This window comes from Loxodonta africana, chromosome 12 (genome assembly GCF_030014295.1).
Source record: "Loxodonta africana isolate mLoxAfr1 chromosome 12, mLoxAfr1.hap2, whole genome shotgun sequence".
Classification (NCBI taxonomy): Eukaryota; Metazoa; Chordata; class Mammalia; order Proboscidea; family Elephantidae; genus Loxodonta; species Loxodonta africana.
Window position 1 is genome coordinate 57,417,679 of NC_087353.1, and position 66,789 is coordinate 57,484,467.

Genomic DNA, 66,789 nt, shown 5'->3' on the forward strand with positions numbered 1-66,789 from the left:
AAGGAAGACCAGTTAATATGACTATTATTCACATTTACATGCTAACTACTAAGGCTAAAGATGAAGAAATTGAAAATTTTTACCAACTTCTGTAGTCTGAAATTGATCAAACATGATAACCAAGATGCAGTGATAATAACGGGTGATTGGGATGCAAAAGCTGGAAACAAGGAAGAAGGATTGGTAGTTGGAAAAAATGGCCTTAATGATAGAAATGATGTTGGAAATCAAATTACAGAACTTTGCAAGACCAATGAATTTTTTATTTCAAAAACCTTTTTTCAACAATATAAATGGGGACTATTTTTTTTTATACATGTGGACCTCTCTAGATGGAATACACAGGAATCAAATCGACTATATCTGTGGAAAGAGGTGGTGGAAAAGCTCAATATTATCAGTCAGAACAAGGCCAGGGGCTGACTGGAAGAGACCATCAATTGCTCATATACAAGTTCAAGTTCAAGAAAATTAGAACAAGCCTATGAGAGCCAAAGTACAACTTTGAGTATATCCCACTTGAATTTAGAGACCATCTCAAGAACAGATTTGTCTCACTGAACACTAATGACTGAAGACCAGACAAGTTGTGAAATGACATGAAGAAAGCAAGAGATCATTAAAAGACCAAAATGGATGTCAGAAGAGACTCTGAAAGTTGCATTTGACCACAGAGTAACTAAAACAAAAGGAAGAAATGATGACATGAAAGAGCTGAACAGATTTCAAAGGGAGGCTCCAGAAGACAAAGAAAGGTGATCCAAAAAATGTGGAAACTGATTTATGGAGGCAGGGCCAAGATGGCTGACTAGATAGAAGCTACCTCGGATCCCTCTTGCAACAAAGACTCGGAAAAACAAGTGAATCGATCACATACATGACAATCTACGAACCCTGACCATCAAACACACGTCTAAAGAGTTGACCTGAGTGACAGAGACTGAGAATGAGCAACAACGGGGAAGCAATGACTGTTTTTGGAGCCTGGAGCCAGCATCCCAGTCAGAAAACCTTGGCGCCGGGCTTTGGACTGGGCGCAGGGGAGCTGAGCACGGCATCCTGAGACGGCGCAAACACGGGACACAGCCTTAGCCCCCAGAAGTGATTTCGGGGGAAGCCCAGCAGGTGCACGCAGACAGTGCAGCGGTGCGGCTGACAGGAGAAGTCACCAGGAGGCAGCAACTGGTTTTGGAGCCAGGAGTGCGGCATCCCAGCTGGGGAACCTTGGGGCTGGGCTTTGGACTGGGAGCGGAGGAACTGACCACAGCTTCTGAGACAGCACATGCACAGGACGTGGGCCTGACCCTCTGGGGCAATCTTGACCCAGCCAGCACACACAGACTACATGCCCCTTGGGAATCTCAGATAAAACAGTCCTCACCAAGCAAGATGAGTAACTTTATCTATATTCCTGGGTGCTACTCTCTCCTAGCTATCTGATCCCTCCCCTCCCCTTCCCAGGCGGCTTCATTAACATTGGAATATCCTGAGCCAGAGAGTGAAGTGCTCTGTGGTTTTTTGTTTGTTTTGTCTTTTTCTAACCCATTCTCCCAGCCAGAAAGAAGCAGCTACAAAAAAACCCGGGGACCCAAAATCCTTCCCTGACTTCCCGAAATTGGACTAAAAATACAGAGCCAACTCCAGCCAAGCATATGAGATCCACAGTCTTGGGCTTTCATCCTTACAGGGAACAAGGTGGCTATTATAATGCAAAGGCAATTCCGGTAGGGATCTGACTGTAATTGTTTTAGCCGATTACTGGAAAGACAAGTTTCCCAGGTCTGATATCTCTGCATATTCAACAGAGCCCTCACTGACCCACAACAGGGAACTGGGGGCTGAAGCTCCCCCCAGACCACCTAGCCTCCTCCCTTAGGGGTCTGAGGATGGTGACACCTACCAATCTGTACAGGTACATGCATTGGGTGCCTAAGGTACAGCTGCAGAGCCCAACCACCAAAGTGCTTTAGGAATAGAGACACACCTACCTCACTGGCACTGGGGGAACCTTGTCAGCATCCTGACCCCCCTGGAGTATGACCCCCTGCTGCTACTAGAATCTGGTGCACGCAACTATCACCACTACTCCTCTAGGTGGATAGGTGACAGTCTGCACCACACACTTGAGGACCTAAAATCAGATTCTACTCAAGAATAGTGAATGGACTCTTAGGCTTATATATCTGGTAGCAGCCCAAACCAGCTGGTAATAGGACATAAGTGATTCAAAGGCTACAGCAATCAAGACAATGCAATCTAGTAGCCCATCTACATATATTGAAAGAAAACAAAACAAGATAAGACTCAGTGAGCAAATATAAAATAAATCATTACAATATCTTATAGACGGCTCGGAGACAGCAGTCGATATCAAACCACATAAAGAAGCAGACCATGATTGCTTCTACAACTGCCCAAATTAAAGAATCAAAATCTTTCCCAAATGAAGATACAATCCTGGAATTGCCAGATGCAGAATATAAAAAACTAATTTACAGAATGCTTTGAGACATCAGGGATGACCTCAGGAATGAAATAAGGCAAACTGCAGAAAAAGCCAAGGAACACACTGATAAAGCAGTTGAAGAAGTCAAAAAGATTATTCAAGAACATAGTGGAAAAATTAATAAAGCTGCAAGAATCCATAGAGAGACAGCATTCAGAAATCCAAAAGATCAACAATAAAATTACAGAATTAGACAACTCGATAGGAAGCCAGAGAAGCAGAATTGAGGAATTGGAATGCACAGTGGGGGACCTGGAGGATAAGGTAATTGACACCAATATAGCTGAAAAAAATCAGATAAAAGAATTTAAAAAAATGAAGAAACCCTAAGAATCATGTGGGACTCTATCAAGAAAAATAACTTGCGTGTGATTGGAGTTCCAGAATAGGGAGGGATAACAGAAAATACAGAGAGAATAGTTGAAGATCTGTTGGCAGAAAACTTCCCTGACATCATGAAAGACGAAAGGATATCTATCCAAGATGCTCATTGAACCCCATATAAGATTGATCCAAAAAGAAAATCACCAAGACATATTATCATCAAAGTTGCCAAAACCAAAGATAAAGAGACAATTTTAAAAGCAGCCAGGGATAAAAGAACGGTCTCCTACAAAGGAGAATCAATAAAAATAAGTTCAGACTACTCAGCAGAAACCATGCAGTCAAGAAGGCAATGGGATGACATATATAGAGCACTGAAGGAGAAAAACTGCCAGCCAAGGATCATATATCAAGCAAAACTCTCTCTCAAATATGAAGGTGAAATTAAAACATTTACAGATAAACACAAGCGTAGAGAATTTGCAAAAACCAAACCAAAGCTACAAGAAAAAATAAAGGAAATTGGTCAGAAAATCAATAATATCAGATAGCAGCACAATGCAAGGTCACAGAACAGAACATCCTGATATCAACTCAAAAAGGGAAGTCACAAAAACAAATTAAGATTAATTTTAAAAAGAAAAAAATGCTCAAAACAGGGAATCATTGATGTCAATGTGTAAAAGATCACAATAATCAAAAAGAGGGACTAAATACAGGAGGCATAGAACTGCCATACGGAGAGGAAAACAAGGCAATATCGGACAATACAAGTTAGGTTTTTACTTAGAAATATAGGGGTAAATATTAAGGTAACCACAAAGAGGTATAACAATTCCATAACTCAAAATAAAAACCAAGAAAAACATAACGACTCAGCAAACATAAATTCAACTACTATGAAAATGAGGAACATACAATTTACAAAGAAAAACATCTCAGCACAAGAAAGTAAGTGGAAAAATGAAATTGTCAACAACACACACAAAAAGGCATCAAAATGACAGCAATAAACACATACTTATCTATAATTACGCTGAATGTAAATGGACTAAATGCACCAATAAACAGAAAGTCTCAGACTGGATGAAGAAACATGATCCCTCTATATGCTGCGTACAAGAGACACACCTTAGACTTAGAGACACAAACAAACTAAAACTCAAAGGATGGAAAAAAATATATCAAGCAAACAACAAGCAAAAAAGAGCAGGAGTAGCAATATTAATTTCTGACAAAATAGACTTTAAAGTTAAATCCACCACAAAGGATAAAGAAGGACACTACATAATGATTAAAGGGACAATTGACCAGGAAGATATAACCATATTAAATATTTCTGCACCCAATGACAGGGCTGCAAGATACATAAAACAAACTTTAACAGAACTGAAAAGTGAGATAGACACCTCCACAATTACAGTAGGAGACTTCAACACACCATTTTTGGAGAAGGACAGGACTTCCACTAAGAAGCTCAGTAGAGACACGGAAGACCTAATTGCTACAGTCAACCAACTTGACCTCATAGACTTATACAGAACACTCCACCCAACAGCTGCAAAGTATACTTTTTTTTCTAGCGCGCATGGAACATTCTCTAGAATGGACCACATACTAGGTCATAAAACAAACCTGTGCAGAATCCAAAACATCGAAATATTTTTACAAAGCATCTTCTCAGACCACAAGGCCATAAAAGTGGAAAAAAAGACTGGGTTATAGAAGACCTTAAGGAGGGAATAAGGAAGTTCATAGAATGCAACGAGAATGAAAACACTTCCTATCAAAACCTCTGGGACACGGCAAAAGCAGTGCTCAGAGGTCAATTTATATCGATAAATGCACACATACAAAAAGAAGAAAGAGCCAAAATCAGAGAACTGTCCCTACGAATAGAAAATGAACAAATAGAAAGCGAGCAACAAAAGAATCCATCAGGCACCAGAAGAAAACAAATAATAAAAATTGGAGCTGAACTAAATGAATTAGAGAACAGAAAAACAATTGAAAGAATTAACAAAGCCAAAAGCTAGTTCTTTGAAAAAATTAACAAAATTGATGAACCATTGGCCAGACTGACTAAAGAAATACAGGAAAGGAAACAAATAACCCGAATAAGAAACGAGATGGGCCATATCACAACAGACCCAACTGAAATTAATAGAATCATATCAGATTATTACAAAAGATTGTACTCTAACAAATTTGCAAACCTAGAAGAAATGTATGAATGCCCAGAAAAACACTACCTACCTAAACTAACACAATCAGAAGTAGAACAACTAAATAGACCCATAACAAAAAAAGAGATTGAAAAGGTAATCAAAAAACTCCCAACAAAAAAAAGCCCTGGCCCGAACGGCTTCACTGCAGAGTTCTACCAAACTTTCAGAGAAGAGTTAACACCACTACTACTAAAGGTATTTCACAGCATAGAAAATGATGGAATACTACCTAACTCATTCTATGAAGCCACCATATCCCTGATACCAAAACCAGGTAAAGACACCAAAAAAAAAAAAAGAAAATTACAGACCTATATCCCTCATGAACATAGATGCAAAAATCCTCAACAAAATTCTAGCCAATAGTATTCCACAACATATCAAAAAAATAATCCACCACGACCAAGTGGGATTTATACCAGGTATGCAAGGCTGGTTTAATATTAGAAAAACCATTACTGTAATCCACCATATAAATAAAACAAAAGACAAAAACCACATGATCTTATCAATTGATGCAGAAAAGTCATTTGACGAAGTCCAACACCCATTCATGATAAAAACTCTCAGCAAAATAGGAATTGAAGGAAAATTCCTTAACATTATAAAGGGCATCTATACAAAGCCAACAGCCAACATCACTCTAAATGGAGAGAGCCTGAAAGCATTTCCCTTGAGCATGGGAACCAGACAAGAATGCCCTTTATCACCGCTCTTATTCAACATTGTGCTAGAGGTCCTAGCCAGAGCAATTAGGCTAGACAAAGAAATAAAGGGCATCCAGATTGGCAAGGAAGAAGTAAAATTATCTCTATTTGCAGATGACATGATCTTATACACAGAAAATCCTAAGGAATCCTCCAGAAAACTCAGGTTATAAGATAAACATACAAAACTCAGTTGGATTCCTCTACATCAACAAAAAGAACATCAAAGAAGAAATCACCAAATCAATACCATTCACAGTAGCCCCCAAGAAGATAAAATACTTAGGAATAAATCTTACCAAAGATGTAAAAGAGACCTATACAAAGAAAGCTACAAAGTACTAATGCAAGAAACTAAAAAGGACCTACATAAGTGGAAAAACGTACCTTGCTCATGGATAGGAAGACTTAACATAGTAAAAATGTCTATTCTACCAAAAGTCATCTATACAACAATTCACTTCCGATCCAAATTCCAATGACATTCTTTAATGAGATGGAGAAACAAATCACCAACTTCATATGGAAGGGAAAGAAGCCCCGAATAAGTAAAGCATTACTGAAAAAGAAGAAGAAAGTGGGAGGCCTCACTCTACCTGATTTTAGAACATATTATACAGTCACACCCATGTTTATTGCAGCACTGTTTACAATAGCGAAAAGCTGGAAGCAACCAAGGTGTCCATCAACGGATGAATGATTAAATAAATTATGGTATATTCACACAATGGAATACTACGCATCGATAAAGAACAGTGACGAATCTGTGAAACATTTCATAACATGGAGGAACCTGGAAGGCATTATGCTTAGTGAAATTAGTCAGATGCAAAAGGACAAATATTGTATAAGACCACTATTTTAAGATCTTGAGAAATAGTATAAACTGAGAAGAACAGATACTTTTGTGGTTACGAGGCGGGGAGGGAGGGAGGGTGGGAGAGGGTTATTTACTGATTAGTTAGTAGATAAGAACTACTTTAGGTGAAGGGAAGGACAATACTCAATACATGGAAGGTCAGCTCAACTGGACTAGACCAAAAACAAAGAAGTTTCCAGGATAAACTGAATGCTTCGAAGGTCAGTGGAGCAAGGGTGGGGTTTGGGGACTATGGCTTAAGGGGACTTCTAAGTCAATTGGCAAAATAATTATATTATGAAAACATTCTGCATCCCACTTTGAAGTGTGGCGTCTGGGGTCTTAAATGCTAACAAGCGGCCATCTAAGATGCATCAATCGGCCTCAACCCACTTGGATCAAAGGAGAATGAAGAACATCAAGTGATAACTATGAGCCCAAGAAACAGAAAGGGCCACATGAACCAGAGACTTACATCATCCTGAGACCAGAAGAACTAGATGGTGCCCGGCCATAACCAATGACTGCCCTGACAGGGAGCACAACAGAGAACCCCTGAGGGAGCAGGAGAACAGTGGGATGCAGACCCCAAATTCTCATAAAAAGACCAGACTTAATGGTCTGACTGAGACTAGAGGAATCCCAGCGGTCATGGTCCCCAAACCTTCTGTTGGCCCAGGACAGGAACCATCCCCCAAGACAACTCATCAGACATGGAAGGGACTGGACAATGGGTTGGAGAGAGATGCTGATGAAGAGTGAGCTACTTGTATCAGGTGGACACTTGAGACTGTGTTGGCATCTCCTGTCTGGAGGGGAGATGGGAGGGTAGAGAGGGTTAGAAACTGGCAAAACTGTCACGAAAGGAGAGACTGGAAGGAGGGAGCAGGCTGACTCACTAGGGGGAGAGTAAGTGGGAGTATGGAGTAAGGTGTATATAAGCTTATACGTGACAGGCTGACTTGACTTGTAAACTTCCACTTAAAGCACAATAAAAATTATTTTTTAAAAAATGCGGAAATTATTCAACAATATCATTAATATCACACACAAGTAAAATTTTGCTGATGATCGTTCAAAAGTGGTTGCAGCAGCACATCAACGGGGAACTGCCAGAAATTCAGCCAGATTCAGAAAAGGACGTGGAACAAGGGATATCATTGCTGATGTCAGATGGATCCTGGCTGAAAGCAGAGATTACCAGAAAGATGTTTACTTGTGTTTCATTGACTTTGCAAAGGCATTCAACTTTGTGGATTGTAACAAATTATGAACGACATTACGAAGACTGGGAATTCCAGAACACTTAATTTTGCTCGTGAAGAACCTGTACATAGACAAGAGGCGATTGTTCAAACAGAATAAGGGGATACTGCATGGTTGAAAGTCAAGAAAGGTGTGCATCAAGGTTATATCCTTTCACCATACTTATTCAATCTGTTTACTGAGCAAATATCAGAGAATCTCGACTATATGAAGAAGAATGCAACATCAGGATTGGAGGAAGATTCTTTAACAACCTGCGATATACAGCTGACACAACCTTGCTTGCTGAAAATGAAGAGAGCTTGAAGCACTTACTGATGAAGGTCAAAGACCACAGCCTTGAGTGTGGATTATACCTCAACATAAAGAAAAAAATCCTCACAACTGGACCTATAAGCAACATCATGATAAATGGAGAAAAAATTGAAATTGTCAAGGATTTCATTTTACTTGGATCCGTAATCAACGTCCATGGAAGCAGCAGTCAAGAAATCTAATGACGTATTGCACTGGGCAGAGACGTCACTTTAAGGATCAAAGTGCACCTGACTCAAGCCATGGTGTTTTCAATTGCCTCATATACCCGGGAAAGCTGGACAGTGAATAAAGAAGACCAAAGAAGAATTAATGCCTTCAAATTATGGTACTGGCAAAGAATATTGAATATCCATGGACTTCCAGAAGAACAAATAAATCTGACTTGGAAAAAGTACAGCCAGAATGCTCATTAAAAGCAAGGATGGCAAGACTTCATCTTACATACTTTGGACATATCATCAGGAGGGACCAGTCCTCAGAGAAGGACATCATTCTTGATAAAGTAGAGGGTCAGTGAAAAAGAGGAGGACCCTCAACAAGATGGATTGGCACAGTGGCTGGAACAATGGGCTGAAGCACAACAATTTTGAGGATGGCACAGGACTGGGGAGTGTTTCATTCTGTTGTACATAGGGTCACTGTACCACTGTTGTACACTGGCACATAACAACAATATCCCAAAGTCAGAATAAGTAGTAAACACCTTAGAAGAGCAGTTCAGTCTGGATGGTTACTTAAGAACACTCAGCACGCACTCTTGCCACTCAGGGGAAGGTCAGCACCCTCCCAAAGGGGTGCCTATCAGGCCTGTTACCAAGACTAAATTTTCTAGAGCTGTCCCTGCAAGTCCAGTCTGATAACATCTGATGCTGATGCTCTGAAGGGCACCCATCCTCTTCTCATCACCTCCATTACACCGCTCTGCTCTGCGCCATCATCGCCTCATGCTAGATTACTGCTGTAGCCTCCTATCTGGTTTTCTTGCTTCCACTCTTTTTTTTTTTTTAATTTTTGTTGTTGTTGTTGTTGAGAATCTTCACAGCAAAACATACACCAATTCAACAGTTTCTACATGTACCATTTAGTAACATTGATTACTTTCTTCAAGTTGTGCAACCATTCTCACCCTCCTTTTCTGAGTTGTTCCTCCCCTGTTAACATAAAGGCATTGCCCCCTAAGGTTCGTATCTAATCTTTTCAAGCTGCTCTTATCAATTTAATCCCATATAAATAGTTCTTAAAAGAGCATAATGCTCAAGGCAGACATTTTGTACTAAAAAATAAAAAATTATTTGGTTTTAAGAAGACTTCAGGGGATATTTTTGTGCTCCTACTTTGACCTCCTCAATCCAGCAGTCGAACTCAACTGGCATTTTTTTTTTTTTTTAGTCAGCTAACATTTTTTGATGGCCTTCTATGCCAGTGTATGAGAAATGCAAATACAAATGCGACATGGATCCTACCTTCAAGGAAGTCAGTCCTGTGGCAAAAGGAGACAACAAACAGATGTTTCAGTAGAATTAAGTGCCAAGTAAACTCAAATACTCAACACAAAGTAGATAGTAATATTCCTCTGCTTGGAGCCCCTTAAGGCTACTCCATTCACTCAGAATAAAAGTCAAAGTCCTTATGACAGTCTCAAAGTCCTACATTAGTGCCTTTCAAATTATCAGCAGTGAAAGACCAGTTTTTTGTTTGCTTTGTAAAATACAATAAAAATGCAGTTAGATGGTGCAGCAATGTCAAATTGTTACAGAAGTTTCTAAACACTTGCTGTCAATTTCAGTTCACCTTGCTTTCCAGAGCACTGTCCTATGAGAGCTGGCTCTGTGATCTCATTTTTTATTATTCTCATCTTCTCGATCTACACCAGTTATGCTGGTCTCCTTGCCAAGCCTTGCTCCAGACTCAGAGCCTTTGCATTGACTGTTGCCTCTGCCTCTTATGGTCTTCACCCCAGAGAGCCACATGGCTTACCCCTCTCCTTTAAACCTTCTTTCAAATGTTACTTTCTCAATGAAGACTGCTCTGACCACCCAAATTAAAATTGCAACCCCCTCTGCCCCGCTGCTCTCAATTACTCTTACTTTGCTCTGCTTTTTTCCCCCATAGCACTTATCACCTTTTAACTTATACAGTTGATTTATTTATTATGCTTATTGTCTGTCTTTACCCATAGCGCAGGGGGTCTTTGTCCATTTTGTTCACTGTCACATCCCTAAGGACCTAGAACTATGTCTGAGACATGTTGTGTGCTCTCTATTCCAACTCACAGCGACCCTAGAGGACAGAGTAGAACTGCCCCATAGGGTTTCTTAGGCAGTGATCTTCATTGGAACAGATCTCTAGGTCTCTACTTCTGCAGAGTGGCTATAGGACTGTTAGCCTTTAGGTCAACAGCTGAGCACTTAACCAGTGGGCTACCAGGACTCCTTGTCTGAGCCATAGTAGGCATTAAGTAAATATACGGTGAAAGAATGGCTTGTCTTCCCACATTCTTTGTCTCAATTCCCATCTCTAATTTTAAAGGGTCCTAAGTTGTTTGCGGAAACCCTGGTGGCATAGTGGTTAAGAGCTATGGCTGCTAACCAAAAGGTCAGCAGTTCGAATCCACCAGGTGCTCTTTGGGAGCTCTATGGGGCAGTTCTACTCTGTCCTGTAGGATCGCTATGAGTTGGAATTGACTTGAAGGCAGTGGGTTTGGTTTTTTGGTAAGTTGTTTGCAAGGAGCCCTAGTGGTGCAGTGGTTAAGTGCTTGGCTGCTAACCGAAAGGCTGGCTGTTCGAACCCACCAAGTGGCTCCGCAGGAGAAAGACCTGGCAATCTGCTCCCATAAAGATTACTGCATAGAAAACCCCTTGGGGTAGTTCTACGCTGTCATGTGGGGTTGCTATGAGTTAAAATTGATGGCATCTAACAACAATCAGTGCCAGAAGGGTCAAGGGCAAAAATCTGGAAGGCAGGGCACATGTGCAGAGAGGCCCTTATGCAGTGACTTGGAGCAGGCTGTAGGTGTTGGGTCTCCCTGTATCCTGGCCTGGCTACTTGCTGCCGGATTTGCAGCTGTTTGATTCCTCCACTGTGTCCTCATCCTCCACCTCTTTCCACTTCCGTGGGCCCTGACCTGACCCTTTGGCCTCAACAGTCCTGTCTGCGAAGTTGCTGGGACAACTGGTGGGCCCCTGTGAGGTCAACAGAGCATCCATCTCTGCCCGAAAGGCACAGGGCTCTGGGCTGTGGCCTCACTTCCCTTGACAGTAACTGGCCAGGAGGCTTCTGAACTTGGTCTGACACTGCTCCAGCTTCCGGTGGAAACCCCATTCACACAACAGCTCAGCAACTTCCTCGTATTGCTGGCTACTTGGCTGGTGCACCTGGAATTTTTCATAAAACCCGGGCTCACTGAAAATAGATAGTTCTCGCCTCCTCGTAAGCCCAGTATGGGCCTGCCACTTTCTCATCTGCCAAGTCCAGGTGTTCTGTGTCAACCCTGAGCTTTTGTCCTCCCTTTGCTGATTTCTCACAAGCCTCCACTCTCGTCCCATGTGTGGAGCTCTTTGAATGCCTCTCTGCAGCTGTGAAAATCTGGGCTCCCTGTGTGTTTTCTGTGGTCCAGCCCAGAGACATATGGGCCGTGAATGGGAAATCTTGCACGTGAAGAAGCAGAGAGGAGACATCAAGACCCATACTCATTGCGGAGGCTGTCTCTGAATCTGGATGATTTGTCCCCAGAAGGGGCAGAACTGATTTGAGAAAGGGGAGGAGCAGTCTACTTGGCAGAACCACCTCCCTGAGAGTCCTGAGACTTGGGAAAAGGGCTCTTGGTTCCTTCTGAAGGGCCTGGGCATAAAAGTAAACTGTTGGGTTGGGTTGTTTTGCTTGTTTTTTAATCTCCTGTGCCCTGGAGATGGCACAGCTATCTGTGCATGTGAGTACATGCTCATTCTTCTCTCACATGGTCTTCTGAGTCCATGCCGAACTGGCTGCCTGCCTTCTGCCTTACTGGCTGCCTGTCTGTCTGCCTCACTGTCTTTTTCTGGTTGCCTGTCTGTTCGCCTCACTGCCTTACTGGTTGCCTGTCTGCCTGCCTGCCTCACCGCCTTGTTGGCTACCAGCCTGTCTTGTCTCACTGCCTTTCTGGCTGCCTGTCTGCCTGCCTCATTGTCTTGGCAGTTACCTATCTAACTGCTGCCTGTGTGTCTGCCTCATTGCCTGGCTGCCTGTGTGTCTGGCTTACTGCTACTTGTCTGTCTGGCTCCCTGACTGCCTGTTTGTCTGGCTCACTGCTACCTGTCTGTCTGGCTCCCTGGCTGCCTGTATGTCTGGCTCACTGCTACCTGTCTGTCTGGGTCACTGGCTGCCTGCCTGTCTGGCTCATGGGCTGCCTGTCTGTCTGGCTGGCTCACTGGCTGCCCTCTCTGTATATCCTTTGCTGCCCCTGTCTTGCCCTCGCACTTTGTTTCTCACCTTCCCCCTCTCCCTCTTTACCTCCTCACACACTCACTGTCCCTCTCTGCCTTCTGTTTCATGCTCCGTCCCTCACTCTTGCTCACTGGGCCACACATGCTGGTCCTGAGCCCTCTGACTCTCATGCTTCCTTTCAATCTCCGTCTCTCTGTGCCTTTCTTTTTCTATCTCTCTTGCCTGCTTTCAATATTTTCCTGTTTTTTTCTTCTTTCCCTGTACCTCCCAGCCTCCCTCTGTCTGTCTCCTTCCCTGCCAGGTTTTTTTGGTCTCTTTCTCTTTCTCTGAGCAGGTAAATGCAACCACTCTGGACCTAGAGGGGAGGCAGGTCCTTACTTAGTGAGACGTGTCTGTCCTCCTGGAGCACCGCCCTGAACAGGGCCCTCTGTGGAGGGCCAAGTCGCCTCCACTCTTCCTGACAAGAGGGGCGCCTCTGTCCTCACATGTGACCAATACCTGCAACAACACTGGGCTGTGCTCTAGTCTGGGGTGGGGGCAGAGACAGGATCAGAGCCTTCAGGTCAGGGGCAAAGAAAGGTAAGCTGAGGTCACCCTCCATGGGAAGGCTCAGCGGTGAGTAAAGAGCCATGTGATGATGTAAGAGTGGACAGATACAAAAACAACCTGAGAGAAGCTCAACATGCTAAATAAAAGCTTTCCTATTCTCTCTGGAGGAAACCCTGGTGGCGTAGTGGTTAAAAGGTACAGTTGCTAACCAAAAGGTCGCAGTTCAGATCTACCAGGCGCTCCTTGGAAACTCTGTGGGGCAGTTCTACCCTGTTCTATAGGGTTGCTATGAGTCAGAATCGACTCGACGGCAGAAGGGCGAGAACGAGTGCTCAGGTGAAGTGGGAATTTAAAAAGAGACTGACAGAGTCAACCACAGCTTACCTAGGATCCAGCTGTCCAGAGCACAACACCTGTCTCCTGGCCTTGAAGCCACCTCTTCTTGGAAGGATCCTGGGAGCCTGAGGAGTAAGCCAGGCTCAGGGAGAAAAAAGCCCGTGTTAGAGGGCAGCTTCCACACAACAGCCCTGAGCAGGGGTTCCCAACAGGGCCAGGGCCAGCAGTATCAGCAACACCTGGAAACTTAACAGAAATGCAAATTCTTGGGCCCCACCTCAGATCTACTGAATCAGAAACTGAGGGTGGGGCCTCCAGGTGAGTCGGACACACGAGGTTTGAGAACCACTGCCACAGACAACTATCCCTCTGTGTGACCACCCCAGACAGAACCTAAGACATTACTTTCATCTGATTCCTCTTGGCATAATAGCTTTAAAAAATCTTTTTCATTATTAAAAAATATGCACATTATAGAAAAATAATTTAATATAGAATAATGGGGTGAGGGGATCTCTCATAGCCCTACCACCCAAAGATAACCATAATCAGTTGCTATGGAGTCAATTCCGACTTATGGTGACCCCATATGTGTCAGAGTAGAACTGTGCTCCATAGGGTTTTCAATGGCTGGTTTTTTGGAAATAAATCACCAGCCCTTTCTTCCGAGGTATCTCTGGGTGGACTCAAACCTCCAACCTTTTCGTTAGCAACTGAGTACCTTAACAGTTTGCACCACCCAGGGACTCCCAAAAGAGAACCATAGTACTCTTAAAATACAACAGTAACTCTACTCTTTTATTTTTTCACACCAAAATAATAATACTCTTCCTAAAATCTCCACCTTCAAGAATTCTACAAATGAAGTGATTATGACTTATTAACCGAACTTCAGAGGAAACGCAGAGGTATGCGACCCCTGGGAAAGTTAAAACACTCAGGATCTGTGAGCAGCCTGTGGGCGAGATATGCAGAGGTAGCGTGGAACCTGAACACAGCGGGTCCTACCTCCCTTCATTCTTAGATCCCTTCTGTTTTGGTGCCTCTAAAATCAACACCATTGAGCATAGGTGTTCCCAAAGAATAAAAGAAGACAAATGCTAGGTAGCAAAACTTACAAAGATACTGATAGAGTATTTACTTCGCTTCAAAAATGTGAAAGCGAATAAACCTCCTAGGCAAATTTCCATGTTACCAACAGAAGCTTACCAATTTCAACACCTTTAAGGCACAGAGTTTTCCTCCAGGATTTGAATTAGATAAAGATGAACTGATTTTTAAAAACTACTTGGCAGCTTTCAATTAAGTGGAAAAGGGAGCAGTGCCCTTTAGGGCTACCTAGAAATGTATCCAGCCCATTTGCTTCATGGAAAGGAAGCTTGAGATGTGCATGGTTAAGTAACGTAAGACATAAAAATAGAGCCTTGGAAGAAAGAAAAAAAGTGTATTCTGGAAAAGATTAAGCACGATGTAGAAGGGGGTTAAATGTATTCAAGCATATGAAGAAGTATTACACAGAAAGTGAGGATAAACATGTTCATCTTTAATAAGACCTGATTAAGAGTAAGATTGTAATAAAAGAGAATTAGGCTAATACATAAAGAACCCCACCTCTATTGCAAGTGCAAATACCCTCAACTGAAATTTGAAATCTTGGTTTTTGATATATTTCAAAGGCATTTAATCTGCAGCCAAGGGACTGACTCAAGTTCAGACTTTGTTTGCAATAGATTATTGTTCCTCGCCTGCCTCGGGTGAGGGTAGAGGCTTCTGCTTCCATCCAGACTGCTCCCCTGGTCTTTGGTGTGAGCGCCATGACTTCTTCCAAGCCCATCCCTCTGGATGAACCTCCTCTGGCTTCAGGTGGAAGCTGGGCGGTTCTCTGGCTGCTCCTAAATGGACCATCTCCTTGAGCACCTTAAAGCCCCTCCCAGAATCTGGAACCTATGAACAGACCCCAGCAACTGTCACTACAAATTCCTGCTTAAGCTGGACTTTTGTTGTCGGTTGCTGTTGAGTAAATTTCAACTCATGGTGACCCCATGTGTGCAGAGCAGAACTGTGCTCCACAGGATTTTCAAGGCTGCAACCTTTCAGAAGCAGGTCGCAGGCCTGTCTTCCAAAGCACCTCCGGGTGGGTTTGAACCACCAACCTTTCAACTAGTAGTCAAGTGCTTAACTGTTTGCACCACCCAGGGACTCCCAAGCTGGACTTTACAATCCCTAAACATGGTGTGAAACATAAGGAAGCAGAAGAAAAATATCCTCAGAGCCACTGTATTGCGCTGTAATAAAAACAGAATTTGGCCTCTCTTTTTTTAAGATCATTTATGTGAAAGCACCTAGCCTAGAGCCTGACACACCAGAAATACTCAACAAAGCCCCTGTGGTCTCGGCACTACTGCCGTTTCCTCCCCCAAATCCAGTGTGTCACCATGTCCTGTCACTTCTACCTTCCAGTTTCCTTGAATCTGTCCTTCTTCATCTCCACAGCTTCCAGCCTGGTCCAGGATACCATCCTCTGAACTGCTGTAATCATTGTCTCTTAGTTGGCTGCCCTGCATCCTTTCTGCTGCTGTACCCTCTAAACCAGCCTCTTTACATAGAAATCAGGCTGATCTTTTCAAAATGTAAGATCATATCCCTCCCTGTCAACACCCTTCAGTGGCTTCCCACCCGCACAAAGAACAAAATCCAAACTCTTCTTGGCAGCCTAGAAGGCCCAGCATGATCTGGCCCCTGCCTTCCTCACCACTCTTCTCCACCATCCCTAGGTTGTAGCCACAAAGCCCTCCCTTCTCAAACAAGCCCAGTCCCTTCCCTCTTAGGCTTCTGGTGTGTGCCATGCCCTTCGTCTGGATGCTGTTCTACCAGCTCTTGGCACAGCTGGTTCCCTGGTCTCCTTCACATTTTGACATTGCGTCAAACAGGGGTCGTGCCTGATTACCTATCTCCCTCATGATCATTCTCTCCCAGATCGCCCTGCTCATTTCCTTCAGAGCACTTATCTGAAAGAAATTTTCATGTGCTCACTGTCTGTTTCCCCCATGGAATGTTCTTCTATCACGCCAGGGGCCATGCCTGTCTTGTTCACTGTTATATTCCCAATGTCTAGAATATAGTAGACACTCAACTTTTTTTTTTTTTTTACAGCCATCTTCATTCTTTAACTCCCATGCTTATAACTCTTCCTTAAAGTGACTTAGGAGAGGTACTGAGAGGCAGCTGGGGTCTGAGAACTTATATCGACCTCTATTACTACTTCTCACCCCCACTTTGTGCTCCCCCCTTCACTTTCATGATAGGTTTCAAATAGCCTTTTTAACTCTTGCATCCTTGTAGTATTTTCATCTATATAAACAGTTTGGCTCTGAAATGGTGAGGGATAAGAAAAAGGTGGGTAGAGATTATCAACACAGCGAAATGGCAAGGGGAACTGGGATTAAAAAAGCATGATTATTGTTGTGTGCCACTGAGTCGATTCTGCCTTATAGTAACCCCATGTGACAGAGCAGAAGTGCCCCATAGGGTTTCCTAGGCTGTAATCTTTACAGGAGCAGCTCAACAGGTCTTTTCTTCCACAGAGCCACTGGTGGGTTCAAACCGCCAACCTTTTGGTTAGCAGTAGAGTGCTTAACTGTTGTGCCCCCAGGGTTCCTAAAATGATGATTAGCATACAGGCAGGAATTCTCACTCTATTTACTTCACCTCTCCAAACCCTAACTTTCCACTCAATCCTGTTTATTATTGAGTCCTAATCTATATGAATAATTTAGAAGGACCAGCACAAAGCTCGTTCCTATGAGGCAGAGGTTAAAGATGTCCTAAATATCCAACTTTTCCAGACTGTTGTTTTATTCCATCATCTCTAACATCAACTACTCCTCTTCCCCTCAGTACTCTTCCTGTCGTCTTTGGATTCCATAATTTGCTGCACTTTCTCTCAGAACTCGCAAACCATCAAGGAAATAGCTCACACGGTTGTGGAAGGGGGCAAATCCCAAATTTGTGGGTGAGGCATCAGGCTGGAAGCTTCTCCTGACTCATGTGGTTGCAGGGGCTGATGAACCCAAGTTGGCAGATCAGAAGACAGGGTGCTGGCTCACAAGGCTGCAGAAGCTGGCAAGTCAGGTCACATGATAGGCTGCTGGCTCAAGTTCCAAGAACTGAAGGCCAGATGATGACAAGCTGGATGCAGGATCCAGCGCAAGAGAGTGAACTTTGCAAGAGCATTCATAATACTGGATGCACACCATACCCTCAAAGAAATTCCCCTTGAGCAAAGTGGTGCAAGGGTGTGACTTGAATAAGGGTGGTAAGGGTAGTGACTGGGATAAGGGTGGTGACTTGAGTCACACCCTCTAGCAAGGCAATGACTCAAGATCCCACCCTAATCCTGCCTCATTAAAACAACAGACAACTCACTCCCAAATGGGACTATAACCACAGGCATAGAGGCTAGGATTTACAACACATCACAAAATGGAGGATGACTACATCATTACATAACTGCCAAACCACTGAAAATCATGGCCCAGCCAAGTTGACATTAACTTTAACCATCACAGGTTCCATACACCTTATCTGCATTGTAGCAAGCTGTCCAATCCCCTTGATGGGCCATAAGCACCCTATTTGCATAGTCTCACCCAATCACTGTATCACAAAGGTTATGGCTAGAAGGGCCATATTCAGCAACACTGCACTACACAATCCCACAGATTTTCAATTAAACTCCCTCACCAACCTCTTCCCTTATATTTCACCACCATGCTGCTCTTCCTGTCTCCAAAGTATGTAAAAAATGCCTCAGTCCTCAATCCTCTGACATTTCATCTACATCCCCCTGTACCATTTGTCCCCCTCACAGCCTATGTACACCTCTTCACTGGAAAAGGAAAGCACTGCCACTGCTTGGGTCCCTCCTAGCCACAGACTCAGGGCACCCAGTGAAGGGTCTGCCTGCTCCAGGAAAAAGCATTCCTCTGACCCACACCCTCCATTACTCTAAGCCTTTCTGATTTCAGTTGCTTTCTTCCCACCAAATCTCTCACACCAAAGCCCTCAGGTTAACTTTCCTTGTGCCTTTTGCAATTCCATTCTCCTAAAATGTACAAGACAGTTCCAGTGATCAGATCTCAGCCCTAGTCCCTACCTCCAAAAGAGGGTATTTTGTGAAACTCATCACTGTCCCAAACTGACCACTTAATCCAGGCAAGAACCAGGGCAAAGTCTGGCTCTAATACTTGTTTAGTGTACAACACATGGCACTCTGCCTTCAAGGAAACTTCTAGTAAGAAAGGTTAGATTTTAATTCACCGACATCTCTAATTTTCCTGATCCCAAGTGAAGGATAATTGTCTTTTGCTTGGCCTTGTTCTGGAGAACTTTTCTGAGTGTTTTTACCAATTTAATTAGGGATTCTAAACATTTGCTGAATATAAGAATGTCTAACAGTTACTTCAGCAAATGAGAAATTCTTCCTATACAACCAGGGGCAAAGGACCAACCTAAGAGAGCCAGTACTTTCTGTGGGCATCAGAGGGCCATTGTGCATTTGTGAACCAAGTGCCTATCCAGAAACTGGTTTCCTATGCTCCTCACCCCAACTTCTTTAAAACTCAAGCTATAAAGTTTCTGATTTCCTGTTCTCACCTGTTGCCCCAGATGCTCAGGTGCTCTCTGTATATCCTCAACCAGAAGTGCAGCTTCTTCACCGTTTTATGGATGTTGCTCCCTCACCCAGGTCTGGACCTCCTCTGGCAAGGTGGTCAGAAACTGCTCCAAAACCAGCAGCTCCAGGACTTTGCAATTTCAAGTGCATTTTAGGCCTCAGCCACTGACAGTAGAGTTCCCAGAGTTTGCTAAAAGCCTCACAGGACCCAGCTACCTGCTGGTAGCAGAACTGTCTGAAGTACTAGCGGGAGGCCTTGGAGTCAGTGCTGTTGTTGTGAAGTACTGATTTCTGTCCCTGTGCAGAGTCCTTGCTTGCAGCTGGGTGTGCCTGGGGACCCCTTGCTACAGCCATCATTGATTCAAAGAACTGGCTCACTCTTTGCTACAGCCATCATTGATTCAAAGAACTGGCTCACTCTTTGCTACTTCTACCTTGGGATTACATTCTTTCTCCTCCTCACATCATAAGGAAGCCATGTCCTCCTAGATACCAATGAAAAGGATTGTCTTTCTGGGATCAGAGAGACATGAGGACATCATAGATGTGCAGAGACTACTGTTGAAAGAAAAGGTTGAACTTTGAAGGGAGGCTGAAGAGGATGGAATAAGACAGCTTCCATGAAACTATCCCATACATCCTTCACTCTGCTTCTTGCAATTTATTTCACTTCCTTACTCCCTCCACAAACCCAAGCCAAGGATCTGAAGCACAAGAAGTATCAAGAATAGTCTTCTCACTAGCCAAATTCCTATATCTGCCAGTGGATCGTCCAGACTCTTCCTCACACTGTAGTCCAGCTGTTCCTTCTTTTGCTCCCTGCATGCCTGGGTCTTTTCCCTGCCCTCCCCTCCCCTCCAGCCTGAACCCACCGTCCCAGTTGCCACCTTTTCCAAAAGGAGAGGACTAACTTGTGTGTGCCTCTTGATTAATCTTTTCATCACTATTACAACCCCAACCCCACCACCACAAACATGTACAATGTGGATACTAAGGTATCATTTTGATTTGTTGTGTGTGTTTTTATTTTCCAGCATTCCTCCCCACTTCTTCTGATAGCAGCATCTTCCTTGTGAAAGAGTAATTAATAATAATACCCCTCCTCCACCCCACAAGTGGGCACATGACAAAAACTGGTCCTATTGGAGCTCTCTGAGATTTTACATAAAATGGGGTGGGAGAAGCACTGGATTTTCTGGGAAATTTGGAGGATGTAAGACTGAAGTTGTCTGTAGCGACGTCCCACTACCCCCACTCCACTCTTCCACCAAAAGGGGACAGCCTGTTGACAGGAGGAGACCAATACACCAGGAGTCTTGACATCTCTGGATCCCTGAGGCCCGTTTATGTAAGCCAATATTTTTTAGTTTGAGTTGGATTTCTATTGCTTAAAAAGATTAAAACATACAATCATAATGGGCAAGACCGTACTCTCTTTAAATTTTACATAATCGAGAAAACCAAACACATTGCCGTAAAGTTGATTCCGACTCATAGCGACCCAATAGCATACAAGTGAAGGCACTTAAAGTTCTCTGTAAGAAAGGCAAACTAATCCATGTTAACACTACTTAGAGATGATATAACAGCTCCTATACCAAAATTTTACATAGGAGCTGTTATATTATCAAGTAGTATTAACATGGATTGGGCTGGCTTACTTCTAGAGAACTTGAAGTGCCTTCACTTGTACTCTCTCTATACTTCAGTGCAGCAGGCAGGGATTAGAGATACAGAAATCAAAGGCATTATTGTTAACACTGCTTTTCAACAAAAGGCAAGAAACTGCAACAGAGCAGTGAAGTATCTTGCCTAGCATCACAGGGCATGGCTCTTAAGCAACAGACCACGACTAAAACCTGTCCTTTGCCTTACGTATTTTCTTACCTCCAGTAACTTATTTGGATAAAGATATAACTGAATAAATTCTATTTAGTTTCATGTGTGCTCTGGTGGCACAGTGACTAAAGAGCTCGGCTGCTAACCAAAAAGTTCGCGGTTCCAACCCACCAAGCACGGGAGAAAGATGTGGCAGTTTGCTTCCTAAAGATTACAGCCTTTGAATTCCTACGGAGCAGTTCTACCCTGTTCTATAAGGTCGCTGAGTCAGAATCCACTTGATGGCAATGGGTTTGGATTTTTTTGTTTGTTTGTTTCATGCAGAAGGCAGGGCCTGCACTTCTCTTGCCCTATACCTCACATCCCATTCCTAATTAAAAAATACTACTCTCTCAGAAACCGGTTCCACTCTAGTAATGAACCCAAACATGCAGATTAATGAAGATCAAGCGAGGAGTTGGCCTGATTCATTTTCCACTTGGCCAATATTTACAGAGTACCTCCAATGCACTCAGAAGCCCTGGTGGTATAGTGGTTAAGGGCTGTAGCTGCTTACCAAAAGGTTGGCAGTTTGAATCCATCAGGCACTCATTGGAAACTCTATGGGGCAGTTCTGCTCCGTCCCATAGGGTCACTATGACTCGGAATCCACTCGACAACAGTTTTTTTTTTTTTTTTTTTAACAATACGCTCAGTGCTAACGTCAGGTACTGTGATGAGGTTGAGTGAAAAAAAAAATCCAAGACTCCCCACTTCAGTGGGAGGGGGATGAGATGAGCGCGGTCACAGGTAAGAGTCCAGGCGCCGACCTCAGGGTGAGGGCCTCTCGGGGCTCAGGGGCAGGGAGGAGACCTGCCCTTGGCTCGCTCAGGAAGCTGAAAGAGGGGATGGCGCGGGGAAAGGTAACCGTGCAGGGTCCAAAGGCGAGCCCGGGCTGGCATCCTTCCGCCTGGTGCCGCCCCAAGCGAGGAAAGGTGCCTGTCACAACGAGACGCTACCAGGACCTAACCCAACCTCCACTGAGAAGTCTCCCAGCGGCGAGGAGCTCCCTGGCTGGCGTGGGGCCCAGCCTCGAGCCCTCCCCGCCGCGAGGAAGCCGAGGACTTAGCAACCCTGAGTTTTCGCCAAACTACCTCAGCCACCGGCCAGAAGTCGGCGCTGCAAGCCCGAGCGCTAGTCAGCCCACTACGCACGCGCGCAAGTCGCCCCCTCAGCACTACAACTCCCGGGGTGCCTGCGACTGCAGGACGCCGTCCCTCACCCGCTGGAATCGACAGACGCAGCAGCCAATAGAAGAAGGAGACTACCCCAGGGGGCCTTTGATAAGCCAATCCCTCCGGAGAGGAGGCGGGCCCTACCGCGGGTAGTTCACCCGCTGCTCTGGGGGTCGCTGTGACTAACGGCTTCGGCTCCGCCCTCTGCGCGTGCTCCTGGTTTCCGGGTCCCAGGTCCCCAGAGAGGTGAGTCCGCTTCAGTGGACGCGGGGTGTTGTGGTGTGGCAGGTGCTAGTCTGATCCCGGGCCCGGCAACGTAGTAGAACTACTCGCTGGCCTGCCATAGCTATCCAAGCCCGGTGCCGGCTGGGGCGCGGAGCCCGAGCGGAGCGCCCTTGGAGGCCGGAGCTGCTGGGCCTGCGGAGCCTCAGGAGCCGGCAGCCACTGCGCCTCCTTCAACCTTGCCGGCGAGCCGGAATCGTAGAACTAATCTCAACCCGGGGATTGTGGTGTTGACCTTCCTTGGTTTTACTTGTTAGCTCCCAGCGAGATGGTCGAGGTCAATTTAAGCCAGGATGCTGGAGAGTTGGTGCAAGCTATCTGTAACGAATTAAACTTTTCCAAGGGAATCCTTCGTCAGCCCAGAGGTTGTAGTGCTCATTTCCTCTGACATCTTTTCCGCTTATTACTGGAATAAAAGCAGTATTTTTCCCCAATTTTCCTTACAGGACGTGTGACTTCTCTCCTTAGAAACACAGCTCAAGAATCTCGTGAAAAGACAAGCTCTTCCGACTTTCAGGCCCCGTGCTGTCATCAGAAGTTTGGGGTAAACGATGGGAAATGAGAAGGTCCTGTCTCTGCATTCCCATCTGTGACTGGGCGTTCTCCGCCTCCTCAGAGGAGCATCTTTTGTAGGTGTCAGGTTAGCATTCAGAAGGGCTTTTCTCCAGGGTCATGAACCTGGACGACTAAGCCGTTTCCAAGGAAAGAGGTGTTTTGAATCCCACAATGGCAGCTAAAATGGAGATAACTTTGAGCTTGCAACCTCACTCTCCACATTCCTCCAAACAAGAGAGACACATAATAGCAAAGCTAGAAGAGAGACAGGAGCCTGCTCTGCAAAATAACTGCCCCGATCCTGAGCTCTCCCACCAACGCTTTAGACAGTTTTGTTATCAAGAGGTGTCTGGACCCAAGGAGGCACTGTGCCGCCTCGGACAGCTCTGCCGGGAGTGGCTGCAGCCTGAGCTGCACACGAAGGAGCAGATCCTGGAGTTGCTGGTGCTGGAGCAGTTCCTGACCATCCTGCCCCCAGAAATCCAGGCTTGGGTCAGGAAAAGATGTCCAGCAAACAGCACTGAGATTGTAAACCTGGTAGAAGAGTTTCACAGAGCCTCCAAGAGACCAAAGCAGTGGGTAAGAAAAGTCCCCTGTCTTGGTCCTTCAGCATCTCTTGTTCATCTGGATGGTATTTGGTCTCTGGATCCGCCCCTCATCCCTTGCCAGTTAGACAAGGTCCAGAAATGGACTTGGCTTCTCAAGTTGCTCCACCTCTATCTGGGAACCCCCAGCAAGGTGTGACAGGTTTTCAGCACACTTACCTACTGGTACTCCAGTGAGGAAGTCAAGGCCTCGTTAAGGCTCTTGCTGTTCCTTGAAGGGCCCCAAGTCCCCAGAATAAGTTTTAAGGCTCTTGAATCTCTGCTGTCAGCTCTGCCTCCAATTCCTCTTGAAGTTTTCCTATAATAAGAGTTCTCAGCCTTTAGATCAGGAAGTTACAGCTTAATTATCAGTGTTTACTATCCCTTCTCACCTGTACCCTGCAAGTGAGACGCAAGTCAGGGCCTAGGCAGGAAGTAAACAACCATGTGCTTTGGAAAATAGGAGAGGTTAGGGAATGGGGGTGGGGCATTCTTCTTCAAGTCCTGTTACTGCTGGAATCTACTTACCAGGACAGCCTTTGGAAGAACGATTTATTAGATAAGTGGTTTTTAACAGTCCCATTATCATACTAGTTCCCATTCCTACAGGGTGGGGAGAGAACATAGGCTGGGAATCTAGTGTACGGATGTCATAACTAACAGATATTTTTGTTCCAGCTCTTCTCTGATGCCTGTAAATCCAGGCAATGGGAAAGGACCAAACTTTGCAGGTATCCACTCAGGAAACACCATATAGCAGCCTCATTCTTGTCATTCTGCATGCCCTTCATTTTGCTTCCTTTGAGGGTTTCAGTGGTCTCTATCAAAGTTGACCTCCAGGCTAGTGTCAGGAATTCCCAAGGCAGCAGGGTCATTATAGAGAATTGAGAGGTAAAGCTACCATCAGTCTTTGCCCTGAGCTTTCATGGACATGATGGGGTTTGTCCGTAGGTGGCCGTCTGTATGCAGGGGCAGAAGGTGCTCTTGGAGAAAACGGGAGCTCAGCTTGGAGAACAGGAACTGCCAGACTTTCTGGAGGAGTCTTCCCAGTCAGAACCTCAGGACCAGCTGAGCCACCATCATGGGGAGAAATCTCAGCTCCTCCAGGAACCAACCCTTCAGTTGGCTGGGACAGGTAAACACTCTGTACCGCTTCCTTCTTTTTTATCAGACCTTACCTCCATCAAAGCATCTCATGGTCGTCAAAAGGAGTCCGTGTGTGTGCGTGTGTTTTAATGTTGTATGTAATCATAGATCTTTATTTTCCAAAAAGAACCTTACTAATTAGAATGATGCTGAGACTGTATGTTTAGAAGAAGTATATGTTTATCATTTTCTATTAATGAATATTTGACAATCAGATGCATAACAGGATTATTCCAGTGCCTAGTCTTCTGTTCTTTTCAAAGCTTCTTGTAGTGAAGACAGATCCAAATACGAACACTATGACCACCAATGAACTTCCACCCAAGCTGCAGCTGAGTTTTATCACTTAAAATGGTTCCACGGTTAGAAGGGTCCTAAATAATATTTCTTCTAGCGAAAAAGCTCACACTCATTATTTTCTGCGCCTCCTCCTTCTCACTGATATTGTTTGTGCTTTAACCCCCATATTTGTTTTCCTGTATTTCCCTACTGTATTTGGTAGTGTGCAGATACAGGTGTTGGCCCCGTTCTGCACAATCCTGTGATCCCTAAATGTGAATGAAAGTGACAGTTTGGTCAGTCTTGGTCATGTAAATAGAGTATACGGTCAGCAAGTTAGACAAGAGGTTCATAAGACTACAGGCTTGTTTCCTTAAAATGTATCGAAATCAGTGAAACATTTCATTTTGGTTTGATTATTCTTGGCATTCTGGAAAAGGACAAGACCTGGGACATCAGTAAAAAGCGTTAGGACTCTGGCTGAGGTCTCTGCCCCATAAGCTATGACCATCATGGCCCTAAAGAAAGTGGACCACACGCTCACTTCTGCTGCAGCAGAAGCAGCTGGGTGTATGTGTCCGTCTCCATCTCCTTTCATTTGATCCTTGAGAGGGTGGATTACCTTGTTGCTCATCATCAAAATCTACCAGGTCTTCCGCCAGAGTACACTGTCCAGTACAGTAGCCACTAGGCATGTGTGGCTATTTAAATATTTTATATTGAGATATAATTCACATACTATAAATTTCACTCTTTTAAAGTGTATAATTTAGTTGTTTGTCTTTTTAATTGTGAAAATGTACATAACAAAGCATGCACCATCTCAACAATTTCTACATGTACAATTTAGTAACATGGATTACATTCTTCAAATTTTACAACCATTCTCATTATCCTTTTCCAAATTATTATACCACCATTAACATATCCTAAATACCACCTAGGCAAACATTCCTTCTTTCTTCTTCCCACCTTTGGTAACAGCTAATAATCTTTGGTTTCTGTATGTCTGCATCTTTCTTAAAAGTGACGTCATAAAATATTTGTCCTTTTATGACTGACATATTTTGCTCAGCATGATATTGTCAAGACCCATCTGTATTGTGGCATGCATCAGGACTTCATTTCTCTTTATGACTGAGTAGTATTCTGTTGCATGTATATACCACATTTTGTTTATCCATTTATCTGTTGATGGACATTTTGGTTCCTCCGCATGTCTGTCAGTTTGTCGTCCTTTGGGGGCTTGCATGTTGCTGTGATGCTGGAAGCTATACCACCGGTATTCAGATGCCAGCAGGGTCACCCATGGAGGACAGTTTCAGCTGAGCTTCCAGACTAAGACAGACTAGAAAGAAGGACCCAGCAGTCTACTTGTGAAAAGCATTAGCCAGTGAAAACCATATGAATAGCAGCAGAACATTGTCTAATATAGTGCTAGAAGATGAGCCCCCAGATTGGAAGGCACTCAAAAGACGACTGGGGAAGAGCTACCACTTCAAAATAGAGTCAACCCTAATGTCATGGATGGAGTAAAGCTTTCGGGACCTTCATTTGCTGATGTGGCATGACTCAAAATGAGAAGAAACAGCTGCAAACATCCATTAATAATTGGAACCTGAAATGTACAAAGTATGAATCTAGGAAAATTGGAAATCGTCAAAAATGAAATGGAATGCATAAACATCGATATCCTAGGCATTAGTGAGCTGAAGTGGACTGGTACTGGCCATTTTGAATCAGACAATCATATAGTCTATTATGCTGGAAATGACACCTTGAAGAAGAATGATGTTGCATTCATCATCAAAAAGAACATTTCAAGATCTGAAGTAAAACGCTATCAGTGATAGGATAATATCCATGTGACTACAAGGAAGACCAGTTAATACTACTATTATTCAAATTTCCGCACCAACCATTAAGGCCAAAGATGAAGAAATAGAAGATTTTTATCAGCAGCTGCAGTCTGAAATTGATCAAACATGCAATCAGGATGCATTGATAATTACTTGTGATTGGAATTCGAAAGTTGAAAACAAAGAAGAAGGATTGGTAGTTGGAAAATATGTCCTTAGTGATAGAAACAATGCTGGAGATCAAATGATAGAATTTTGCAAGACCAACGACTTCTTCATTGCAAATACCTTCTTTCACCAACATAAACGGCAACTATACACATGGACCTTGCCAGATGGAACACACAGCAATCAAATTGACTACATCTGTGGAAAGAGACGATGGAAAAGCTCAATATCATCAGTAAGAACAAGGCCAGGGGCCGGCTGTGGAACAGACCATCAATTACTTATATGCAAGTTCAAGCTGAAACTGAAGAAAATCAGAGCAAGTCCACGAGAGCCAAAATATGAATATATCCCACCTGAATTTAGAGACCATCTTAAGAATAGATTTGACACATTGACCACTAGAGACTGAAGACCAGATGAGTCGTGGAAAGATACCAAGGACGTCATACATGAAGAAAGCAAGAGATCTTTGAAAAGATAGGAAAGAAAAGACCAAGATGGATGTCAGAGGAGACTCTGAAACTTGCTCACAAACGTTGAGCAGCTAAAGCAAAAGGAAGAAATGATGAAGTAAAAGAACCAAACAGAAGATTTCAAAGGGCAGCTTGAGAAGAAAAAGTAAAGTATTATAATGACACGTGCAAAGAGCTGGAGATAGAAAACCAAAAGGGAAGAACATGCTTGCCGTTTCTCAAGCTGAAAGAATTGAAGAAAAAATTCAAGCCTCAAGTTGGAATAGTGAAGGATTCTATGGGGAAAATACTAAACAATGCAGGAAGCATCAAAAAGATGGAAGGAATACACAGAGTCGTGATATCAAAAAGAATTACTTAAAGAAGTAGCATATGATCAGGAACTTATGGTACTGAAGGAAGAAGTCCAAGCTGCTCTGAAGGTATTGGCGAAAAACAAGGCTCCAGGAATTGATGGAATATCAATTGAGATGTTTCAACAAACAGATGCACTGGAGGTGCTCACTCAGCTATGCCAAGAAATTTGGAAGACAGCTTCCTGGCCAACTGACTGGAAGAAATCCATATTTATGCCTATTCCCAAGAAAGGGGATCCAACAGAATGTGGAAATTCTAGAACAATATTTTTTTAATCATTAATACCACATGCAAGCAAAATTTTGCTGAAGATCATTCAAAAATGGCTGCAGCAGTATATCGACAGGGAACTGCCAGAAATTCAGGCCGGTTTCAGAAGAGGACGTGGAACCAGGGATATCATTGTTGATGTTAGATGGATCCTGGCTGAAAGTAGAGAATACCAGAAGGATGTTTACCTGTGTTTTATTGACTATGCAAAGGCATTCGACTGTGTGGAAATTGTGGATAACGTTGCGAAAAATGGGAATTCCAGCACACTTAATTGTGCTCATGAGGAACCTGTACAAGAGGCAGTTGTTTGGAGAGAGCAAGGTGATACCGATTGATTTAAAGTCAGGAAAGGTGTGTGTCAGGGTTGTATCCTTTTACCGTACCTGTTCAGTCTGTATGCTGAGCAAATAATCAGAGAAGCTGGACTATATGAAGAAGAACGGGGCATCAGGATTGGAGAAAGACTAATTAACAGCCTGAGTTGTGCAAATGACACTCTTGCTTGCTGAAAGTGAAAAGGACTTGAAGCACTTGTTAATGAAGATCAAAGACCACAGCCTTCAGTACGGATTGCACCTCAATATAAAACAAAAATCCGCACAACTGGACCAATGAGCAACATCATGATAAACAGAGAAACGATTGAAATTGTCAAGGATTGCATTTTACTTGGATCCACAATCAACAGCCATGGAAGCAGCAGTCAAGAAATCAAAGCGATGCATTGCATTAGGTAAATCTCCTGTAAAGGAGCTCTTTAAGACGTTGAAAAGCAAAGATATCACCTGAAGACTAAGATGCACCTGACCCAAGCCATGGTATTTTCAGTAGCATCATATGCATTTGAAAGCTGGACAGTGAATAAGGAAGAGTGAAGAAGAATTGACACCCTTAAATTGTGGTGTTGGCAAAGAATATTGGATACACCATGGACCATCAAAAGAACAAACAAATCTGTCTTAGAAAAAGTACAGCCAGAATGCTCCTTAGAAGCAAGCTTGGCGAGACTGTGTCTTACATACTTTAGACATGTTGTCAGGAGGGATCAGTCCCTGGAGAAGGGCATCATGCTTGGCAAAGTACAGGGTCAGCAGAAAAGAGGAAGACCCTCAGCAAGGTGGATTGACACAGTGGCTGCAACAATGAGCTCAAGCGTAACAACAGTTGTAAGGATGGTGCAAGACTGGGCAGTGTTTCGTTCTGTTGTGCTTAGGTTCACTTTGAGTTGGAACCGACTCGACGGCACCTAACAACAGCAACAATGACCTTTTGGTTATTTTGAAAAGTCCTGCAATGAACATTAGTGTACAGGTTTTTGTTTGTGTTCCTGCTTTCACTTATTCTGCGTATATACCTAGGATTGGGATTGCTAGGTCATATGGTAGTCTTATGTTCAACTCTTTTCCACAGTGGCTGTAGTATATAGATTTATGAATGAGCATAAGTTTTCATTTGTCTTAGGTATGTGCCTATGAGTGGAATTGCTGAATCTTACAGCAATTCTCCATTTAACTTTTGGAGCAACTGCCAAACTGTTTTCAAAGTGCCTGCACCATTTTACATTCCTGTCAGCTGTGTACAAGGATTCCAATTTCTCCACATTCTCTCGAATGCTTGTTATTGTCCGTCTTTTTTATTATAGCCATGTTAGTGGGTGTGAAGTAGCATCTCATTGTGGTTTTGAATTGTGTTTCCCTAGTGACTAATGATGTTGAGTACCTTTTCATGTGCTTATTGGCCATTTGTATATCTTCTTTGGAGAAATGTCTATTCAAGTCCTTTGCCCATTTTTAAATTAGGTAGTTTGTCTTTTTGTTGTTTAATTGTAAGAGTTGTTTATATACTGTCTACTAGACCCTTATTGGATACATAATTTTCAAATATTTTCTCCCATTCTGCAGGCTGTCTTTTCACTTTCTTAGTAGTGTTTGTTGATGCACAATAGTTTTAATCTTGCTGATGTCCAGTTTATCCATTTTTTCTTTGATTACAGTGGTTTTGAATTAAACAGTAACAAAAAAGTTGCCTAATCCAATGTCAGGAAGATTGACACCTGTGTTTTCTTCTCGGAGTTTTATAGTTTTAGCTCTTTCATTTGGCACAAACAGTTAAGTGCTTGACTACTACCCAAAAGGTTAGTGGTTCAAGCCCACCTAGAGGTACCTTGGTGCCCTGGTGGTGCAATGGCTAGGCGCTCGGCTGCTAACCAAAAGGTCAGCAGTTCGAAACCACCAACCACCCCTTGGGATCCCTATGGAACAGTTCTACTGTGTCCTGTAGGGTCATTGTGAGTCGGAATTGACTTGATGGCAATGAGTTTGTTTTTTTGTTTGGTTAGAGGCACCTTGAAAGACAGGCCTGGAGATCTGCTTCCAAGAAAAGGTCACAGCCTTGAAAATCCTGTGGAGCACAGTTCTACTCTGACAAACATGGGTTGGTTCACTATGAGTCAAAATCTATTTGACAGCAACCAACAACTCTTCCATTTAGATCTTTAATCCATTTTGAGTTAATTTTTGTATATGGCGTGAGGCAGGGGTTGAAATTCATTCTTTTGTATGTGACTATTCAGTTGTCCCCACTGAATTGTCTTGGCATCCTTGTAAAAAAATTAATTGACCATAAATATATGGGTTGGCTATTTAAATTTAATTAAAATCAAATAAAATTTAAAATTCAGATCCTCAGTCACACTAACCACATTTCAAGTACTCCACTATCACATATGGCTAATAGCTGCAATAGTGAACTGCACACACACACACACACACACACACATATACACATGCACACACATTTTCCACGTTGCAGGAAGCCCACTGGGCAGCGCTGCTGTAGGTCTTCCACTTGGTGATCCTCAATCCTGAAAGTCAAAAGTTGGGGAATTTCTGAAATTAGGATACATGTCTAGCCCATATTCTGGTTTCCAGACACATACATTGTCAATTTTGTAATGAACAAAAACACCAGTCACTGGATTTACTATCCTTTGAAGAGAAGATGGTTGTCAGTCGGTGTCCATGTAAGTGATGGGTATTTGTTGAAATAACTCAGGTACAAAATTTGTGATTTTCAAATTTCAACTCTTCTTACACTGATACTCAGCTCTGATGAATTTTCTTTTCTGTATTCTCCTTAAACTTTTCCCTAAAGGTAGGAAGGAGGGAGGAGGTTGGAAATCTTGGTTTCTAACTTTAATATAAATTAGAATCACTCCAGGAGCTTATTAACTGTGTAGATGTCCAGGCCCCACCCCAAGAGAATCTGGAGGTGGCAGGGGGAGCCTGCTTATTTAACAAGTACCCCAGTTGAGTCTAATGCAAATGACTAGTACAGGCTCTTTGAGAAACCTTGCAGTATATTTCATAACTCATTTGCTGAGGTTCTTTCTTCAAAGCCCAGAAAAATAGAACATATTCTTTCTAACTATAGAGGCCACCAGAATGAGAAGTGACAACAAGGAAAATCCACAACAGGAAGGGACTAAAGGAGCAAAACCTTGTGCAGTGTCAACTGACAGATCCAAAGGGAATGGTCTGCAGAGTCATGAACCTAGAGCCGTGAGTGTGAGTGAACCCCGGTTGTCACCGAGACAGGTCAGCCCCCCAAATGCTCAAAAGCCATTCACTCACCACCAGAGACAGTGCAGGCAACTGGAATACATCAGCAGCCCCCTAAAAAGCCACCTGCTGAGGGAGGTGGAGAAAAGCAATCGTTTGGAACATCTTGGGCACCCAAAGAAATCTTACAAATGTGATCACTGTGGGAAAAGCTTCTCATTTAATTCAGAGTTGGAAAGACACAAGAGGGTCCACACAGGGGAGAGACCGTACACATGTGAAGTATGTGGAAACTGCTTTGGGCGGCAGTCAACCCTGCAGCTGCATCAGAGGATCCACACTGGAGAGAAGCCGTACCATTGTAACCTGTGTGGGAAAAGCTTTCGACAGAACTCAAACCTTCGCAAGCATCAAAGTCTCCACCATGGAGAATAAAAGGAGAGCTTCATTCTTTACGTTCAGAAGGAAGATATTTGTACTTTTCCTTCCCCTCACTTGCATGTAAATCACAAAGACTTAACAAGGAAAGGCAAAGGTCCCTGAGGAAGTGACGGTGCACATTTAGCTGGTAAAAGGGGTCCCACAAGAGGCAGACCAGGGACGTGCCCATACCCAGTGTCAAGGGTAAAGAAATGGCAGGTCTGGGCATTGGGTCAAGGAGAACTGCAGTCACTGTTGGAGAACAGGGAGTAAATACTAAGGGAGTGACAGGATGATCCTGCCCCACTTATTGTGAAGTTCTTCCTATTGCTTTATCTTGTAAAATAAGTTAAAGTATAAATTCTACATATAGTTGCACATTTGCTGTCACACAAGACAATCTTTATTATGCTCACACTTCTTTAATAAAGATGAGTGATCCACCAGCATTTCAAGGCAAAAGTGCATTGGAATGTAAGTCTCCTGATAGTCCATCTGTAATTCCTGGCTGTTCATAACAAAGGATTGCATTAAGTGAGAATGTGTCATGTTTGTGTTTCCAAATAACTAAAAGATGCATTTATATAAAAAAGAAAAATATACATATGTGTGTGTATATATATATGTATATATATTTTTATATATATATATGATCCTTTTTATATCCAAGCATCTTTGATTTAGAAAAACTAAGTCCACACAGCAGTCCCAGCCAAGAGACAGAGAAACACTATTGAGAGGTGAGGAACCATGTTTTTCCATCATCGTAGCTTTTGGACTTAGCCCAAGAGGAGGAGGTGTTTAGTAATTGGGTAATTGAGGACCCTGCTTTCCCTGCCAGGCCCATTTCTGCCTGAATTAAGAGATCATGTTGGATGCAACAGGCCAAAACCTTTGCCTTTTGGGCAGAGCCTTAATGAAAGTCCAGTGGCCTTCCTCATAGTTTTTGGTGGTCCTATATGGGTTTTCTGGGTATGTTGGGTTTTATAGGGCAGTGGGGAATGCGATAGGGCCTAATCCTAGATCACCTTCCTAACTGCTCTGTTAAGACAATTCATGTCTACCTTGAATCTCCCCAAAGGGAGGGAACATAGATTTCCATTTTTCTTATTTATAAGGGTTGGAGACAGGAACTCTTCTTAAAATAAGAGTTCTACTTCTGGTGTGTTTTGAAGTTCTTGAAAAAGAATAAAGACTCTTGAGTGTTTTCTCATTCCAAAATCAATATATGTTCATTGTTGAATCTCAGTGTCATTGGGTACTTGTTCAACTGTGGACCTCGAATACATATGACAAAATCACCACTCCAAACATCACTCATTTCCAAAAGGTTTTCAAGTGTGTGATACTGCCTCCCCTCCCCCAACTGGGGGTTCACTTTGGCAGATAGAGGGCTCAATTCTAGGCCAAGTAGGGGCAGTAAGGAATTAGGCCTCAGGTGCTCATTTGCCGGTCTGCACTCAGTTCTTCAAATGTAGAGATCCCCCTCATTCTTTTTGCCCATGCGGGGTTCCATCGGAGGGCCTCAGCATGGAATGCTGACCTGGTTTGCAATCAGGTATCATGTGCAGTACCCCAATATAAAAGAATAATCTTTCTCCTTTCATGTGTAGCCCTTGCCCATGGAGGTTCTGTGATCTTTTCTGGACCTTGCCCAGTACTTACCCTTGTGGAGTTAGGAACAATTCCTGCTCAGGTTATACGGTCCCTGGAGTACCCTTGGGCAGATGAGAGGGGAAGCATCAGTGGTTAGGTGGGGAATCTGGACCTCACAGATTTCTCTGAAAAGCATTTTCTATCTATAGGGGATAAAGACTTTGTAAATCTATCCCTTAACACCATTATCATTACCATCAAAATTAACAACTCCTGAGTACAATCCAATAGACAATGTTGAAATTTTTCCCAATTGTTTCTAAAACAAAAATGCTACTTTTTGCAGCTTTACTGAGGTTTATTTCACGTATAAAATTCATCCGTTTAAAATGTACAGTTCAGTGGTGTTAGTACATTCAGAGTTGTGTAACCATCACGATAATCCAATTTTGGAATATTTTCCACAGTCCAAGAAGAAACCTCATAGTCATGAGCAGTCACTCCCCATTCCTGACTATCCTGAACACCCCTCTTTTTTCACTTTGCATAAGGTTTTCAAAGTTCAGTCATGTATCAGTACTTCATTCTTTTTATTGCCAAATTTGATTGATTGAATGGATATACCATGTTTTGTTTAGACATTCATCGGGTTATCGACATTTGGGTTTTCACTTTTTGGCTATTATGAATAATGCTGCTATAAATATTGTACAAGTTTTTGTGTGGATGTGAGTTTTCATTTCCCTTGGGTATATACCTAGAATGGAATTGCTAGGTCATACAGTAACTATGTTTTAACTTTTTGAGGCACTACCAGACTGTTTTCTAAGGTAGCTGCACCATTTTACATTCCCACCAGCAGGATATGAGGGTTCCAGTTTCTCCACATCTTCACCAACATTTACTATTTTCCTATCTTTTATCAAAAGATAAAACGGTATCTCATTGCAGCTTTGGTTTGCATGAGTAGGGGAGAGGATGGGTACAATTAATTATATCCCAAAAGACTATTCACCCTGGGGTAAGCCACAGAGATGAGCTGGAGGTACTCTCTTAAAGGCAGGCTTGGGTCTGCTCCTCTTTCATTTTGATTGTACACTGTCCATATTCTCCCGAACCCCCACGTATACACTCCCACATGCTCCGTTCTTTGAAACTACGTGAGACTATTTTCCCTTTGCAAGAGGTGGGTTCTATGGAAGGAAACAGTTTCTAAACCAGGGCACGTCTAATTCTAGATGTATTTGAAAAGCTGAAAGAACGCCAAGAGTGGCTATAGGGGAGAGAGAGCAAGAACCATAGAAAAAGAGAGCAGTTGGAGTTGAAGCTGGCAAGGTACAGTCAGGAGACCATGTTGAAGATTTTGGACGTTTGACAGTGACTTTTATAGCATAAACAATTGAGTGATGTGGCACCACATACTGGAAGAAAACAAAAATCAGGGATTAAAAGCATGAGTCAGCTTTAGAAGATCTCTAGTAGGCAGCTGAATGTAGGGACCTGGAGTGCAAGGGAGAGGAGAGACACGGGCTACAGTTAATGTGAGGTTTTTACACCCATGAGTGATTAACAGGCTTGGGAACCCACGTACCCAAGTGAGCCCAGAATTCAAGAACCAGAGCAAGTTAGAAGTCGGCTGCAGGGCACACACAGCAAGACACTGGCGTCGGGTCTACAAAGAAAATACTCGACCCGGGTAGGAGTAAGAAGCATAAAGCATCCCTGTCTAACGGAGACATACTCTCAGGGTGGGCCCGTAGCTCCGCATTGCCAAAGTAGAAGTAGGGCTGGCAAGGCAGCGCCTTCCCAGCGTGGTAAGTGCTTGGTGTCCTCGGCCGTCGACCCACAATACCCTACCGCTAGTGCGGAAAACAAGACCTCAGGCTCCCCCGTCCTTCGACAAATGCTCCTACCCCCACCGCCCAGTTTCTGCGGAGAACGCACGCCGAGTAACTGGCGGTGGGAGTGGGCAGGGAGCCGAATCCAAGCCTCGCGCTAGCACCCGACGGCCGCCCACAGCATGCACGCCCCAGAGGGCGCAACGGACACCGCCCGAACGGAACCGCTGGAATCGAGCTCGCAGCTTCCGGTTTCCAGCCGAGCATGCCGCTCTAGCCCCTCATCTCATTGGCATTTCCGCCGGCCAGAGTGGCAAATGGCCGAGCTGGAGCGTCAAGGTCTCTCTGAGGCTGCGCAGAGGCTCCTGGGATCCTTAGTTCCCACCCCCAACTTCCAGCAGCGGCTCACGCCGGGTAGTCGCTGCTCTGGGATGGCCGCAGTGAAGCATAGACTAGAAGGGAAATCAACGTCTAGTGCTCTGTGTTCCCAGAAAAACGCTGGAATTTTTCTCAGGTACAGGGAGCAAGTGGTCTTACCTCCATTTATTTAAACGGCACAACTTCATTCGGTCTCTTATCCAAACCACGGTCTACGAATCTTAACGGTTCCAATTGACTATACTGAAAACCATTTAGGTGTAAAAAAAATTCACCTCATCGCCATCATTATAAAAAAGCGTTTATTAAATGCCAAATTGCACATTAGGTATATATAATCACTGCCCATAAGGCTGATGAGAATATACCAAAACCAGTAAAACAAACATTAAACATAAGTACAAAACAACATACTCCTGAGGTATTCAAAGGAACTAGAGATTGCAGCATATTCTTAGGTTTACACAAGTGTATTTATATCCTATCCCCCTCCTCCCTTTATTGTTAATACGAGGGAAGTCAGTAAAAAAACACCCATAGTCAGATGGAGCTTGGTACCAGATCAATAGCTCTCCCAACCTACAAAACTACAACAGATGCCTACACACACTCTTCACGAAGCTCATTGTTGGTTAGCTTTTTAAAGCTAAAGATCGTGAAAGAAAAAACACTATCCTACTGAAACCCACAGGGATAACGAGTTTAATGAACAATTCAAAATATTCTTTATTCATATAACCTTTTATGCCTCCCCTTGTACATATATGAGGCAAATTGGCAGATTACTTTTGAGTAAAATCTGCAGTTTCAGATTATATGATATTTTATGCTGCAGTTATCAGAACACTGCCACTGAATTATATAGCTTGCCAGGAGTGAAATCTCAAAAAATGGCATTTACTGTGAAATGTTATTTTTAAACTTGAATTCTTGGGTCATTTTCTATTATTAGGGGAGATACGCATAGATTATTACCTGCAGCAACAGAACTCTAAACAACTATTTTGAGTGGAATTCCTTTGAGAATAATTCCTTAATTTTTAAAATTACAAAATGTAAACTGATGACATCTGAATTCCGTTAGAAAAATGCTGTTTCATCATTGATGACCGTTTAACAGACTCTCATATTCCGGCAATCACATTAAGGACTTGTCAGGTATACATTTTCGTCACTGCTTCAACAACAAAACCTAAGAAATTTGAGTCAGTTTCTTTGGCACAAAGCTTTCACTTTTAATAGTGTGTCAAAGTCCAAGCTGCAAACTATAGTCAACCAACTGTTCAAAGCAACAAAACTCTTAAATTTAGTTTTTCAGCCTGTATTAACTTTTATCCAGTATTTGTTAATCACATCTAACACAGTAGGTTAATAGTATTTCTTGTGGAATCTACGTCCATCAATTGGCATTGTAAATAGAAGGGTGAAGAAGCCACCATCATAAAAACAGCATGGCTCTCACTGGCTGACACAACCTCTTTTCTTCAACTCCCTGGGCTCAAAGCAGCTTCAATTACATCCAGCAAATATGTTTAGGAGCAAGTGTACAAAAAGACAGTATCTGAAAATATGCCTATTTCACAGTAACTGACACTCAGGGTTTTGTTTTCAATTTTTCTGCACACCAATCTTTATTACACCAAAAAGCTGTTTTGATTACGCCCATGTGTACGATAGTGTTTCTGTAAAAATACTGTTTTTCTAATCTCTTATTGAGTTTTGGCATAATGTCCCAAAATCTGGAGAAGAAAATCGCAAAATAGGAGAGGTTAACTGTAAAGAAAGTCTCATCTGGAAAGGTAAATGTCCATTTTAAAGTGTGGAAGAGATTCATGGCATAAACTCTCACCTTCCCTATACTTTCTTAGGAGCAAAGGATGACAAAAACTCATTGCTGTTGAGTCGATTCTGACTCATAATGACCCTACAGGACAGAGTAGAACTGCCCCATAGGGTTTCCAAGGCTGCAATCTTTAGGAAGCAGAGTGCCACATCTTTCTCCTGTGGAGCAGCTGGTGGGTTTGAACTGCCGACCTTTCGGTTAGCAGTTGAGCACTTAACCACCGTACCAGGGCTCCTATAAAGGAGGACGGTTTCCATCTCTCGTGTCAGCTCCTTCTGTCCAAGTGCCTCTCGACTCCTTTCTACAGGAGCTTTTCTAGTGGGGGCCTCTTTTCCAATTTTATTTACCACCTTCAAACTCTATTCAGTCTTAAATATTAGCACTCCTAATTTGTGCTACAACGCACTGTATCAGCTTCTCCTGTCCAGGACAGAAACAGGAAAGTGGGGCAGTAGTACTCTTATTGATATTTAACAAGGATTATTATACCCCTGAGTTGGCTCATCAGAAAATTAACTGGAGACTAGCTTTCTACACTGTTTTAAGCTTCTCAGACCAAGAGAAACTACTGGGGGAAAAAAAAAACAAAAACTCCAGACAAGCTCACTTTTTTATTCAAGGTCCTGAAGCCCGGACCGACTGGTGTTCTTTACCCTAAGAGCAGAGACACCAGAAACAAAGATGCAAATCTGACCTTGACATACAGGGCACATGGTCTCAACTGTATGTCTGCGAATAAGAAACAAGGCAAAAATGACAAAAGAGCATGGAGTGAGTGGGCTGAGTTAGGGCGTCCGTTTCAGTTCTCCTCACTCAACCTATAAAACAATGTCAAACAGTACTAATTTCATACAGATATTACATTCAAATAGTTACAGCAAAGAAAAAGTATAAAACATAAAATTAGTTACTTTCCCAGGTACTGCAGAACTGGCAAATAAATAAATAAATTCTCCCTCTTGCAAAGCTTATTTTAAAAAAATTAAAAGAACTCTAGCAACAACCTTCATTTTAATGAAAATGAGTTAAAAAAAAAAAAAAAAGTTCTATCTTCCTGCCTCTAACCAGTGTTAACAGCTAGGTACCGTAGCCAACATCTTGTACATTCAATGTAGCTGAATATTTAACCATTGTCCCACCATGGCGCCTTTCACTAAACAATACTTGCTATTATTCGTAGCAAGACACATAATATGCTTTGGTAGAAATATGAAGGCAAATCACCTCATAAGGGTCATCTCAGATAAAAGCAGGCCCTACCACTACCTCTAAATACCTTTCCCCAGATCCAGGCACCAGAAGTCTGTCGTTAGACTGCCGAAACACCTCGCAAACACCAGAATCACAAAGGCCAGCACCTGCTGCTGGCATTAGGTCTGAAAATGGGAATTCCATGGATATTAACAACCATCAAGACACTAACTGGTTCACCCATTTGGGAACTTTTTGCAGAGAAAAAAAGCTTCTAAAATTCTCTAGAAACCCACATGGAAAACAATACTAATTTCATACAGATATTACATTAAAATAGTTACAGCAAAAAAAAAAAGTATAAAACGTAAAATTATTCACTTTCCTAGGTACTGCAGAACTGGCAAAAAAAAAATAAATTTTTTTTTTGCAAAGCTTAAACATGTAAACAAAATTTTAAAAACTCTAGCAATAACGTTCATCTTAATGAAAACTGAGTTTAAAAATAAAAGTTCTATCTTCCTCTGGTCCATAAAAATAGAATTTGAACAGTGACCAAAACAGAACCCTGGATTCACTATGTTTCTTCAGTTATAAAACAGAAATAACACTGCCTAAATCAAGGATATGGTTGAGAATCAAATAATATAGTACATGTAATAAGCGTAAAGTGCTTAGCACAGTGCCTGGCACATAAAGGGTAACAGTTTTCCACTGAAAAGCACAAGTGTTATGAAAATCTGTTATATTTACATGGCACGTTTCATATGGATTTGCTGATGAATAATGAGATGCATATCCAACCTGAAACATTTCCCACACACGGTACATCTTAAGGGTTCCTCTCCTGTTTGGTTTTTCTGGTGGCATGCCAGTTCTAATTCCAAAGTAAAATGTTTTGCACATGTTTTGCATGTGTGGGGCTTTTCTACCATATGAACCTCCTGATGGGAGATAAAGGTCAGAGAGACGAAGAAAGGTTGTTTCCCATTCAGGACATTTTAAGGGTTTACATTTCGAGAATAACAAATTTTCCCCATAATCACTGCATCGTTCAGAGTCCTCTTCCTCCTCTTCTTGGGGACAGCAAGGTTTGAAGGCTTACCAAAGCTCTTCACACTGTTGAGTATGCCGGTGGTGTGTTGCCGATGTATGCATTTTCTCATGGAAAGCAAGACTTGTTTTCTTACCAAAACGTTTCTCACAGTTAGCATATTCATAGGCTTTTTTTTTTTGCAGTGTGGGTTTTCTGGTGCTGTTCCAATCCAGGGAGCCACATAAAACCTTTCCCACATATCCCACACGTATAGGGTTTCTCCTTTACACGGACACTCATGTGCTGCACTTGGCACATTTATGCGGCTTTTCCCCAGTGTGGATTCTCCTGTGTGTCCTCAGATTGGCTCTGTGACTGAAGATTTTCCTACAGTCACCACATTTATACTTTTTTCTGCTGAATGGATTTTTGGGTGCGAAACAAGGTATTAACTATCACTGAAGCTTTGGTCACATTCAGGAGTCTTATGTACATTTTTGGCTTCTACCCAGGGAAACTCAAGAATTTCAGAATTTCAGAAAGTGCTCTGGTTCCTAAACATTGAGAAAGTTCTACTAATGGAGTATGGTTTTCAACAGTAACTAAAAGGCTTATGAATCTTTTTTTCAAGTGGAAGTTCCACCGGACATTTTCCCTCCAGGGCTTCCAGCTTCATCTTCAGGGGATTCTTCTGGATAATAGATAAGAGGCACAGCAATGGAGTACTTTTCTAGGGGAAGTTCTTCAAGTTCCATAGACTCTAGACTTAACTGCTGATTAATCTCAGTCTTGTTTTCCTCTCCTGTTGATAAAAACAAAATAAGGCAAAACATAGACAACACCCTCAAGTGGTACTGAGGAAGCAACAAGCTAAGGCAGTTACAGAGTTCCAGGAAACTGTAGGTAGATTAACCCATAACCCAGGCAGTGGTAACATCTACATCTGGAGCCTGTAGGATCTATTGGCTTCCCAAAGGATCCAGTTCTAGGTGAGCCTGCAAGGGGAGGCAGCAAAGAACTACAACTAAGTCAGAGTCCAACAGGACAGGTACTGAGGAAAATCTTTTTGGCAGACATAGTCTAGAAGTGGGGTCTTCCAGTTAGTCTAATTAGGATTCAAGAGCTTTTTAATCTTTTAAGCTATCTCGAGTGACAGCTGAGCAGAAAAATGTAACCCATAATTAAGAGAAAAATCAACAGAAACAGACCCAAAAATGACACAAATGATAAAATTAGTAGAACCAAACAAAAAAAGCCCAGTGCCATCAAGTCAATTTTGACTCATAGCAATCCTATAGGACAGAGCAGAACTGCCCCATAGGGTTTTCCAAGGCTTTAAATCTTTATTGAAGCAGACTGCCACATCTCTCTCCCACTGAGCGGCTGGTGGGTTTGAACCACAGACCTTTCAGTTAGCTCAGCACTTAATTACTGCACCACCAGGGCTCCTTAAAATTAGAAAGGTGTTAAAACAGATATAAAAATACTCCATATGTTCAAGATGGTAGAGACAAAAATGAGCATAATTAAGAAAGAAATGAAAGAATATAAAATATAAGCTATGGGACAGCTTAGATACTTGACCCTAGTCACGAATAAAATATGCTCAAACAAAGGAATAGGAATACTCTACACATACTTCCTCTTAGGTGAGAAAAGCATAGCACCATCTTAAATCATATCACCCTGAGACATTCTTTAAACAATGAACAGAAACTATCCCTAGATAACCTTTTAGCAAAATAGCAGAGTAACACACAAAATAAAGGGTATCCCCCATAATAATGGTGTGCTACTAAAAAAACATTTTTTTTTTTTTTTTTACTAAAAAACCATCTATACGAGACCCAGAGGTCAACAATTACTCTAAAGCAAATATGAGGAGATGAGGCAGAGAAACTAGAGTACTGCAAATGGAACAACCAGAACACAATTAAAGACAATGCTGACAAACTGTGAAAAATGTAACTAATGTCACTGAACAGTTTGTGTGGAAATTGTTAAATGGGAACCTAACTTGCTGTGTAAGCTTTCACCAAAAACACAATAAAATATTTTTAAAAAGATGAAATCAATTTCCAACTTTTAGCAAACGATAGTAACTATGCTAATGAGGTTTCCCAAATAAAACTGTGAATGGACTGTAACAAATATTTGGGAAGATTACCAGGCACTACTGTGTCTTGTGTAAAATCACAGTAACTATACTAGATTTTGTTTTTTAAAAATCATCTCATACTTTGAAACTTACTGTCCCATTAAAGTTCTTATCACATCCATATAAATCATCCAGGAATAGGTCCCACTTCCCCAAACCCAACATGTGGATAAACCATGAAATCCTAACCCTAGAACTGACCAAAGTTCCATACTGCAGGAAAAAACAATTGCCTTACCCAGCCAGGCCACATCCTTGAAACACTCCTGTGTGGCACCTTTGCTGAGGGACCTCTGGACTGGATGCAGACTCACACACTCCTCTTGAGAAAAATACTCAGCCAGATCCTCAAACAGCACTGATCCCTAAAACACACGTGATCTCATCTTGGTACAAGAGGCCTGAGGGCCAGGCCCCACTCAGAACAGGAGGGCTGAGGAAACCTAGAAATGTCAGATGCAAAGGTGAAAAGAACGCTGAGGTTCTTTTACCTTTGGGGTAAAAGTTTTGAGTGTTGGAGTAAAAATGGGCCCTAATGAGTGAAGCCCTGGTGGCACAGTGGTTAAGAGCTTGGAATCCACCAGCCATTCCTTGGAAACCCTATGGGGCAGTTCTACTCTGTACTATAGGGTCACTATCAGTCAGAATCAATTCGACAGAACGTAACAACAAAAAAAGGAGTGGGAGCTGGGAAGAGGGTGAAAATTGACATAGATTTTAAGGGAGTGGTATAAGAACCAGACCAGCTAACTCGGAATGTATAGTGTCTTCTGGGAGAGAAAAGGTGAGGGAAAAACTCCTGGTAAGGGAAACCGTTAAGTAAGGATGTTCTAAGGGAAAGGGAAGACTGAGTAGCTCAGGAAAAATCATGAAAGGGATGAGGGTCCCAGGCTTCTCTCAAAACATCCTTCCCTTTCCTGTTCCTGCTTTCTTCCCACACACTCATTGCTAAGCCCCCTGAAGCACATCATCCAGGCCTGCTCCACCTTCCCTAAGTTTACCAGTCTATAAATCAATAATGGAAATCCTGGTGGCGAAGTGTTTAAGTGCCATGACTGCTAACCAAAAGGTAAGCAGTTCGGGTCCACCAGGCGCTCCTTGGGATCTCCATGGGGTTAGCTCTACTCTGTCCTATAGGGTCGCTATGAGTCGGAATTGAGTCGACAGCAACAGGTTTTTTGTTTTTTGTTTTTTTTTTAATCAATAGTAGAGCTTCACTGTGCTTAAGTAACACCTGGGTATCTGGGGTTTGTTGTTTTTAATTCAACAGGTGAAGCCTTAAAACCCGTAATTTTGAGCAGTATTCAAGAAAGAAACTTTGAGATACTTTGTTTTAGACTCCTCCAAAGGGCCCTGCTCCCATCTAGTGGTCTGCGAGATTCAGAGAAAACATTTCTTCTACGTGCCTGGTCTAGAAACAAAGACAACTTCCCATCACCACAGGTATGCCTAGCCCGCCTCCAAAGGAGAACAGGCAGAAGCCAAAAAGTTGACACCAGAATTTGGGTGGGAGAAGGGACCTCGCATCACCTGGGCCGCGGTAGTAGAGAGAGTGGACGCCATCTGTAGGGTAGGGGGTGGTCTTCCTCAAGTCGCGACAGGGGCTTCAGGACAAAGCTGGGAGGGGAAAGAACAGCCCTTAGAGCTCCTCTATGCACTCCTAGGCTCCCTGGCTTCCCCAAATCTTCTTAAGATCTGAACCGACTGCGCCTTTCCTCGAGAGAGCCGAACCCCCAGCCAGCTGGCCCCCACTTTCCGCTCCGGAACGAATAACCTTAGAAAGCCTTGCCCTACCCCGGCAGAAACAGCAGAAACCGACGCCCCACACAAACGAAACAACTACACCCGCGGCCACCGGAAGACTCCGACGACCCCCAACACCCCTAGGCTGAAGTAGCCGAGAAAGGCACCAGAAAAACGGCCCACCTCCAGAAATATACGCTATATCTGCCCAGTTATTGGTCTGCGTGACCCCGGAGAGGGCAGTCCTTCTTGTGTGCTAACCAATCGAGCACCTTAACGGAGGAACAAGGGCTCATCGGGCATTCCGGGAGATGTAGTTTTCCCCCTACGTCGCTACAAACATTTCCGGTTCCGCTGGCTGGGTCTCCCCGGTGAGCTCCGTGTCTGCTGAGTCGCGGAAGAGGGGCGTTAGGGTGACCAACTGAGGGGCGTAGTGTTTCCGAGGGGAAGGAAGGCCAAAAAAGAGGGAGATCCCGGAACCCGAAAGAGAGTCGATAACGAAATGTGGGTTCGGCCGGCACTGCCCTGTAGGCCTGAAACTTGGGTTCGGCAGAGGTGAGGTGAATGAGGGGGCGGGGGGCGGTGGTCCCTGGCCTAGCCTTGGACTTGAGCAGTCCTCTGTGCTTTTGGTGAATTGTCGGGCCTTGGAATGTGAAGGAGTGCCTCTGCGTTTTCACAGTTCAGAGCGGCGCAGCCCCGGCTGCTAGTCTCCAACCCAAAATATCCTAGGGACCTTGTGCCCCGCGGCTGCACCCCATCCGATACAGATCTGGCTCAGAGCCACAGTGGATTTCAAGCGGGACTGTTTGCTTTGCGGAAAGTTGTGTGCCTCCTCATACCTCACATTTGACCTGTCCCAGTGCCAGATAGTTCCTGTTTTACTGAGACTGGGTGACTAACTGCTTGGTGATCTTGGCCAGTTTACATCTTTGCTTTTTTCAGCTGCAAAGAACCCAGAATGCCTCTCCTGGCTTCCTCAGACGGTACTTTCAAAGGTATAAGAATGTAAGTGAAAGAAATTGCGAATTTATAAAGATGCTTAAGAAGAACAAGGAGGGTGGTACCTTGATAGAAAATCCTGAGCAACAGACTCGATATATATTTTCTTATTCTGGTGCCAGGCACATGGCTGCACCTACAATGTTGCTCAGTGAATGGTTGCATGGTTATTAAAACAGTATTTTTATCAGAGTTAACAAATTAAGTAGTGGGATTTGGTGGATTATTAGAATAGTTCAGATGAAGGTAATATAAAACCCAACAAAAAGATGTTCAAAGGTAGCACACTTACGGGTTGGTTAATCCTGTGGTTCAATGACATCGTGTTGTAATTGTTGTTCAACTCATAGCGACCCAATGTACAACAGAACGAAACACTCCTTGGTCCTGTGCCATCCTCAGAATCGTTGTTATGCTTCAGCCATTGTTGCAGCCACTGTGTCAACCCATCTCATTGAAGGTCTTCCTCCTACTTTATCAAGCATGATGTCTTTCTCCAGGGACTAGTCCCTCCTGATAACATGGCCAAAGTACATGAGATGAAGTCTCGCCATCCTCACTCTGCCATCCTTAGCATGTTATTGAAGGTGACAGTGAAGCTAGATAATACATGTAGACATGATGTCAAGCTAAGAAGAGTGTTTTTTTTCCCCAAGCTTGCTTGCCTTTGTTAGGGAAGAAAACCTTTCCCCATACCCTCAAGCATAGGTCCCTCCAATTCCATTGTCAGGGATTGTATCATGTACCCATTCTAAACCAATCATTTTCAGGAGTAAAAAGGTTACCATAATTGGTTTCAGCCTATTATGATTCACTTTCTGGCACGGTGGAAGGGCCCAGCCTCCCCTGGCCATATGCGTCCACAAAACCAAAGCTCTGTTTGGAAGGAAACAGAAATAGATGTCAGATAGGTACCCAACAGTATCTGCCACAAGTGATACCTGTTGACAGCTACTAAGAGCAAGCCTTGTGGGAATGGGTCACAAAAGAGGTACACCTAGGATATAGGGATCCCCGGAGAAAGGAGAAAGGTGCTGAAAAGTCAAGTGGAAGAATGATAAGGACAAACTGCCTACAGGCTAGACCAGTGCAAAGAATACATATTGAAAGAGTTCACAACCTGCTACATGGAGGCCTAAACCAAAGGTATGTTCATCATAGAGTCACAATGCTGCTCAAGTAGTCATCTTCCTGTCTCCTTTCCTTCATGCTTATATTTAATGGTGGTGTTATTTCAGGGATGTCTCATTTTTTGCTCAGGCTCTCCTGATCCGAATTTTACATGGCCCTTTTCTTTGAATCCTGTTCCATTATTACAAAGAGGTAAACATAGTTGCCAATGACAAGAAATAAAGCTTATGGTGTTAAGTCAATGGATAACCAGAGAGAGGGTTATCTCTGAAATGGGAGGGGAAACAAAATCTTTCCTAGACCTTCTAGGACCTAGCTACAAAAAATAAACCAGTAGGCCAAGAAAGAACGTTGAAATCTTACTAAAAGTAAAGAGATGAAATGCAAAGTCTAAGATAGACCAAGATTGAAAATAAGACAGAATTATTTGTAGTAGAGAAAAATTGGAAATGACCTAATATTTAAGTATTTTCGTTCCTCCCCACAATGAAATATTATTGCATCCATTTAAGATAACATTCATTATAAGGAGTTCTTAATAACAGGGGAAAATGGTTGCCTTATGATGTTGAAAAAGGCATACGAATTTGTGCATAAAACACCATCAGAATTATTCAAATGCATTGAAAAGAATAGTGAGGAAATGTACTAATGTCGAGTGATTGTCTTTGGGTGATGAGACAGGATAATTTTTTTTTTAAATACTTCTGTATTTTTCCTATTTGTTACAGTAAATACTTATTACTTTAATAATTAGCAGAGTAATTAAGCAAGGGTTCTGGAGTGAGACTGCCTAGATTGAAATTGCTCCTAATAGCTTAATAACTGTGACACCTCGGATTAATTATTTAACCTCTCTAAGTCTCCTTGTCTGCAAAATAAGAATAAAGGACATTTGGGAGTGATTAAATGAGATAATACATGTTGAACACTACTTAGCACACAAGAAGTGCATAAAAAATGTTAGCTTTTATCATCGAAACAGTGTTTAAAGACAATTATTACATGTTAGTGCTTTAACAATCAGAGATATCAATGTAATGCTCATATAGGTTCCTGTAATGAGGCATTTACTGAGAACTTGGAAGAGGGAAATAAGGCTGTCTTTTGAGAATTAAACTAGAAAAATGAAGATAAGATCAAGAGTCTAAAGAAAAAAGTAATCTTAAGGGTAGCATGTGTTACTGGTCTGAATAAGAAACCAGGGCCTGGAAAGGTAGTAAAGTCATGATTTACGGATCTGAAAAGGAATGAGTTTACAGAGGGGTCTAGACTGCATGGAACGAAGAAAAAGAAGAGTCGGTCCAAGAGTCCAGCACTGCTGAGACAAGGAACACTAGGCTTGCAGGACAGGCATTCCTGACACTAGAGAAGGATCTACTGTGTAAAAATCTCCCTTAAGGCTCTCTGCCTCCCCTTCCTCTGATACCTTGCTCACTAAGAACTTTCCGGTTAATGTTCTGGCTTCTAGAAACCTTGAGTTTTGAAGGCCATGTACCGGAGCAGGAATGTGAGAATTCCAGTCATTATAACTATAAACAAGTAAGCAAACGTTTGGGTTTAAGCCAGGGCTTCAAACTGGTTCATTCCAGTTTGAACCCCTGCTGAGAATTTGCGTTTCCACCCCCACATAAACTAAGTCAGAGTCTACATTTTTAATAAGATCCCCAGGTGATTCTTACGTATAACTCCCTGGGAACTTGTTAGAAATGCAGATTTTCAGCCCTGGGTACACTGACAGTATTAGTGGAAAACTATACCCTCCAGTGAACAGCCTGACCCTCTGAAACCATGCTAACTAGCTACATGGCTATCCTCTACCACCTCTGTCTTGGTTCTAACTGCAGCAAGCATTAACATCCTCGGTGATCCAAATTATACACTTTCATCATACTACAGCAAAAGAAAATCTCTTTGGAAGCACAATATTTCCTGGTTGTACTGGCTCTGATTCATGCAGAAATGAATAAACCTTTTAGAACCAAGAGTGGGAATAATCCGTTCCACCTCATCCCAGTCTTATGAAGCCTCTTTGTTCTGCTGGGAGTGTTCCCAGTGGGGTCCCAAGTCATCTCAAGCAGAGCAGATGCTGGCCAGTAAGGTGTCTACAGAGCCTGCCATGAAGTGCCTTGTTCATTATCTGTTTCTGGGACCCTGTGGAAAATGCTTTAAGAAACTCAGCTGTCCATCTGGGTAAGTCAGAAAAGTTGTGATCCAAGGGAAGGCATCTTGTCTTTTAATGAGGAACCAGTTTCTTGACTTTCATACTTCGTGATGGGCTCTCAGGGCTGCCACTGGGGAGGGAAGCTTTATTCTACATAATATAAAGGCCTTGAGTGAGTATGTCATTGTCTGTAAAATGGAGACAATACCTGTCCTTCAAGGTTGTTGGGGACGTAAATGAGAAAACACTGGAAAGACTGTATAACACAGTGTTTAGCACGTAGCAGACACTTAGCATTTATTAGTTCACTCACATTCCAGAAGTTCTACAGCCCTTTGTACATGTCTCTGTTGTAATCCTTATCAGACTATGTTGTAATCACACATCTCCTCAAAGACAGAGACTGTGTCTCTTCGTAACTGTATCCACGGCTCCTGGCACAGGGCTTCACTGTCTTTAAGTGAGGGAAGAAGGAAGGGAAAGAACCCAATATCCAAGTTCAGTCACCATCTCACCCACATCCTTTTTCAGCTTGATTTTTATTTATGAAAATATCATATTGCTTGTCCATGTAAATAATATCTCTGCAAAGATACCAGGAAACTGGTAACAGTGGTTGCCTGGAGAACCTCAGTACTCAGAGTCAAAGGGAAGCCTACTTTTCCCCATCTCTCCTTTATTCTGCTTAAAAATTTTTACCATGGGCACGCACTAGTTCTAAAAAAAAAAGTTTAATGCCCAAAAATCTCCCCAAGTTTGGCCAAAATGTCATGTTGGACAGTCTGTAAATATCATAAAGAAGAAATATAAATGGCTAATAAAAATAGAAAACAAATCCAAACTTACCAAGAAATGCAAATTAAAACACTGAGATCCTTTTCACTTAGATTACAGAGAGGTAAAGAATGATAATACCCCATGTTGGCAAAAGTGTGGAGGAAGAGTTTTCTCATTCTTGATGTGAGAAGAAATTGGTAAAACCTTCCTGGCAGGGGCGCTAGGGTTTGTTTCAAAATGTAGAACTTGTATAATTTTTTTTTCAGTTATTATTTTTTTCTATGTTTAATTAACCCCTTGGTTAACATAAACAAGGTTTTGTTTATTCCTACTGAAGGGCTATGAAAAAGTCTTAACAGCAAATGAAATTACCTTCTTGCTTCAAGTATAAACTGTCCAGTTTGTAGAAACCAGCTCCACTTTGAATTAAAACAGCAGAACTTGTGTAATTTTAACTGACCTTCTAGGAATTGTCCCTAAGAAAATCATTCGTAAATTGTGCAGATTTGTGTACCACGTTGTTAGTCACAGTATCACTTATAACCTGAATGCCTGGGTGGTGCTGGTTGTGCTGTAGGTACCATCAAGTCAATTCCAACTCATAGTGACCCCATGTGACGAGTAGAACTGCCCTGTTGGGTTTCCTAGGCTGTAATCCTTACAGGAGCAGATCATCAGGTCTTTTCTCCCACGTAGGCACCAGGTGGGTTCAAACCACTCACCTTTAGGTTAGCAGTCTAGTGCTTAACCGTTGTGTCCCCAGGGCTCCTGAATGCCTGAGTATTGGCGGGAAGACCTAATCACCACTCCCTGCAATTCTCCCTTTCCAGCCCCAATCTACTGATTACCTTTCACAAATACAGCGATGACTGGGGCCATAGGTGGTGGAATCCAGAGGGGGCAGGCTTTGGGATCTCCCAGTGTTGGGGTAAGAGAGTAGTACTGGACTTCATTCCCTAATGAGCTAGATAAGAACCGGGATGGGGATGGGAGAGAGAAGACCGAGGCAAAATTAAAATGCCTTAATTTCTGAAGAGACTTTGGCCTTGGAGATTTATGGGACTGCACAGAAGAAGGACAGAGCCTGCCATGTATATGGCAGCTTGTAGGCCACTGGAAGGGCCTGATGATCTCTCTGACTCCAAGGCAGAGAGAGTGGGATTTGTAGCTAGGAAGGGGAAACTGGGGGCTCCCCTTTACCTCCATAGAGGACTACCTCTGCTTAGCAGCTTGGGGTGGGGCCAGATGACAGGAGCAGAGGTGGCTGGCATGCCACCTCTTACAGTGCCTCTAGGTGAAAAGAGCCAGGCAATGCTGTTGGGTCACAGACCACACTTTAAATAGCGAGGACCTAGGTAGGATTTGCCCCTCTTGTATGATTGAAGGCGATAACCACTGTATCCATGCTCCAGCTGGTGGGAAAGGGGAGAAGAAAGGAAGTGGAGGGAAAGAAATTTCCTTTTTCTAATCCCATCTTTCTTTTTGAAGTTTTCAAACCTATTGAATATTTGAAAGGATAATGCACTAAACCCAAACAGATTAAGTGGTTTTTGACATTTAAGTAATTTCCTTTGAAGACTATGACACAGATGTTCGTACACCACTTCTACTTTTGTCCATTGGTAAAAACCTTGGTACATAGCCTCACCTTGCTGCAGGAGAGGCTGAGAAATATCGCCCAGCTTGATAGCCATTTGTCCCGCTGAAGAGGGGTGGGGGCTCTATTACTACAAGAAGGTATGATACAGCAGTTATTTTTTTTTAATAATTTATATTGTGCTTTAAGTGAAAGTTTACAAATCAAGTCAGTCTGTCACATATAAGCTTATATACACCCTACTCCATACTCCCACTTACTCTCCCCCTAATGAGTCAGCCCACTCCCTCCTTCCAGTCTCTACTTTCGTGACGATTTTGCCAGTTTCTAACCCTCTCTACCCTCCTATCTCCCCTCCAGACAGGAGATGCCAACACAGTCTCAAGTGTCCACCTGATACAAGTAGCTCACTCTTTGTCAGCATCTCTGTCCAACCCATTGTCCAGTCCCTTCCATGTCTAATGAGTTGTCTTCGGGAATGGTTCCTGTCCTGGGCCAACAGAAGGTTTGGGACCATGACCGCCGGGATTCCTCTAGTCTCAGTCAGACCATTAAGTCTGGTCTTTTTATGAGAATTTGGGGTCTGCATCCCACTGATCTCCTGCTCCCTCAGGGGTTCTCCGTTGTGCTCCCTGTCAGGGCAGTCATTGGTTGTGGCCGGGCACCATCTAGTTCTTCTGGTCTCAGGATGATGTAAGTCTCTGGTTCATGTGGCCCTTTCTGTCTCTCGGGCTCATAGTTATCGTGTGACCATGGTGTTCTTCATTCTTCTTTGATCCAGGTGCAGCAGTTATTTTTAAAAGAAGCAGGTATGAGAGAATGGGTGCCACAAGTTGCCACGGAGTCAATTCCAACTCACGATGACCCCATGTGTGTCAGAGTAGAACTGTACTCCATAGGGTTTTCAATGGCTGTTTTTTGGGGAGTAGACCACCAGCTGTCTCTGAGTGGACTCGAACCACCAACCTTTTAGTTAACAGCAAATGTGTCAACTGTTTGCCCTGCATGGGGACTCCGAAGAGTTGCTGTCAGGTCAATTTTCACTTATAGTGACCCCATAGAACAGAGTAGAATTCCCCCTTAGGGTATTCCAAGGCTGTAAATCTTTGTAGAAGCAGGCTGCCTCAATTTTCTCCCATGGAGCGCTGGTGGATTCAAACCACAGACCTTTCAGGTAGCAGCCAAGTGCTTAACCACTGTGCCACCAGGGCTCTTAGAGAATAGATGTTCTTGTTAGGTGCCATCTAGTTGGTTCCAACTCATAGCGACCTTTGTACAACAGAACAAAACATTAATATAACACAGAAGTAAAATTTTGTTGAAAATAATTCAAAAGTGGTTGCAGCAATACATCGACAGGGAACTGCAAGAAATTCAGGCTGCATTCAGAAGAGGACATGGAACGAAGGATATCATTGCTGACGTCAGGTAGATCTTGGCTAAAAGCAGAGAATACCAGAAAGATGTTTACCTATGTTTTATTGACTGCAAAGTCATTTGGCTGTGTGGATCATAAAAAGCTATGGATAACATTGCAAAGAATACAAATTCCAAGCAGTTGGCTCATGTGGAACCTGTACATAGACCAAGAGGCAGTTGTTCAGACAGAACAAGGGGATACTCTATGGCTTAAAATCAGAAAAGGTGTGCATACTTATTCAATCTGTATGCTAAAGAAATTATCCAAAAAGCTGGACTATATGAAGAAGAATGCAGCATCAGTATTGGAGGAAGACTCATTAACAACCTGTGATACACAGGTGACAATAATAGATTAAAAAAAAAAAAAAAACATTGCTGTTGAGTAGATTCCGACTCATAGCAACCCTATAGGACAGAGCAGAACTGCCCCATAGGGTTTCCAAGGACTGGCTGGTGGATTAAAACTGCCAACCTTCTGGTTACTGGCTGAGCTCTTAACCACTGGGCTTCCAGGGTTCCACAGTAATAGATACCAAACCCATTGCAGTGGAGTCGATTCCTAGTCAGTTCAGACTCAGAGACCCTATAGGACAGAGTAGAACTGCCCCATAGATAGCGCGGCACAGTTAAGATACCTCTGGTACTGACTCACTGAATCTTGTGACCAGTTGTTGTTTTCTTCAAGTTAGATCCTGGAAAACTTCGGGCTAAATTTGGGGCCCCTCGGTGGAACGTAGGTGGAACGTAGGTAGGACATCATAGGATGCATTTATATACTGTGTTGCTCTTTAGTTTTCCTACCCTAATTTTTCCTTTGTCTCATTCATCTTGCTGTATGTTGTGTGGATTTTTGTAATAAGCCATAAATTTTTAAACAAGTTGAATTATAAATAATTTAATAATGTCATACTAAATGTAATTTTGTAGAGTGCTGAAAATGTTCTGAACTGCCCTAAACGTGCTTTACCACAGTATCTTTGCTCACAATAGCATATTTGTGGTAACAGAGTTGTAAATAATGTTACATTGATCTTTATTTTGTCGAAGTGATTTTCCAGTCTTTTTAAAAAAAATAAGAATTTACAGGAACTGTCACAAAAAGGAAATGTAAATACAGGTTGCTTTACATAAATTAAGAGTCCACCTGCCACTGTACATCATATTCTGTAGACAACGAAATATCTATTCCTTGTTATTTTGTATCATCTTGTTATACTGTTGTTGTCAGGTGCCACTGAGTTGGTTCCAACTCATAGCGACGCTGTGTGCAACAGAATGAAACACTGCCTGGTCCAGCGCCATCCACACAATCGTTACGCCTGAGCCATTGTTGCAGCCACTGTGTCATACCATCTCATTGAGGGTCTTCCTCTTTTTCGCTGATCATCTACTTTGCCAAGAATAATATCCATTTCTAGGGATTGGTCCCTCCTGATAACATGTCCAGAGTACATGAGATGAAGCATTGCAATCCTCACTTCTAAGGAGCATTCTGGCTGAACTTCTAAGACAGATTTTTTCATTCTTCGGGCAGTCTATAGTGTATTCAATATTCTTTGCCAACACTGTAATTCAAAGGCACGAATTCTTCTTTAGTCTTACTTACTCACTGTCTAGCTTTCTCATGGATGTAAGGTGACTGAAAATACCATGGATTGGGACAGGTGCACCTTAGTGCTCAAAGTGACATATTTGCTTTTTAACACTTTAAAGAGGTCTTTTGCAGCAGATTTGCCCAATGCAATATGTCTTTTGATTTCTTGACTGCAGCTTGCATGGGCCGTGGTTATGGATCCAAGTAAAATGAAACTTTAATATTTTCTCCGCTTATCATAATGTTTATTTGTCCAGTCATGAGGATTTTTGTTTTCTTTATATTGAGATGTGATCCATACAGAAGTCTTTATCTTCATCAGTAAGTGCTTCAAGTCTCTTCGCTTTCAGCAAGCAAGGTTTTATCAGCTGCATATCACAGGTTAATGAGTCCTCCTCCAATCCTAATGCCATATTTCTTCTTTACATAGTCCAGCTTCTTGAATTACTTGCTCAGCATACAGTTTGAATACATTTGGTGAAAGGATACAACCCTGACACCTTTCCTGATTTTAAACCTCAAAGTATCTCCTTGATCTGTTTGAACAACTGCCTCTTTGTCTATGTACGGGTTCCACATGATCACAATTATTAAGTGTTCTGAAATTCTCGTTTCTTTATAATGTTATCCATAATTTGTTACAATCCACACAGTCGAATATGGCCCTAAACATGCTTTACCACAGTATCTTTGCTCACAATAGCATATTTGTGGTACTTAAACTGCTAACTGCTGAGTTACAGAGTTAGTCAATAAAACACAGGTAAACATCTTTCTGGTATTCTCTGCTTCGGCCAAGATCCATCTGATGTCAGCAATGATATACCTCCTTTTATGTCCTCCTCTGAATCTGTCCTGAATTTCTGGCAGCTCCGTGTCGATATACTGCTGCAACAATTTTTGAATTATCTTCAGCAAAATTTTACTTGTGTGTGATATTAATGATACTGTTATATAATTTCTGCATTCGGTTGAATCACCTTTCTTTGGAATGGGCGCAAGTATGAATCTCTTCTAGTAAGTTGGCCAGGTAGCTGTCTTCCAAATTTCTTGGCATACAGGAGTGAGTGCTTCCAGCATTGCATCAGTTGTTCAAACATCTTAACTGGTATTCTGTCAATTCCTGGAGCCTTGTTTTTCACCAATGCCTTCAGTGCAACTTGGACTTCGTCCTTCAATTCCATCATGCAGTGGTCAAGATTGTGTGTCAACTTGGCTGGGCCATGATTCTCAGTGTTTTGACAGTTGTATAATGTTGTGATCACTTCCCTGTTGAAATTCGATATGTGATCACCCCCATGATGGAATCTGCTGAGTGGTACTGGCTGGGGTGGGGCCTGTGGCAGCTCACTGCCCCCTCAGCTCTCATCTCTCTGCCTTTCACTGCCAACTTACTTCCTGCTGGCCTTGCCAAGGTTGTTGACTTGTTCTGGATCCAGCAACTGTCTATCTGACCTCTGGCTCATGGGACTTGAGCTAGTAACTTACCTGTCCATCACTGGGATTCGTCGATCTTCACGGCCTGCGAGCAAGAGTCCTGCTGCCCAACCTGCCAATCTTGGGTTCGCTGGCCCCTGCAGCTACGTATATCAGGAGAAGCCTTGCAGTCTTGCCTGCCGACCTTGGGGATTCCTCGACCTTCACAACCTGTGAGCGGGAGCCCTGCTCTCTGAACTGCTTCTCCTCGTTCACCAGCTTCTGACTCTCCACGAACTGGGAAAGGCGTCTATCCTGATCCAAGGACTTGGGAAGTTCTAACCTCTACAATTGCATGAGCTTTTACCTTGATATAAATCTGTCTATATACATTTATACGCTTTACTGGTTTTGTTTCTCTAGAGAACCCAGCCTAAGACACATCAGTTCTTGATCATATGTACTTCCTGAAATGGCTGAATGTTAACCAATTCTTTTGGGGACAGTTTTACTCTGTGTATTCCTTCCATCTTCATTTGATGCTTCCTGCATCATTTAGTATTTTCCCTGTAAATCCTTCAGTATTGCAACTCGAGGCTTGAATTTTTTCTTCAATTCTTTCAACTTGAGAAATGCTGAGTGTGTTCTACCCTTTTGCTTTTCTAACTCCAGGTCTTGCCACGTTTCATTATAATACTTCTGTTCAGCTCTATTACTTCATCATTTCTTCCATTTGATTTAGCTACTCTGTGTTCAAGAGCAAGTTTCAGAATCTCTTCTGACATTCATTTTGGACTTTTCTTTCTTTCCTGTGTTTTTTTTTTTTTAATTATTATTTCCTTTAAGGAAAAGTTTACACATCAAGTAAATCTCTCATACAAAGATTTATATACACCTTGCTATATGTTCCTAGTTGCTCTCCCCCCAATGAGACAGCGCACTCCTTCTTTCCACTCTCTATTTTCGTATCCATTCGGCCAGCTTCTGACCCCCTCTGCCCCCTCATCTCCCATCCAGACAGGAGCTCCCCACATAGGCTCATGTATCGATCCAAGAAGCTCATTCCTCACCAGTATCATTTTCTATCCCATGTTCCAGTCCAATGCCTGTCTGAAGAGTTGGCTTTAGGAATGGTTCCTGTCTTGGGCTAACAGAAGGTCTGGGAACCATGACCTCAGGGGTCCTTCTAGTCTCAGACAGACCATTAAGACTGTTCTTTTTATGAGAATTTGAGGGGTGCGTCCCACTGCTCTCCTGCTTCCTCAGGGGTTCTCTTTTCTGTTCCCTGACAAGGCAGTCATCAGTTGTAGCTAGGTACCATCTAGTTCTTCTGGTCTCAGGCTGATGTAGTCTCTGGTTTATGTGGCCTTTTCTATCTCTTGGGCCCATAATTACCTTCTATCTTTGGAGTTCTTCATTCTCCTTTGCTCCAGGTGGTTTGAGGCCAATTGATGCATCTTAGATGGCTGCTTGCTAGTGTTTAAGACCCCAGACACCACCTTACAGAGTGGGATGCAGAATGTTCTTAATAGATTTTATTATGCCAGTTGACCTAGATGTCTCTGAAACCATGGTCCCCAAACCCCGCCCCTGTTATGCTGGCCATCGAAGTGTTCATTTTATTCAGGAAATTGCTTTTGGTTTAGTCCATTGTGCTGACCTCTCCTGTATCGTGTATTGTCTTTCCCTTCACCTAAAATAGTTCTTTTCTACTATCTAATTAGTGAATACCCCTATCCCTTCCTCCCTCCCCACTCCGGCAACCAACAAAGAATATTTTCTTCTCTGTTTAAACTATTCTTCAAGTTCTTATGATAGTGGTCTCATACAATATTTGTCCATTTGCAACTGACAAATTTCACTCAGCATAATGCCTTCCAGATTCCTCCATGTTATGAAATGTTTCACGGAGTCATCATTGTTCTTTAATGATGCATAGTATTCCAAGGTGTGAATATACCATAATTTATCCGTTCATCCATTGATGGGCACCATGGTTGCTTCCATGTTTGCTATTGTAAACAGTGCTGCAGTGAACATGGGTGAGGATATATCTGTTCCTGTAAAGGCTCTTGTTTCTCTAGGATATATTGTAAGGAGTGGGATTGCTGGATTGTATGGTAGTTCTATTTCTAGCTTTTTAAGGAAGTGTCAAATCTACTTCCAAAGTGGTTGTACCATTTTACGTTCCCACAAGCAGTGTGTAACACTTATGCACTGTTCCAGTCTCTCCACAGCCTCTCCAACATTTATTATTTTGTGTTTTTTGGATTATTGCCAGCCTTGTTGGAGTTAGATGGAATCTCATTGTAGTTTTGATTTGCATTTCTCCGATGGCTAGTGATTGTGAGCATTTCCTCGTGTATCTGTTAGCTACCTGAATGTTTTCTTTAGTTAAGTGCCTGTTCATATCCTCTCCCCATTTTTTAATTGGGTTATTTGTCTTTTTGCGGTTGAATTTTTGTGGTATCATGTTGATCTTAGAGCTCAGACGCTGATGAGAAATGTCATAGTTATAAGCTTTTTCCTAGTCTGTAGGTAATCTTTTTACCCTTTTGTTGAAGTCTTTGGATCACCATAGGTCTTTGATTTTTAGGAACTCCCAGTTATCTAGTTTCTCCTCTGGTATTTGTGCATTGTTAGTAATGTTTTGTATACTGTTTATGCCATGTATTAGCACTCCTAGCATTATCCCTATTTTTTCTTCCATGATCTTTGTCATTTTAGATTTGATGTTTACATCTCTGACCCATTTTGGGAAACCTTGGTGGCATAGCGGTTAAGTGCTACGGCTGCTAACCAAAGGGTTGGCAGTTTGAATCCACCAGGCGCTCCTTGGGAACTCTGTGAGGGCAGTTCTACTCTGTCCTATAGGGTTGCTATGAGTTGGAATCGACTCGACGGTGCTGGGTTTGGTGTTTTGGTTTTGACCCATTTTGAGTTAGTTTTTCTGTGTGGTGTGAGGTATGGGTCTTGTTTCATTTTTTTTGCTGATGGATAGCCAGTTATGCCAGCACCATGTGTTAAAGAGACTGTCTTTTCCACATTTAACTGACTTTGGGCAATTGTCAAATACCAGCTGCTCATATGTGGATGGATTTATGTCTGGATTCTCAGTTCTGTTCCATTGGTCTGTGTATCTGTTATTGTACCAGTACCAGAATGTTTTGACTACTGTAGTGGTATAATAAGTTCTAAAATCAGGCAGAGTTGAGGCCTCCCACTTTGTTCTTCTTTTTCAATAATGTTTTGCTTATCCGAGGCCTCTTTCCCTTCCACATGAAGTTGATGATGTTTCTCCATCTCATTAAAAAGTGTCATTGGAATTTGCATTGGAATTGCATTGTATCTACGGATTGCTTTTGGTAGAATAGACATTCACAATGTTAAGTCTTCCTAACCATGAGCAAGGTATGTTTTTCCACTTATGTAGGTCTCTTCTGGTTTCTTGGAGTGGTGTCTTGTAATTTTCTTTGTACAAGTATTTTACCTTTCTGGTAAGATTTATTCCTAAGTATTTTGTCTTTTTGGGGGCTGCTGTAAATGGTATTGATTTGATGATTTCCTCTTCGATGTTCTTTTTGTTGATGTAGAGGAATCCAACTGATTTTTGTATGTTTATCTTGTATCCCGATACTCTGCTGAACTCTTCTATTAGTTTCAGTAGTTTTCTGGAGGATCCTTATGGCATTCTTTGTATAAGATCATGTCATCTGCAAATAGAGGTATTTTTACTTCTTCCTTGCCAGTCTGGATGCCCTTTATTTCTTTATCTAGCCTAATTGCTCTGGCTAGGACCTCCAGCAGAATGTTGAATAAGAGTGCTTATAAAGGGCATCCTTCTCTGGTTCCTGATCTCAAGGGGAATGCTCTCAGACTTTCTCCATTTAGGATGATGTTGGCTGTTGGCTTTGTATAAATGCCCTTTATTATGTTGAGGAATTTTCTTTGTATTCCTATTTTGCTCAGAGTTTTTCTCACGAATGGGTGTTGAACTTTGTCAAATGCCTTTCTTGCATCAATTGATAAGATCATGTGATTCTTGTCTTTTATTTATATGATGGATTCCATTAATTGTTTTTCTAATGTTGAACCATCCCTGCATACCTGGTATGAATCCCACTTGGTCATGGTGAATTTCTTTTTTTTTTTTTTTTTTGATATGTTGTTGAATTCTATTGGCTAGAATTTTGTTGAGGATTTTTGCATCTAAGTTCATGAGGGATGTAGGTCTGTAATTTTATTTTTTTTGTGGTGTCTTTACCTGGTTTTGGTATCAGGGACATGCTGGCTTCATAGGATGAGTTTGGGAGTATCCTGCCTATTCTATGCTCTGAAATACGTTTAGTAGTAGTGGTGTTAACTCTTCTCTGAAAGTTTGGTAGAACCCTGTAGTGAAGCCATCTGTTCGGGGCTTTTTTGTTGTTGTTGGGAGTTTTTAAATTACCTTTTCAGTCCCTTTTTTTGTTATGGGTTTATTTAGTTGTTCTACCTCTGTTTGTGTTAGTTTAGGTAGACACTGTGTTTCTAGAAATTCATCCATTTCTTCTAGGTTTTCAAATTTTTAGAGTACAGCTCTTCGTAGCAATGTGATATGATTCTTTTAATTTCAGTTGGGTCTTTTCTGATATCGCCCTTCTGTCTTATCTGCTTCCTCTCCTGTTTTTCTTTTGTCAGTTTGGCCAATGTTTTATCAATTTTGTTAATTTCTTCAAAGAACCAGCTGTTGGTCTTGTTAGGTCTTTGAATTGTTTTTCTGTTCTCTATTTCATTTAATTCTGCTCTAATTTTTATTATTTGCTTTCTTCTGGTGCCTAAGGGTTTCTTTTGTTGCTCTCTTTCTGTTCAAGTTGTAGGGATAATTCTTTGATTTTGGCCCTTTCTTCTTTTTGAATGTGTGCATGAATTGCCATAAATTGACCTCTGAGCACTGCTTTAGCTTTATCCCAAACGTTCTGATAGGAAGTGTTTTCACTCTCATTGGAGTCTATGAATTTCTTTATCCCATCCGTCATTTCTTGTATAACCCAATCATTTTTGAGCAGTGAATTGTTCAGTTTCCAAGTGTTTGATTTCTTTTCTCTGCTTTTTCTGTTATGAATCTCTACTTTTATAGCCTTATGGTCAAAAAAGATGGTTTGTAATATTTCAACGTTTTGGATTCTGCTAAGGCTTGCTTTATGACCTAATATTTGGTCTATTCTAGAGAACGTTCCATGTGCACTAGAAAAGAAAGTATGCTTGGCTGCTGTTGGATGAAGTGTTCTGTATATGTCTATGAGGTCAAGTTGGTTGATTGTGGCAATTACATCTTCAGTGTATTTATTGAGCTTCTTTCTGGATGATCTGTCCTTCATCGAAAGTGGTATGTTGAAGTCCCCTACTAAAATTGTGCAGCTGTCTAGCTCAGTTTTTAATGCTGTTAGAATTTGTTTTATGTATCTTGCAGCCCTGTCATTGGGTGCATACATATTTAATATGGTTATATCCTCCCGGTATATTGTCCCTTTAATCATCATACAGTGTCCTTCCTTATCCTTTGTCGTGGATTTAACTTTAAAGTCTATTTTGTCCAAAATTAATATTGCCACTCCTGCTCTTTTTCGATTGTTGTTTACTTGATATATTTTTTTCCATCCTTTGAGTTTTAGTTTGTGTCTCCTAGTCTAAGGTGTGTCTCTTGTAGGCAGCATATACACGGATCATGTTTTTTAATCCATTCTGCTACTCTCTGTCTCTTTATTGGTACATTTAGTCCTTTTACCTTCAGCATAATTATGGATAGGTATGGGTTTAGTTCTTTCATTTTTTTTTTAATTTTTATTGTGCTTTAAATGAAAGTTTACAAATCAAGTCAGTCTCTCAGACAAAAATTTATATACACCTTGCTATGTACTTCTAGTTGCTCTTCCCCCTATGAGATAGCACACTCCTTCTCTCCACTTTCTTTTCATGTCCATTCAGTCAGCTTCTAACTCCCTCTGCCCTCTCATATCCCCTCCAGACAGGAGCTCCCCACATAGTCTTATGTGTCTACTTGATCCAAGAAGCTCATTCATCACCAGTATCATTTTCTATCCCATAATCCAATCCAATGCCTGTCTGAAGAGTTGGCTTTGGGAATGGTTCCTGTATTGGGCTAACAGAAGGTCTAGGAACCATGACCTCAGGGGTCCTTCTAGTCTGAAACCATTAAGTCTGGTCTTTTTACAAGAATTTGGGGTCTGCATTCCACTGCTCTCCTGCTCCCTCAGGGGTTCTCTGTTTTGTTCTCTGTCAGGGCAGTCATCTGTTGTAGCCGGGCACCATCTAGTTGTTCTGGTCTCAGGCTGATGTAGTCTCTGGTTTATGTCGCCCTTTCTCTCTCGGTCTCACAGTTACCTTTTATCTTTGGTGTTCTTTATTCTTCTTTGCTCCAGGTGAGTTGAAACCAATTGATGCATTTTAGATGGCTGCTTGCTCGTGTTTAAGAGCCCAGACACCACCCTCCAAAGTGGGATTATGGGAATGTTCTTAATAGATTTTATTATGCCCATTGACTTAGAAGTTCCCTGAAACCGTGGTCCCCAAACCCCCGCCCCTGTTATGCTGGCCTTCAAAGCATTCAGTTTATTCAGGAAACTTCTTTGCTTTTGGTTTAGTCCATTGTGCTGACCTCTCCTGTATTGTGTGTTGTCTTTCCCTTCACCTAAAATAGTTCTTGTCTACTATCTAATTAGTGAATACCCCTATCCCTGCCTCCCTCCCTACTCTCGTAACCATCAAAGAATATTTTCTTCTGTTGCAGCAATTTTTCGAGTCCTTATAATAGTGGTCTCATACAATATTTGCCCTTTTGCAGCTGACTGATTTCACTCGAGTCCTTATAATAGTGGTCTCATACAATATTTGCCCTTTTGCAGCTGACTAATTTCACTCAGCATAATGCCTTTCAGATTCCTCCATGTTATGAAATGTTTCACAGAATCATTGTTCTTTATCAATGTGTTGTGTTCCATTGTGTGAATATACTATAATTATCCATTCATCCATCGATGGGCATTTTGTTTGCTTCCACCTTTTTTCTTTTGTAAATACTGTTGCAATGAACGTGGGTGTGCATATATCCGTTCCTGTAAAGGCTCTTATTTCTCTAGGATATATTCCAAGGAGTGGTTTGCTGGATAATGTGGTAGTTCTATTTCTGGCTTTTTAAGGAAGCACCAAATTGGTTTCCAAAGTGATATACCATTTTACATTCCCACCAGCAGTGTGTAAGTGTTCTAGTCTCTCCACAACCTCTCCAACATTTATTGTTTTGTGATTTTTCGATTAATGCCAGCTTTGTTGGAGTGAGATGGAATCTCATGGTAGTTTTGATTTGCATTTCTCTAATGGCTAGAGAAGTGCTGTCATTTTGACGTCTTTTTTTGTGTGTTGTTGACAGTTTCTTTTTCCCACTTAATTTTTTGTGGTCAGTAGTTTATGTCTATATATTGTCTTTTCCTCTTATTCGTTGTTGTTGATTTCATTTCTTCTGAGTCTGTATTTTTTTTTCTTGTTTTTTATTTTGATGAGTAGGATTGTTAGTCTTCTTTGTGGTTACTTTAATATTTACCCCAATTTTTCCAAGCTTAAAACTAACTTGTATTTCTTTATATCGTCTTATCTTCCTATCCATATGAAAGATCTATGATTACATTTCTTAATCCCTGTTTATTGTTTTTATATTGTTCTTTTACATAATGATATTGCTGTTTCTCTGTTTTGAGCATTTTTTATCTTGATTCATTGTTTTGATTTGCCTATCTGGGTTGAAATCTAGTTGCTCTGTCCTGTGTTCTAGTCTTGTTGGTATCTGAGGTTATTGATCTTCTAATACCCCCTTTAGTATTTCTTGTAGTTTTGGTTTGGTTTTTACAAGTTCCCTCTACGTCTGTTTATCTGGAAATGTCCTAATTTTCTTTCATATCTGAGAGACAGTTTTGCTGGATATATGATTCTTGGCTCGCATTTTTCTTCCTTCAGTGCTTTATATAAGTCATCCCATTGCCTTCTTGCCTGCATGATTTCTTCCCTGTAGTCTGAGCTTATTCTTATTGACTCTCCTTTGTAGGTGATTTTTCATTTATCCCTAGCCACTCTTAAAATTCTCTTTATCTTTGGTTTTGGCAAGTTTGATTATAGTATATTTTTGTGACTTTCTTTTGAGATCTACCCTATGAGGAGTTCGATGAGCATCCTGGATAGATATCTTCTCATCTTTCACAATATTAGGGAAATTTTCTGCCAACAAATTTTCAACAATTCTTTCTGTATTTTCTGTTATCCCTACCTGTTCTGGTACTCTAGTCACTCATACGTTATTTTTCTTGATAGAGTCCCCCATGATTCTTAGGGTTTCTTTGTTTTTTTATATTCTTTTATCTGATTTTTCTTCAAATATATTGCTGCCAAGTGTTTTATCTTCAGTGTCACTAATTCTGCCTTCCACTTCTGTAATTCTGCTCCTCTGACTTTCTACTGAGTTGTGTAATTTTATTGTTAAGCTTCCGAATTTCTGATTGCTGTCTCTCTGTGGATTCTTGCAGCTTATTAAATTTTTCATTATGTTCCTTAATAACCTTTTTAATTTCTTCAGCTGCTTTATCTGTGTCTTCCGTGGCCTGTTCTGCGTATTGCCTGATCTCCTTCCTGATCTCGTTCCTCATGTCTTGAAGAGTTCTGTGTATTAATCTTTTATATTCTGCATCTTGTAATTCCAGGGACGCACCTTCTTCCAGAAGATCCCTCGATTCTTTGTTTTGAGAGCTTGTTGAAGCCATCATGTTCTGCTTTATGTGATTTGATACTGACTGTTGTCTCTGAGCCATCTGTGAGTTATTGGATTAGTTTGTTTTATGTTTGCTTACTGCATCCTAGCTTCTTCATTTTTTTTTTTTTTATGCCCAAATAGGTGCTTGAGTGAGCTAGCTTGATTATTTTCACCTTTGAGGCTCTAACATCCTGTCACCAGATGGCTAGAGCTGTTATCAGGTATATGAGCCTCGGAGTCCATTTACTTTTCTTGTATGGATTCAGCTCAGGTGTCCAGGTAGTTGGTCATCAAGTGTGTGGTACAGGCTCTGTTCTATAGTCTTAGAGGGACAGGGATGATTGGTGTAGGTACATGTATCTGGTTGCAGTAGGGGGTCACACTCTGAACAAGGCAGGGGGCTTGCTTGACAACTGTCCCCTGAGTGTCTATGATGAAAGTGCATCCCTGTTCCCTAGAGCATACAGGTGGGTGGATTCTGCAGATGGATCACGGGCACCCAGTGCTTTTGGTTGTAGGGACTGGCAAGTACCAGTTAGCCTTGGACCCCTGTCGTGTGTGGCTGGGTGACCTGAGTGGAGCCACCAGTCCTTAGGCCCCGATGTGTGTATGTGAGGACCCTGTTTAACACACAAAGCAGTGTCAAACATCAAACACCCAGCTTTCCACTGTATAGCTGAAACAGTTGCAATCTGCCAACAAGGGTCTATTCTCCTGAAATAGGCCCACACAGGTCCATGCAGCAGGGAAAGGTATTCAGAGTCCACGGACTGTTTATGCCTGGACAGGATCCGCTTCTGTCCTGAGCTCCCCAGCTTAGTGGAGCTGGCAGATTATCTTTTCCCCTAATTATGAATTTATTCCTTCTCCATGGCCAGGAGAATGGGTCCGGATGCTCAGCAGGACCTATCTCAGGCCCAGGGAAATCGACAGCCACTGAAGCCGGCTTGGGGGCTGGGGGCATAGTAAAATATACACAAGTACTTAGCTTTTGCCGAAAGCACCCTTCTCATTTCGTTCCGGAGGTGTGAGTAGGCTGTGTGGCTGGCTGTTTCTCCTGAGGAAACTGCAGCTGAATGCTACCACCAGCCCGCTGGAGTCACTCCTGGGAACCGTGACTGAGGTAATTCCTGGTAATTCAGGTCCAGCAGCTCCTTTCAGCTTCTGAACCATCTCTCCCTCCCCCTGCCACCCAGTCTGTTTTCTAATTTCCCCTTGAATGTTCAGGGCTCCTAGGTTGTCATGAATATAATCCTTTCATTTGTTTTTTCTGGTCAGTCTTTTAAAAGAGATCACCGAAAGTGTCTGACTACTCCACCTTCTTGGCCCCGTCCCCTCCCTTTCCTGTCTCTTTAATGACCTTTTGCTTTCTTTCTGTATGATATTCTTGATGTCATCCCACAACCTGGTCTTGGTCAAGTTGGTTTGTCAGTTCAGGTGGTATATACTGAAGGTTGTACTTTGGCTCTAGTGGATTTGCTCCAATTTTCTTCATTTTCAACTTGAAACTGCATATGAGCAATTGATGGTCTGTTCCGAAGTTGGCGCCCAACCTTCTTGATATTGAGCTTCTCCGTTTTTCCACTACTCTTGATATATTTATGGTACTGTTTACCTTTAAAACTTCTGATTAAGCCACCTTTTTTTGTTAAAATATTAAAAGGATATGCTTTTGGTATTTCTGAGTTTTATTTTTTATTGCTGTGCAAAATATATAACATTTGCTATTTCAACCATTTTTACATGTACACTTCAGTGTCATTAATTACGTTCACCGTGTTGTGCAACCATCATCACTGTTTCCAAATTTTTCCATCACCCTCAATAATAGAAATTCAGTGCCCTTAAGCAATGATTTACCCTTTCCCCTTCCCTTCTACCTCGGGTGATCACTAATAAGCTGTGGTCTCTATACCTTTGGTTATTCCGATACTTCGTATAAGTGGAATCATACATTTGTCCTTTTGTGACTGACTTATTTCACTCAGCATAATGTTTTCAAGGTTCAGCCATGTTGTAGTGTGTTTCAGAAGTTCGTTTCTCTTTATGACTGATTACTATTCCATTGTATGTATATACCGAATTTTGTAAGATAGTGCTATTTTTATCTGTGGTACAGAAATGTTTTAATCTGTGATAAGATTTATTACTTGGATACGAATGAAATCCTTTTGTTGTTAGGAATGGTTGGATCGACTAGATTCTGACTCATAATGAGCCCATGTGACACAGTAGAACTCCCCCATAGGATTTTCTAAGCTGTAATCTTTGTGGGAGCAGATCACCAGGTCTTTCTCCAGGCCAGTGCTGGGTGGGTTTGAACTGTCCACTCTTTGGTTAGCAGCCCAGCGCTCGGCTGTTTGAGCCACCAGGACTCCTCTTAGGGTTAATCGTTTTAACCTTTGGCTGTAAGAAGATTCTTCTTACTCCATCCATTGCGGTTGTTTGAAAGCAAAGAATGAATTCCTACTTTAAAGTGTAACATTGAACGTCGGTCAACACATGTTCCATAGTAACATTTGGGTTAGCTCTTGTGATAACAGACCCTCCTGCAACTTGAGGACAACGCACACTTCCCTGTTTCACACAATATCAGTCCTGAACTGTTTTTCTGCAGAAAGGGGACTGTCGCTGTCGGCTGAGGACGCCTGGCGCTGTCGCAGGGTGGTGCTGCCGGCCACCCTGTAATTGTTGGGCCGAAGAGCCAACTCTGCACAGCTTCATTCAATCACGCTCACCGCGTAGCCATACCACGGGGATGTAAAAGTCCAAGTCCAAATCCAAAATAAAAACCTAGGAAACGTTTACAGATTACTGGATAACTGAGTGATTCTTTTCGAGAACTTTAGAAGACCCGGAGGACCTCCCCGACCTCGGGATCCCGGCTCCGATGGCTCGGCCCACGGGCGCC

General features: G+C 42.4%; 2 protein-coding genes and 1 pseudogene across 6 annotated transcripts; 1 reads left to right on the plus strand and 2 right to left on the minus strand.

The window, feature by feature from the left end:
• Positions 1-13,457: 13,457 nt before the first annotated feature.
• LOC135232958 (zinc finger and SCAN domain-containing protein 32-like) lies at positions 13,458-21,703 on the minus strand (annotated as a pseudogene).
• A 611-nt stretch (positions 21,704-22,314) lies between these two features.
• Positions 22,315-43,810, plus strand: ZNF174 (zinc finger protein 174). 5 transcript variants are annotated; one of them, XM_010597360.3, is made up of 5 exons: positions 22,331-22,488; positions 22,971-23,658; positions 24,615-24,798; positions 24,980-24,981; positions 25,073-31,647. In XM_010597360.3, the coding sequence occupies exons 2-5, from the start codon at positions 23,251-23,253 to the stop codon at positions 25,157-25,159; spliced, it is 681 nt and encodes a 226-aa protein (XP_010595662.1). In that variant the 5' UTR covers positions 22,331-22,488; positions 22,971-23,250; the 3' UTR covers positions 25,160-31,647. The 5 variants fall into 5 exon arrangements, with proteins under 5 accessions (XP_064151524.1, XP_010595662.1, XP_064151525.1 ...); XM_064295454.1 differs by lacking the exons at positions 24,980-24,981; positions 25,073-31,647 and adding an exon at positions 43,512-43,810 and having other exon boundaries at positions 22,315-22,488; XM_064295453.1 differs by lacking the exons at positions 24,980-24,981; positions 25,073-31,647 and adding an exon at positions 31,654-38,930 and having other exon boundaries at positions 22,350-22,488.
• Positions 35,957-43,858, minus strand: ZNF597 (zinc finger protein 597). Its single transcript, XM_023557424.2, is given in 9 exon segments — positions 35,957-40,003; positions 40,005-40,277; positions 40,279-40,388; positions 40,391-40,501; positions 40,504-40,615; positions 40,618-40,712; positions 40,715-40,885; positions 42,480-42,606; positions 43,772-43,858. Coding segments are annotated over 9 exon segments (1,239 nt in total). The 5' UTR covers positions 43,805-43,858; the 3' UTR covers positions 35,957-39,796.
• Positions 43,859-66,789: the final 22,931 nt, after the last annotated feature.

Coding starts and splice junctions, on each gene's coding strand:
- ZNF174 (XM_064295453.1), top strand. CDS start 23,251: ATGGCAGCTAAAATGGAGATAACTTTGAGCTTGCAACCTCACTCTCCA. Junction 23,659..24,614: donor CCAAGAGACCAAAGCAGTGG/GTAAGAAAAGTC, acceptor GTTTGTCCGTAG/GTGGCCGTCTGTATGCAGGG. Junction 24,799..31,653: donor CCTTCAGTTGGCTGGGACAG/GTAAACACTCTG, acceptor TTCTAACTATAG/AGGCCACCAGAATGAGAAGT.